At 36.2% G+C, this 72,089-nt stretch overlaps 1 protein-coding gene across 1 annotated transcript; it reads left to right on the top strand.

Moving 5' to 3' along the window:
- The first annotated feature begins 19,957 nt into the window (after positions 1 to 19,957).
- On the top strand, positions 19,958 to 42,263 carry bmf1 (BCL2 modifying factor 1). Its single transcript, XM_051868251.1, has 4 exons — positions 19,958 to 20,138; positions 23,280 to 23,452; positions 25,875 to 26,053; positions 36,931 to 42,263. The coding sequence occupies exons 2-4, from the start codon at positions 23,296 to 23,298 to the stop codon at positions 37,045 to 37,047; spliced, it is 453 nt and encodes a 150-aa protein (XP_051724211.1). The 5' UTR covers positions 19,958 to 20,138; positions 23,280 to 23,295; the 3' UTR covers positions 37,048 to 42,263.
- Positions 42,264 to 72,089: the final 29,826 nt, after the last annotated feature.

Genomic DNA, 72,089 nt, shown 5'->3' with positions numbered 1-72,089 from the left:
CCTCGCCATGAAACGCTCATGGTTCACACACACAGTCTGGGGACTTTGGAAAGTCTCTCAGCTGCTGGTTTGAATAATTAATGGCATATACATTAAGAGACCTTCATGGATTGAAACGCAGTGTGAATCTCCTCATATTTCACTGACTTCTGGAATGGAAATGATTGATTTTCCCTCTCTGTCTTTAATATCGACAGTCTTTTGCAGATTAATAATTTAGAGTTATACCGCACAACACCTCCGCCATATTCATTACAGTAACTCAAGCATGTTGTTGCATTTTTTTTTATCGTTGCAGCATGATAATATGACCATTATTTGAAACTGAGCGAACTGAATAAATGAACAGTCTAAGATAATCTGCGCAGATAGACGCGCATTATGTTGCGTTGTGATATATCACACGTACTGCGGCGCTGCGATTGTGTGCTTGTGTCTGGCAGGGCGAGTGACTTTCTCTGCTGGACTGTCGGCAGGTTTCTCGTGATGGTATTACTCTGGTGAAATGAGAAGCGGCTTTACTGAGGTCAGTCTCTGATTACCTGTTCCCACCCCGGGTCAAATGACTCTTAAATGTGTTGTTTACACTTCTACCTCATCTGACTCTGGTCTGAGCCCAAACGTCTCAGTGGTACACACTAGACATCTGCACTACTGTCATGTGGCTGTTGATAATGATCATTTTTACACTCTATAAAATGACTTTTCCAGGTTTAAATAGATTTTCATGTTTAATCGGTCATTTCTTTGTAAGTATTTGTGAAATTTACATTTATAATTTCTAATAATTACACTCTAATAATTTCAGAGTGGAAATTGTTTCAAAGTAAATCCTACACTAAATTTTTTTCAGTGTACACTGTAAAAAAATATATATATATATTTTTCTAAGTTTTAAAAGATTTTCACATTTAAGTCAGTGTATCACTTGCTGATTCTTTCTTCAAAGTAAATCCTACACAATTTTTTAGGTGTACACTGTAAAAAAACAACACTTTTTTCAGTGTCTCTACAAAATGTCACATTTAATTCAATGATGTACTTTATTTGTTCACTGTATAAAATGACTTTTCCAAGTTTTAAATAGATTTTTAAATGTTTCATTTGTAATTTCTTTGTAAGTATTTGCAAAAATGTACTAGACATTTTTGATACTACATCAGTGTAAACTTTAAAAAATGTTTTTTCAGTTTTAAAAGATTTACACATTTAAGTAAATTTGCTGTTTATTTGTAATTATTTGTGAAATTTACTTAATTTCTGTGAAAATTGTTTAAAAGTAAATCCTGCAACAATGTTTTTCAGTGTAAACTGTAAAAAAATGAATCTTCAAAGTTGTAAACAAAGTTTTACAAGAAAATAATATTTCAGTATTTCTACTTAAAAAATGTCACATTTAATTCAATGTTATTTGCCGTTTCTTTGTAATATTTGTGAAATTTACTTGTAATTCCTGAGTGAAAATTAAGTAAATCCTAAAATCTTTTCAGTGTACATTGTAAAAAAAATATATATTTTTCAAAGTTGTAAACAAAGTTTTACAAAAAAAAAATATTTCAGTCTTTCTATTTAAAAATTTCACATTTAATTTAACAATAATGCTTCATCTGTACACTAAATAAAATGATTTTTCCAAGTTTCAAATAGATTTTCATGTTTAATTTGCCATTTTTTGTAAGTATTTGTAAAATTTCTGATTGAAAATTGATTAAATCCTACAAGTTTTTTCAGTGTACACTGTAAAAAAAATATTTTTCAAAGTTTTAAAAGATTTTCACGTTTAGTTCAATGTGTCACTTGCCGTTTCTTTGTAATTGTTTGTGAAATTTACTTGCAAGTTCTGAGTGAAAATTGTTTCAAAGTAAATCCTACACTAAATTTTTTTCAAAAATAAGTTTTCAAAGCTGTAAACAAAGTTTAAAAAGTAAATAATATTTCTACTTCAAATTTGCACATTTAATTCTGTTACTTGCCATTTCTTTTTAATTCCTTGTGAAATTTACTTGTAATTTCTGAGTGAAAATACCACCAGTTCTTGAAGTTGAAAATAAAGCAGATAATTGGATTACGTTTTAGAAGAAAATAATATATGAGTCTTTCTACATCAAAATTTCACATTTAATTCAATGATAATACTTCATTTGCACACTGTATAAAATGATTTATGATTTTCCAAGTTTTAAATAAATTTACATGTTTAATTCAATCTGTTACCATTCTTTGTGCTTATGATAGAAAGTTGTTTCAAAGTTTTAAGTGACCAATTGATGTTTTTATGCAACTGACTTTATTTTCCGCTTTGAAATCTTTATTGTATAAAGCGTTACAGAAATAAAGGTGGCTTGACTTTAAAAAAGTTATGAAGTTTAAAGAAAAAAATAGATGAATAATTACTAGTTTAAGCAGTTTATGCAAATGGCCCCAAATAATTATATCCTGTTGTCCAACATCTCTTATGACTTATAAGATGATAATAATTGTATAAATTGTGATTTAATGACAAGAAATGTATTTCATGCCTTTATTTCTATAGCTCTTTATACAATCACAGAAATAAACAGGACAATAACTGTTAATATTAATAAATTATAAAACAAATTCAATTTCAGCTGTAAAGCAGCTCTACAGAAGAAAATAGAGTCATTATTCAGATCAGTGTTGATTCAGTTCAGTTCAATAACAGTGTTGATGTTGCAAAGTTAGTGTCATTATTCATCTCAGTTCAGTTTTGTTCTCGTCTGATAGTGTCAGTGTGGTTAAATCGATAATATTACCGAACATTAACTGTCTTTTAAACACCAAGGGAGTTTTGTCAGTGTTAACTTCAGTTCAGTGGAGAGGAAATGACCTCATCCATCATGACATTATTAGCCACAACACACAAACGTATGAGCTCATCTTGAATGTATGACATCTGTGCGTGATATTCGCATATGATTGTCCTTGGAGAGACATCGTGATTAACAAACAGCAAAACAGGAGTTTAGAGGACGAGTTTAATAAACAGAGCTGTTGAAAAGTGTTTTATTATGAGATCGTTTTGTGTAAATCAAGCTATTTGGGGTTAGTTCATCCCCAGAATACATTCTGTCATCATTTACTAACCCTCATGTCACTGCCAACCTGTGTGACTTAATTCACTGAAAAATCTGGTGCAGAAACAGTTTTTACACAGATACATTTCACAAATAATTACAAAGAAGTGGCAAAATTATTTTTTACAGTGTGGATCATGAAAGATATTATATTCAAATATAACGTCCATTTTTCATAAAGAAAGTGGATTGTGATTTTTTATATTGACTAAGTTTTGTTCTTTTATTTTCACAAAACGTTCATATATTTCAAGAAGACATAGAAAGACTGAAATAGTATTTTCTTGTAAAACATACTCCAATAAAGTTTGAAAAATATTTCAGTTCAAGTTTATTTACACTTTGCACAATACATATAGCAGCTTTAAAGCAGAAAATGTGTTTTGCTTAAATGTTACGATCAACAATCAAAATCCACAATTATATTCTATATTCTGTATATTTTAATAACATGTCTTCTGAAGTCAATGTTGACTTTTAAACATTTACATTTAAAACTTTAATATTTTTTATACTTTTATCATTTCACAAGACTGTCACATGACTTCAGTTTTGCTTTGTGTTTTGTGGCATTTTGTTGCATTTAATGGTGTTTTGTTGCACTTTGTGATTTTGTGGAGCTTTGTGGAGTTTTGTTGCATTTTGTATCGTTTTATGGAGTTTTATTGCATTTTTTGGCGTTTTGTGGAGTTTTGTTGCATTTTGTAGCGTTTTGTGGCATTTTGTGGAGTTTTTGTTGCATTTCATTGCATTATGTGGCATTTTGTTGCGTTTTGTGGAGTTTTGTAGCGTTTTGTGGCATTTTGTGGAGGTTTTTTGCATTTTGTGGAGTTTTGTAGCGTTTTGTAGCGTTTTTTGGAATTTTGTTGCATTATGTGGCATTTTGTGGAGTTTTGTTGCATTTTGTGGAGTTTTGTGGCGTTTTGTGGAGTTTTGTGGCATTTTGTAGCGTTTTGTTGCGTTTTGTGGTGTTTTGTAGCGTTTTGTGGAGTTTTGTTGCATTTTGTGGCGTTTTGTGGAGTTTTGTGGCGTTTTGTAGCGTTCTGTGGCATTTTGTGGTGTTTTGTAGCGTTTTGTGGCATTTTGTGGAGTTTTGTGGAGGTTTTTTGCATTTTGTGGAGTTTTGTAGCGTTTTGTAGCGTTTTTTGAAATTTTGTTGCATTATGTGGCATTTTGTGGAGTTTTGTGGCGTTTTGTTGCGTTTTGTGGCGTTTTGTTGCATTATGTGGAATTTTGTGGAGTTTTGTTGCATTTTGTGGAGTTTTGTGGCGTTTTGTAGCGTTCTGTGGCATTTTGTGGTGTTTTGTAGCGTTTTGTGGAGTTTTGTTGCATTTTGTGGAGTTTTGTGGCGTTTTGTAGCGTTCTGTGGCATTTTGTGGTGTTTTGTGGAGTTTTGTGGCGTTTTGTGGAGCTTTGTAGCGTTTTGTAGCGTTCTGTGGCGTTTTGTTGCACCAATTCTTGAAGTTGAAAATAAAGCATTGGATTACGTTTTAGAAGAAAATAATATATCAGTCTTTCTACATCAAAATTTCACATTAAATTCAATAATAATACTTCATTTGCACACTGTATAAAATGATTTTTCCGAGTTTTAAATAAATTTTCATATTTAATTCAATCTGTTACCATTTTTTGTGTTTATGATTATGTTTTATTTTGTGGCGTTTTGTTTTATGGCATTTTTTGGCTTTTTTTTTTGGCATTTTGTTGCAATTTGTGGCGTTTTGTTTTTTAAAGATGTTTTGTTTTATGGTGTTTTGTGGAGTTTTGTTACACTTTGTTTTATGGTGTTTTGTAGAGTTTTGTTTTGTTATAAACTTGCAATTGTGAGAAAAAAGCCTGAATTGTGAGATAAAGTCTCAATTACTTTTTTATTCTGTGGGGGAAACAATCTTCTGTAGATTACAGTATGATTTAATTGTGAAATTTATTATGCGAAACATCTCAGACAAAAGAAACACCTACAGGTTTGTAAATGACATGAGTGTGAGTAAATGTTTTTTTTTTTTTTTTTTTTTTTTGTGGCCTTTTTAGGAGAACAATTCCTTTAAGAATGATTGAGCTGCTTCAGCAGAGCTATCTATAGTATATTACCGGGAATTTCCCAAGCTAAACACAAGGAGAATATTTGGAGAGCCGGAGTAATCTTCTATTCACCGCACAGTGACTCATCAGATGCCATTAGCATGTGAATGTGCTGCTGACCACAGTCTCTCTTAGTTTATACACACACACACACACACACACACACACACACACACACACAGATGCCAGGTAAACACCCCTGGGACAGGTAAACTTGTTGACTCACTGGTAGAAAGGAGATATTAGAGAGCTTTTTTGTTTAATAGCTCCTGCATTTTTCAGGAGTGGGGTTTGAGTTACTGCTGGCAGAGAGCCGGCATCGTCTGGCGGGAGGGAAGGTGGATAATTATTCTCACGGCTGTAAGTACAAATTGCCCAGAATGACTCCGTCGCCGGCGTTCCTGAACGCAACCGTACACACTTCAGGACATCAGCCTGAAATATTTTACTTGAATTATCATAAGTATGAATTCACAAAAGCATTTCATTGGCCTATTAAGAGCTTGTGATGAGGCTGTAAGATATCAGACGGGTCCAAAACATTTTCCAGTGGCAATTCTTCAATTAGCGGCTTCAAAAGTTCATATTTAAACGTGTAACCTTGTAAAACCTGACATGTGAAATAATTGTCAGAAAAATCTTTTTTTTTTTTTTTTTTAAATGGAACAGTTAAAAATTGAAGAATCACCGTAGTAAACTCGTCAGTCTGAGGAAATCATTTCACAAATCAGTTACAGTAACACTCAAATGTTCTTTAGTGATTTTGAAATAATGCGTCTTGTTTGTTAACTGCATTTGTGATCTTCCCTAGTTAGTTGTCCCAAAGGTTGTGTGATCCACTTTAGCTGTGGAACTATAAAGAACTTGAAAGGTTAAAGGTGAGTTTGACGGGTCTATAAAGAGGCCAGACAAAAGCAGTAGAGTGTGAGCGAGTCATTGTGTAGATCTGTTCTGTAATTGTTTTATTGCTCACTGGAATGATGATAATTAACATTTAGAGCTGCAGTTCTCCGCCTGTTTAACTTCAGGATTTAGATTTTACATAGATGTCAAGTGGCCGACACGGTACCAACATTTAGTGTACATTTTGTGTGTGTGTGTTTCAGTGTTTGGACTCTGTGTGGTGTCAAGACTGGGCCCATCTCCTCCTAACAGTGTTGGCCAATAATGTGCCTGATTAAATATTGATTGTGGCAGATACATGTTTAGTAGCTGGACTAAAGCCTGACACCAGATCTGATCCGATCCGATCCGCTCCAGCCGGAATAATGAGCAGCTGTTGAGAGACGCTTTCACAGTGTTTAGAGCCTCGTTCATGTCAGCTCATTTTCAACCATTCACGCCGAATTAACCCGTAAATAAACTTCAGAAGAGGACGTGCTTTAATAAACATCCCGCATGTATAAACTCATGTTTATTTGTATAGTGCTTTTGACAATATTGTGTCAACCCAGCTAGAAATTTTTTATGTTCTTGAAATTAAAAAGTTAAGAGTCAAACTGCTCAACTAAAGCAAACACTGATCACCATAATGGTGATCAAACCAAACAGACATCAACATCTAAAAGTCTTTTTTGTCTCAATAAGAAATTTTATACATGTATGACAGAAATAAAATCAATCTGGTTTGTAATAAGTGAATTTTGGAGTTGATTAATGACGTTGCAGCTTGACGTCAAATAAATGTTGGGTTTAGACATCAGCCTGGTTTTCATTTTCGACGAAAATTTGACATCTGTGCGACATTGGAGTCCAGATCCAGTGCAGCTGGGAAACTTTATAAGAATGTTACGGGATAATGTTCTGACAATGTTATCACTAAACGTGTTTAGAATGTTTTTAAAGAATGTTATCCTACATTTTAGGAGAATATTCTGGGAACAAAAATAAAACTTGCCACTGAAAACATTCCCAGAACATAGCATAATATTCTCAGAACATTCTTAGAACAATAAAATTTCTAGCTGGGAAAGCAACTTTACAGAAAATGCTAGATTCAGTGTTACGAATTAGGAAGTATTTACAAATGAGTGTGTCAAAGTAATGTCCAGTTATATACAGCTATAATATAGTACTTTATGTGGTTAGTTAACTGTATATATTCAGTTAAGCAGACATAATGAACATGTTAGGCAGCAATTACAACTTGTGCTCATAATTATTATAATGTAAGGATAATATTTGATAGTTTTGTATCCAGAGTTTTGTATTGATCCAGAGTCGGCGTCATCTGAAGTCTTTCCAATGAACCGATAACATTTTACAATAGGGTTGCTCATTGGTAGGTAATGTTAGTTAATGCATTAACTAATGAGACTTTATTGTAAAGTGTTACCTATAAGCCGTAAACACAGACAGACCTCACTCTGAAATTACTCATTTAATAAGGAGTATGATTAGTATTAGTAGCATTAGTAAAGCATTAGTTCTGCTTTTCATGGTTGTGTTTTAGTTTGTTAACTCCGCTGGACCTGCCGCTGGTCAGTCTTCTCTGGTGGTCTATTGTTGAAACTCAGCTGGAGGCTGATGAGTCAAGATGGGACACACACACACACACACACACACTTTAACATTTAATCATTTAGCAGATACTTTTCTCCAAAGGGACTTATAAATGAGAACAATAGAAGCATTCAAATCAACAAGAAGGCAACAGTATGCATGTGCTGTGTCAAGTCAGTTATTCCAACAAAGTGCACATAGCAAGGTTTTTTTAAGTTAATAAATATAGAGAAAGAATAGAAATAGAAAAAGTAAATGCTAATATTACTGGGTCAAATGTTGACGACAAAAGCTGTGTCTTCAGCCATTTTGTGAACATGGCTAAAGACTCAGCAGTTCAGGTTGAGTTAGGCATGTCATTCCACCAGCAGGGAACAGACAAGGAAAGAGTGATTTTGTGCCTCTTTGGGATTGCATTGTTCACTTGCAGAACGCAAGCTTCAGGAGGACACATATAGGTCTGAAGTAGTGAGTTTAGGTATAGGGGTGCAGAGTCAGTGGCAGTTCTGTCTTTGAAAGGTTGAGTTGAAGGTGGTGGTCCTTCATCCAGCAAAAAAATGTCTGTCAGGCAGGCTGAGATGCGAGCAGCTACCATCAGATCATCTTAGCACAGAAGTGATAGGAAAAAACATGTTTCTGAAAGAGAGATCCTAGTGATGACATGTAGATGGAGAAGAGAAGTGGTCCTAGCACCGAGCCCTGAGGCACTCCAGTAGCTAGATGTTGTGACTTACTTTACTTCACTTGCAGAACGCAAGCTCCTGGAGGACACATAGGTCTGAAGTAGTGAGTTTAGGTATAGGGGTGCAGAACTAGTGGTTGTTCTGTAGGCAAACATCAGAACCTTGAATTTGATGCGAGCGGCAATTGGCAACCAGTGCAAGTTTATGAGGAGAGGTGTGAAGTGCGCTCTCTTCGGCTCGCTAAAGACTTTTGCTGCAGCATTCTGGATCAGTTGCAGAGGTTTGACAGTACATGCTGGAAGGCCTGCCAAGAGAGCATTACAATAGTCCAGTCTGGATAGAACAAGAGCTTGAATGAGAATTTGTGTGGAATGCTCCGAAAGGAAGGGTTTAATCTTCCTAATGTTGTATAAGGCAAATCTACAGGACCGGGCCGTTGTAGCAATATGATCTGTGAAGCTTAAACGATCATCCATCACCACTCCAAGGTTTCTGGATGTCCTGGATGGAGTTATGGTTGACAAACCTAGTTGAATGGAGAGGTTGTGATGAAATATTGGGTTGGCTGCGACAACAAGCAGTTCTGTCTTTGCTAGGTTGAGTTGAAGGTGGTGGTCCTTCATCCAGCAAGAAATGTCTGTTAGGCAGGCTGAGATGCTGGAATGAGAGGTAGAGTTGTGTGTCATCAGCATAGCAGTGATAGGAAAAACCATGTTCCTGAATGACAGATCCTAGTCATGACATGTAGATGGAGAAGAGAAGCGGTCCAAGCACTGAGCCCTGAGGTACCCCAGTAGCAAGATGATGCGACTTAGACATCTCACCCCTCCAAGATACCCTGAAGGACCTACCTGAGAGGAAAGACTTGAGCCACTGGCTTCAGTAACTGAGAGCAGGGCAGTCTCAGTTGAGTGGCCACTCTTGAAGCCAGACTCGTTGTTGTCAAGGAGGTTGTTCTGTGTGAGATAAGTAGACAGTTGGTTGAACACAACTCTCTCTCAAGTGTCTTTGCAATGAATGGAAGTAGGGATACCGATCTGTAGTTTTCTAAAAGTGCTGGACTGGGCTGTTAGAGTTGATGTGAGGGTGGGGGGCAAAGAAGAGAAGAGAAGGTTTTGAAAAGTGTGCGAGAATCAGGAGAATTGTTTATTTTATTGTGATAGTATGTGGCTTTAGCATTAGAGACATTTGCAGAGAAGGAAGAGAGGAGTGACTGATACAAGCTAAGATCGGTAGGATCTTTCGATTTGCGCCACTTCCTCTCTGCAGCCCTGAGTCTAGAACGATGCTCTCTCTCTCTCACACACACACACACACACACACACACACACACACACACACACACACACATATTCAAGACAAAAATTCACAATTACCTTTTTATTTTTTTTATCCTGTGGCGTAAATAATCTTCCATGTGCTTTAAACTTTAACATTAGTTAACTAACAATGAACAATACTTCTTATTAATCTTAATGTTAATCAACATTTACTAACATAATTTTTTAAATCCATTGTTAACATTATTTAATTCACTGTGAACTAACATGAGCAAACAATGAAGTAAAGTATTTTTATTAACTAACATTAAGATTAATAAATGCTGTAAAAAATGTATTGCTCATTGTTAATTCATGTAGTGCATTAACTAATGTTAACGAATATTGGTAAACAAGTATTTACTGTCTGTCCTGTATAAATTACACTGATATAGATCAAATTATTCATATGCACATCTAATTGACTGAATGTAGTCTTTAAGTGTCTATATAATTGTATTATTTAAATTGCTTACATTGTTTGATGCATCAAAAAGCTGTTTTCCTGTCATGTTTCCAAAGCTATTGTTCTACACTTCAAATGCCAAGTGTTTTGCAAATCAGTGGTTGTTTCTTAGGATTATTGAGGCTGATTTAATTGGGAAACAAGGAAGATTTCAAACCTGTAAATCCAGTTCTGTGTCTCTGAGGTCAAAGTAACAAAGGACAGAACCACAGGTGGTGATTAGTGCTGGAGATCTGTGAACATGACGGAACAAGTCGGACAGGAACGACAGCAGAATTAAGTTCATCACTGATGGCAGATCAACCACCGTCAGAGACTCGCTGTTGAACAAACACATTAAACTAGACTGAGGTCAGATCCTGAAAAGATGCTGAACTTTGACCTGCAGCTGCTGAAACACAAATGCTTGGTTCAGGAGGAGATGCTTTTACGTGAAGCTGCTTCAGAAAAGTCCCTCGTTTTTGTCACTTCCAATCATGTTTCAAATCAAAAGTTGTATCTGTTTAATATTATTTAATGAATCCCAGCTAACATGAACTAACAAACTAACATTAACAAAGATTCTGCAACAAATGCATTGCTCGTTGTTTGTTAATGTTGTTAATGCATTAAGTAACAGTAACTAATGGGACATTACTGGCTAGTTTCACACGTTATTAAATAATGTTTTCAGGTCAAAAGTACATGAAACTGACAATAAAATGTTATTTTTGTCTTGTTTTTCTTCACATTTCATGTCTCGTATTTTATCTCAAGCTCTTCACTGACGCTGTTGTCTTCATGGGAAGTGCACTAACTTTTAGGAAAATGATTAAACTTTATTTTAAGGTGTCCTTGTTACAATGTAATTATACATTTACATACTGTAATATCAATTAACAACATGTACTTACTATAAGGGTTAGGAATAGGCTTTGGTTTAGGGTTAGTTGCTTATAATTATGCATAATCATTACTACATTAAGTACATGTAACATGTGTAACAAGGACCCTGTAAAATAAAGTGTTACCAAGAAAACTTTATTAGAGGCAAAATTGTTCTTGAGACGAAGGCGATGCCAGAACAGAAGGATCGTCGTATTTTGTGTAAAAACTGATCATTTGTTTTGCACAATAAATATTGAAATGGTGTATTATATATATTATGTATTTATTTTTTCAAATGAGAAAAAACAACATATTTTTTTTATTAAAAAAAAAAAATGTCACTGTGGCAATGAAAATGACTTTTAAACCAGGTATTAATCTTCATCACTGTTATTTAAGTCTTAACTCGCGTTTTTAATGTATTTTTGAAAAACCCATAAAATGTCAGAAAAGTCTGTAGAAATAGAGCCGAATGTACTTTAATATAAAGGAATTTTCCATATTGATTTTCGAATGTCTGTACACATCCTGGCAGAAAATGACCAGTTTCAGAAGCGGACAGAAGCGAGCGTCACAGATGTGTTGATGTGTCCGGTCTGAACAGATGTGCTCTCTCATCTGGCAGGTTGAATCAGAGTGTCGGTGTGTGTGAAACGGCCGCTTGTTTTCCAGACGGTCTCTGCTCTTCTGTCTGGCGCTCTGTTACCTGTGCAGATCGGGTGTCATTGCTTTAATAAGAGAGAGACGCACACATCTCCCGCTATCTGTCTGTCTGTCTGAGGGTGGCAGGGGTCACGTGACCCACATGACCCTCCCCGCCCGCCCGCTTCAATTATTCACGCCAGCTTCACCCGAGATGACTGACAGCCGCGGGCTCGTCCCGGCCTGATCTCGCTCCATGACCACCCTGTCAACTTGTCATTTTACTGCTCCGACCGGCCAACATTTCTCATTTTTGTTTAAAGTTCTTCATCTAATATATTTATATTTTATTTAAGCTTTATTTCAGTCAACAAAAATGCTTTAATAGTTTGTTTAACAATAATAACCCTGATAGTGGCATCATGTGCATCGTCTTAAATGAGGGTGAAAAATCACACAGAAATGATGTTTTTTATTCTTAATGTCTGACATCTTTAATGAAGATGTGTGGAGCGTTTCCATGAGCTCAGAGAGGATGAAGGTCAAACAGGAGGGAATGACCCTGTGTGATCACTGCAGACGGGCAGAAGGCTGATCACAGGTCAGTGTGTGTCGACTCGAGAGCTCTTCACAGAGACTTTTCTGCCAAACCTGAATGGTTGATGTGCTCGTGTGGTTGCTATGGAGCTCGTCCAATTAGAACAGCCGGAAAACCCTTGACTGGTTTCCAGGCAGGATTCATGTGCTCAGTGTTTTGGTGGGAACTGAGAAACTTTTACCTTTATTTTGTTTTGTTTTGTTTTGTTTTGTTTTATTATTTATTTTTATTTGATCGATTTTGTATTTTATTGCATTGCATCGCATTTTATTTAATTGCACTGTTTTTATTTTATTTTGCTTAATTTTTGTATTTTATTCCATTGCATTTTTATATTTTATTGCATTTTATTTTGTTTTTAATTGATAATTTTTGTATTTTATTGCGTTGAATTACATTGCATTTTATTTTATTTTATTATTTCATTTTATTTTATTTTATTTTTAATTGATAATTTTTATATATTATTGCATTGAATTACATTGCATTTTATTTTATTGCATTGTTTATTTTATTTTATTTTATTTTACTTAATTTTTGTATTTTATTCCATTGCATTTTTATATTTTATTGCATTGCATTTTTGTATTCTATTTTTTATTTTATTTTTTTTTATTTTTTTTTATTGATCATTTTTGTATTTTATTGCATTGCATTATTTTTTATTTTATTTTATTTTTAATTGATCATTTTTGTATTTTATTGCATTGATTTTTATTTTATTTTTCTTAATTTTTATATTTTATTGCATTGCATTGCAATTACTTTTATGTAGAGTATATTGTGCATGTAGAGTTGTGTACATGTAATATAAAGTGACTGATGATTTGGCAGTGTAAAGGCAATAAAGCACCTTGTATCAAAGTCGCTGGAGTCTTTAGAGAGAGTTCACATGGTGCAGAGCTGCAGAGGAAGTGGAGCATGTGATTGTGCAGCCGTGTGTGTGTGTGTGTGTGTGTGTGTGTGTGTGTGTGTGTGTGTGTGTGTGTGTGTGTGTGTGTGTGTGTGTGTGAGAGAGAGAGAGAGAGTGTGTGAGAGAGTTCTCTTCTCTCTGTTTCTTGGCTGTGGTTTCTGATGCAATCATAAATGATGTGAGTAAAGCCTCATCTGACTCCTTGACCTGCAGAGGAACCGTGTTTCTATCCGCCCGCCGCACTGGACCAATGATGGTGCTGTTGCCATCAGAGCAGAGCGGCGATCAGACGCCCGCCCCGGCCTGCTGTTGCCATAGAAACAGAGTTAGTTCAGTCAAACGAGCCCCATGAATCATTCAACTTAGTTTCAGCTCGACATTATAAAGACAAACACACTAATGACGTTGTCACATCAAACCAACACATCCTCCTCCACAGCTGATCTGTGCAGTGATATTTATTATTCATGCTGCTGTATGTTTACATGGATCAATACTTCTGATCAATTACACGACTCATCCACACTATAGACTCGATCTTAATGAAGGCGTTTCAACCAGGACTGATATGTGAAACAAATCGATTTTTTTTTTTTTTAAAGATATTCTGTGCATTTTAAAGTCTGTTTCTAAATGTGGTTAATTTTGATAATCACTTTGCATTGCAATCACATTTTATTTTACTTCATTTTTGTATTTTATACCATTGCAGTTTTATATTTTATTGCATTGCATTTTTGTATCAGTTTATTTTATTTTATTGTATTTTATTTTATTTTATTTTTAATTGATCATTTTATTTTATTTTATTGCATTGTTTATTTTGTTATTTTACTTAATATTTTGTATTTTATTTCATTGCATTTTTATATTTTATTGCATTTTTATTTTTTTTTTATTTTTTTTTATTGATAATTTTTATATTTTATTGCATTGCATTATTTTTATTTTATTTTTAATTGATAATTTTAGCATTTTTATTGCATTTTATTTTATTGCATTGATTTTTATTATTGATATTATTATATTTTATTTCATTACATTGCATTTTTGTGTTTTGTTTTATTTTATTTTATTTTTAATTTATTGTTTATTATATTCTTTTACATTGCATTACATTTTTAGATTTTATTGCACTGCATGGCCTTTATTTTGTTATGTAGAGTATATTATGCATGTAGAGTTGTGCATGTTTTTTATTTTTATTTTATTTTACTTATTTTTTTGTATTTTATTCCATTGTATTGCAATCACATTTTATTTTATTGCATTGCATTTAATTTTTGCATTTAATTTTATTGCCTTTTACTTTATTAAATTGTATCTACAGGTGTTTACATTAAATTTAAAAGTATATATGTGTCTATATATAACATTACTAATATTATTTCTAATATTATTTGTAATGTTATTAAATGTTAATTTTAACCAGGGGTAAATGGACTGATATATAAAAAGTTTTTTTAATATATTCTGTATATTTTAAAGTCTGTTTCTAACCACATCGCATTACATCACATTTTATTTTAATGCATTTTGTTTTATTAAATTGCATGTAGAGGTGTGTACACGCAATTGAATTTTTAGTGTATTACGGTATGTTACTAATATTATTTCTAACGTTATTTCTAATGTTATATAATGTATTTTCAACCAGGGGTCCTTGTTCTGTTCATTTGTTCCTCTCATATTTGTTTTGTAGCATGTAAAAGTAGATTTATAGCATATAAAAGCATCATTAAACAGAAAAGCAAATGTTACAGTGTCTCTGGTTTGCAGATAGTCTCTCATGATCTAAATCAGCGCTGAAGCGGTTCAGTGATCTCCTCGGTGAGAACGGGTCAGGTACGCTGTGAACACTGAGTGATTGATCAAACTCACAGGAGTCAGTCTGTGTTTGTTCAGCGTCTGCCGCTCTGCTGCTATTTCATCCCATGTTTATGAATTTATGATAGTGAAGAGCAAGATAAGATTCTGAAACAGATGCATGTACGACAGCTCATCGAGACGGTCACATGCTCTTATATAATCCCACGTTACTTATCAAAATGATAAAGGACTGGAGTATAGCTGATGAATGATGTCACATTAGTGTTTACTGAGTTAATCATCAGAGCTCTAAAATATTACAGTTCACAAAGAGCCTCATATCTACAGATGAGGAACACGCTGGAAATCACCCACAACATCATGATTTACATGGACAAAAACATCAGATTTTCACTGGAAAATGTTGAAATCTGTAGTTTTATCTGTGATTTTAATGATTGAGCAAGAGTTACTTAGAACAGGATTACAGTATTACTCTCACTCTGAAGAAGTGTGTGTGAGTGTGTGTGTCTGTTTGAGTATGTGTGAGTGTGTATGTGTGTGTGTGTGTGTGAGTATGTGTGTGTGTGTGAGCGTGTATGAGTGTGTGAATGAGAGTGTCTGTAAATGTGCATGTGTGTGTATGTGAGTGTATGTATATGCATGTGTGTATGTGCGTGTGTGCGTGTGTATATAAGTGTGAGTTTGTGTGTGTGAGTGTCTATGTGTGTGTATATGTGCGTGCATGTGTGTGAGTGTGTGTATGTGAGTTTGTATATGTGTGTGTGTGAGTTTGTATGAGTGTGTATATGTGCGTGTGTGTGTGAGTGTGTATATGTGTGTGTGTATGAGTGTGTGTTTATATATGTTTGTGTGTGTATATATGTGTGAGTGTCTATGTGTGTGTGAGTGTATGTGTGTGTGTGTGTGTGTGAGTGTGTATATGTGTGTATATGTGTGTGTGTGTGTGTGGGTGTATATATGTGTGTGAGTGTATATGTGTGTATATGTGTGAGTGTGTATATGTGTGTGTGTGTGTGTGTGTGTATATATGTGTGAGTGTGTATGTGTGTGTGTGTGTGTGTGTGTGTGTATATATGTGTGAGTGTTTATATGTGTGTGTGTGTGTGTGTGTGTGTGTATATATGTGTGAGTGTGTATATATGTGTGAGTGTGTATATGCGCGTGTGTGTGTGTGTGTGTGTGTGTGTGTGTGTGTGTGTTATAGAGATCTGTATCTGTGTCTCAGGCATGAACTTGATCACAGCAGAATGTTTTTGGCAGGATTTCAACAAACTCCATCTGAACCTGGAGTCAAACCTGCATCTCTGCTTCAGGATGAATCAACAAAAGGAGTGAGATTACACTGTGTGTGGAAGAAAAGAGTTAATGTTGTCATTTGCTTCTCACACAAATAGAAGTTTTAAATAGTTTCTGTTTAAATAGAGTTCTGCTTAGTCAAGAATTACTTAATAAACTTAATCAAAGTGAGCGACAATCATTGTAAACTATAAAACTTCAAATTAGGCCTTTTTTTGTAAGTAAAATAATCCCAATATCTTGTTTAAGAGTAAAACTGAACTCTTTAAAATGTTGATATAGTGTATTTCATTATGTAAAACATGACATCAGAGTTGTTTTGTTGCTAAAACACGTCACTCACTCGTGTAAGTTTAGATAAAGGTAACTTAATATATTTGTGCAATTACGCGGTTTGACCCGCATACACATACATGTCAACCAGACGAGTGTTTGTTTCACTGCCATGTTTGTGTGGTTTTAAATCTGGCCAGACGAATGTAATTTTGACTCTCTTTCTCTTACTCAACATCTCTTTCTTAAAGGGTAAAGAAGACATATTCTTCTTTTTCACATGTTCATTTTTCTTCAGTGTGTAATGTTGCTGTTAGAGTTCCAGATATTCTCTCTATCAGTGTCACTGTTTCTGAACTCATTTAAATAATTCATACACAGAATAAAGGGGCGGGGCCTGGTTGAGTTAGTTAGTAGTGTGTTGAAACTGGCGGTTATGGTAAGGGGCGGGGCATTTCCCAAACACCAATCACAACACACTGCTCCAGCCGACCAATCGGAGCACATTGTGCTTTTCAGAAGGAGGGGCTTCATAGAGACAGGAACTAAACAGAGCGTTACTGACAGACTGGGAAGAGAGGAGCTGAACAATGGAGAATATGAGGAAAATAATCAACATTCAAGCAGGAAAACCTGCTCTAGTTCGGCAGAGCCCTGCCCTCTGTGAGGGAATGTGGGATCATTGTGTGACCCAGCTGTCCAAGTGTTTATTGATCAGTCAAAAGCCCCGAGGGTGGAGAAGGGCAGATCATAACAACCACCACCTGCCCTGCTGCCCCAACCCGGCCGGGACACGCGGTGTTAGTCTTGACACACCTCTGCATCAGCTGTGTTTGGACAGAAAGAGAGACTGAGTGCAAACTCAAACAGCAGGCGCCGAGGACACTTTTATTACTCAGAGCAGAGATACTAAATTGGTAAATATTCTTACTGAAGAGAAAGATGACTTTAGATCTGTTGTCTGCAGTAGCAAAGACACAAAAATGGTAACTAGTTTGTTGAGCCATTTGTCTATCCCCAGAGGGGATCTGAATTTGAACTAACTGCTTTTTGCATGATGAGTGTTTATGTGAAGTAACCGAACAGTTTCTGGTCCTCCATAGTATTTTCTGGTTACCGACATTCTTTAAAATATCTTATTTTGTGTTCCTCAGAACAAAGAAACTCATACAGGTTTCGAACAACTTGAGGGAGAGTAAATGATGACAGAATTTTCATTTTTAGGTGAACTATCCCTTTAATTAGACCGTATGTAGCTCCGCCCCTTTTCAGCGCTGCGCTCCTTGTCTTTTGTCTTCCGGTTTGTATTTCCACAGCAATCTTACGTATTTATGAATGAACTGCTCGTTTTAAAATCTTAATGGTCTACTGGCATTTGTTAAGACATCTGCTTTAAACATTACAATGCTCATGATAACTTTAATTAACTCTACAACAAGTAAATCCACTTCACCAGCTAATTATTCTTGACAGCGATGCCATAGAAGTGTACAGAGCTACCGCAAAAACGGAAGTTCAAAGAGAATATTATTAAGATGTCGGCGCGCTTGTTTCTCTGGCGCATAAAGTTATGAATGGGACCTATTCATCGCAACGCGCAACATGGCGGAATATGTCCCACGTTCTAAGTAAAAGAGCCAATCGCTGATTGGTAAAGTCATCGCGTCACTGCAGCGGCCGTTAAAAGCTCCGGTTCGATTAGAAACAGTATGCGCGCTTCCTAGAGACCCGCACTAGGACTGTGCATGCATTAGCTTAATCCAGCTGAGAAATGCTGTTTTTTGTCATGATTCAAGCGTTTAGAAACAAAATTTATGAGACAGTTGTTGTCAGATTTCATTGGTGATTTCAAATATGAAATTGAATCGAAAGCTTGGTGAACAGCTTTGGAGAATTTGATGTTTACCCATTCAAAGAGATAGGAGCTGCACTTGGATGGCCGCCGAGTGAAATGACTTGTCTTAAAGGGACTTTGTTATTATTAGCATGCATATTATTACTGTAATATTGGCTGTTTATTAGTACTTTTAAAGCAGATATTAATGCCTTGTTCTGCATGATCATATTCTACATCCCTTAATTCTACCCAGTACTTAACAACCTTACTAACTATTAATAAGTGGTGGTTAATAGTGACAACTGGACCCTAAACTAAAGTGTGACCAATAAAACAAAACAAAAATTTAATAATTGATTATTAATTATTTGCATTTATTTGATTTCATTTAAATATTTAAAATGCATAAAAAAATATTTAAATATATAAAAATGCATGTATTAAAATAGCTTAGAGTCAGCATAAGTCATTTCACACAATGCAACACTAACCATGTGCACTTGTTAAAACTGAACTGAATTTCACATGCATTTGTCCTGTGATGAGGAAAGAAAGATTTAATCACAAACAGATGTGACATTTAACTACAAAACTACAACATCTGTTAGACTTACGTCGGCACATCTAAAACAAAAACTAGTGCATTTCCTCTCATTGCAAAGCTGTTTTTTTCCACTGTATTATATGACTAGAAAAAAACCCTGTTATATGAAGTCTTGTATAGTAGTTTTTTCCGGTGTAGTGAAATCATATGAAGTCTTTCGATGTCAGTGTAAAATCATATGATAGAACCACAAACACTAGCTGTGGGAATTTCCCATCCACGTGTGTCAATACAGCACAGCAAGGCCAGACCAAAACAAATGCCCCGATTGGCCAGAAGTCACATGATTGACAGTCTTAAAGGCATATGCACAGAATCTTCCTGAGAAATACTCATATTTACAGAATGCCAGGAATTCACACTTATTCTCAACGGATGTGTAGTGTTCAATACAATACGGTGCAATTCATCTACATTGTCTTGAATTTAAAGTCAAATAAATCCTTTATAGTTTTACATTAGTTTATGAACTGAGGATATAAAAGTGGAATAATGTCAATAAAGGCCATTTGTGGACAAACGCATTACAATAGATGAGCTGCACATAAAAGCACAGCAGGACGGCTATTGTGAACACAGTCTTACAGTGACATCAATTAAGTGTGTATTTTAACACTGATTGTCTAAGATAACACCTTCGTGCCAGATGGCAAGTTACGCAATGATACAATTCATGAATTAACTTGCTAATCAGCGTAACACATTATTTGACTCATCATAGATTTTACAAACAAAAAAAACAAAAAAACCTGTTGATTCTGAATCTATCTATTGTGATATAATTGTGCCAGATTAATCCAAAATGGCTTATTTTCCCTTGGTGCTGTTTGTATTGATATTTTGCCAATGTTGTGTTTAAAATAATCACGCCTCTGAATTTGAAGTAGAAACATCATTAATATGCTCCTGTCCCTTTTAGAGTGTGCGTGTGTTTACACACAGTGCGTGACGTCAAGAGGAGGCGGGGCCGAGCCGCTGGAACACGAGAGCGAGCTGAGCTCGAGCCGACAGCAGAATGAAGTGGTCCGCTGGGGGACGCGCACTGTGAGAGCGCGTAACGTTAGCTAATATTTCTAAACTTCGCGCGATTATTTTAACGGAGCTGGACGACAGGCAAACACACTGGTAAGACGTTTTTACTCATTATGAAGTACTTTCTAAGGAGGTACCATGGTACAGTGAGGGCAATGACACGGTATATTTTTTTGTTTTATTGATTAGTCTGAGTGTAAATACAGTTATCGAGTGTTATTTTTGAATAAATTCGTGTAGACACTAGTGTTTATTTACTGTGAGTTGTCATTTATAAAGATTAGCTATAAAATCACTGAAGTTGTTGTTGTTGTTGTTGTTGTTTTTGTGTGAACCGGTACATTGGCGGTGACTCAAAACCTAGTGAGCTGCCTACCTAGACAGCAGCATGTTTGGCCGCCTTCACAGTCACTGACTTTTGGAACTTCTATGATGTCAAAGCTGCTGCTGCTGTCTAGGTAGGCAGCTCACTAGGTTTTGAGACAGCCCCAGCACACTCAATGGTTCAAATCTCGGAGTTTCTGATTATTATTAATAATGGCAGTCTAAAGTGCTGTCATAAACACTCTGTCAGAGAGATTTATTGGTATTTGATGTCATTTCTAATGACTTTATGATGAGATAACTGTCATAATGACCACAGTGGTGGTGTTGAGTTGGACTACTGTAGTGTTGTTAAGATATGAAGGACAATTATAAAATGTAAATGTAGATAATGATGGATAGATGAAGAACGATATCTAAACACTGGTTGAAGTGACTAATTTCTCCTGTTGTTGTTTAGTTATTGAATCTAGTCAGAATATAGTCGTGTGTGTGTGTGTGTGTGTGTGTGTGTGTGTTTCTCACTGGGTCAGTAGTGCTACAGAAGCTCTATGGGAGGTGACTGACAAATCACTTTAGATTTATTGGCCAACTTTGATTGCTCTAATGAAAAAAATGACTTAAAACATGCAGTAAATACAATAAAATAAACATACAGTACAGTAAATATGCAACACAATAAGTATATTAAATCTGCCGCATTGAAGACACTCAAAAACAAAAGCAACTAAAAGTGCTGTGATGGTATTTTGAAGATATTTACATTATTGAAGAGCAATTTTACATTTTATCATATCCAGCATACTTTTTGTTAGTGGTTTGGTGTTAAGTTGACGTGGGTTTAATTTTGGTAACTTTGGTGATTGGTATAATTGAACAGGGCTGATTTTGGACTGATCCTGCGCTCATGAATGGACTGTCGAGTGTGTGTGTGTGTGTGTGTGTGTATGTTCACAGCGGTAGAGGGAGCTGCATGTTTCTCTGCTTTTGCAGCGTCATTTTTACACTCATTGAGGAAATCAGATGCGATAGTTTGTGGTGTGTGACACGTGTTTTTGTGCATAAACACACACACATGCGCGCGACACACACAGGACGTTCACACGCACCTCTGAGCAGCACACGTTCGATTGATGAGATACTGTATGGTCTGCAGCTCGTTTGTCTCAGAGACTGATGGGTGTTGCTCATAAGTGGCATGAAAGGTTTATTGGAAACTTGAGGTTTTTAAGAGGATGTGATAGTTTACAAACAAGACTGCACTAGATTCTTATCTCAACTGTGTGAATCTGATGAAAGTCTGGATCATATTTCACAGATTATATATATATATAAATTGAAATGGGTTTCTTTGGTGTTGTTTTGGTCTTTGGAGTGACATTTCTTGTAAGTTTCATGATATTCTCCGGTCTGCATGTAAGGAAAGTTAACTGAATATGTATAAACATAATGTTATTTGAGTGCTGTTGAAGTAAAACGTAAGTTTTTATGATAATACTGTGATGGGCGTCTTTGTTTATGTTCAGTATCCCACCCTAACACTGTGCGGACAAACATTATGAAGCTACTGACTTCCAGAATTGCCGTTTTTCTCGAATCCCAAAGCTTCACCGCAGAACATGGAAAGTGTAGGCGAGACAGTTTCTGTCCTCGTCCAGGTTAAATATAGTAAAGCAGTCGTCTAACCACAGCCGAGCGTGTGGTTCCATCACTGCTATTTATCTAAATCAGTACGGCCAGTGACCGCAAGCAACACTAATCTTTAGTCTATTTATCCTGCTGTTAACCGGTCGGGCTGAAACACCCCGTTATTACTGTGAGATGTCATTTGTGTAAGTGCATGTGAGTTTGAGTGTGTAGAGCAAGCATTCACACATGTCTTGTGTGCTGTTTAGTGGTCGACCGATATGGGTTTTTCATTGGCCGAGGCTCATAATGACATCTAGAGCAGCGGTTCACAACTGGTTTTACTTAAACACATACAGTCCAACACTTCGTTTACTCGTGAACGACATAATCCCAACTATATGAAAAATTATTACCATTACAGAGGCTGAGAAGAAAGATGCTTTCCTGTGAATCTGTATTTAATGTCTTACAGGTCGTATTTTATTTACCTTGCTTAGATGTTTGGCCAATAGCCAAGCAGACATTATCATTTCCCTTTTCATTTTTATTGCATTTGTAATTTTTTATATGACATTTTAAGCATATTCGGTACTAAAAATTCTCATTACCATAATGCAAAAATATATATATAAATAAATATATAAAAATTAAAGAATGCATTATTATATATATATTATAAATACATAAAATGTGTATATATATATAGAAATATATAAAAAATACATAAATATATAAAAATAAGCATATACATATATAAATAAAGGTATAAAAAAATTAAAAATTGTGTGATATATATATATATATATATATAAAAAATTAAATATATTAATAAGGGGATAAACATAAAAAGGGTATAAAATTGTATTTTGTATATATATATGCATATATGTAACAATATATAAAACAAATAAATATATAAAAAAATAAATATATAAATAAATGTATAATACTTTTTTATAAAAAAGTATTTTATGTATATGTGTGTATATATATACACAAATTTTTCAATTTTATATATTTATTTATACATATATAATGTATAAATAAATATAAAAATTACAAATTTGTGTATATATATATATATATATATATATATTTTGTGTTTATAATGTCTTTAATATATAAATTGTCATTTTTAAAAAAAATGAAATGCATATATATATATATATATATATATATATATCACCTCAAAATGGTCAAATATTGGCCGATTAATCAGCCTGGCTGGATTTAGAGTGTTCTTGTTTTTTCCTGACCCGTGTCCTCCACTCTTGTGTTTAGGTGAGGAGTCCAGCTGATGGATGAGGATGAGGATGATGTGTGCAGGAAGGGTCTACAGCGCTGGCCTTCCTCTCACGTGCAGATAAAGCCTACAGAGACATCAGGGCGTCCCCCTTTATCACCCAACGGCATGCTGCCCTGCCGAGTGCATGAGCCCAGACGCTTTCTCTACGGTAAGCCATGAACAGCCTTGAGAAGGGCATCCGTCCCTCTCGCTGTCATATATTCCTGACATCAGCAGCTCTATTATCTGTGTTTGTGCCCAGTTGCTTTGCAATGCAAATGACACCAGTGTGCACATGCACTCATCCTTCTTATTTGATCAGCTCAATCAGTAGCAGAATCAAGTGGAAAGTCATTAAAGCAATGATGTTTGCAACACCAAAGACATGGGTTCAATTCCCAGAAAATCCATGAGCTGATTATTATATAATTCTAATGTTGAAATCACACTGATTTGTGGTATTTGTTGTCAAAATACACGTTAGATTAGAAGGTTTGTGTTGTACCAAAAAAAATCAGATTCTTTTTAGAGAAAATGAATGATTTTTAGGTCCAGAACCCTAGACTAGCTGGACGATATGTGCCGCCGTCCACACATGCTGCGGCAGGTCTTCAAAAAGCACTTTGTTTTCATTCACTCAAACACTGCGGCTTCAAACAGCAACTTCCTGTTTGACTTCTGTGAAAATCAACGTCACAACTTCATGACTCATGGCTTTCAGACCACAAAGGCCTTTTCTCTCCAGTGTTTATTTTTAAACATCTTTGGTTTTTTAGCGCTTGAAGCATCTTTGAAGCAGATAGTTGAAAGATACTTTTAACACCTTAACATGATGAAAACACAAAACCAAACTTGACCTCTTTTCTTTGAGTTGTTGTTGTGATATGGAGATATACAGCATTATATAGGCTTGTATTCTAAACAAGCTAATCTTTTCATCAGGGTTGCATACACACTCAATAACACTCACTTGTTGGCAGTTATGAGCAAAGTTCACCGTCAACATTGACTGTAGTGTGGCGGAAAGCTGCTGTGTGTGTGTGTTATGTTCAGATGTTCAGTTTCTGGTGTGTCCGTTTAATATTCAGAGTCATTGGACCTTTTTAAATATCAACTTCTTAAAGGGATAGTTCACTTTTAAATGAAAATAAAGTCATCATTTACTCACCCTGGTGTTGTCCTAATGCCTTTCTTTCTTTTATGGACTATGATGTTAAAATGGTGACTGACTGTAATAAACTATAATGAATGAATATGTAATATAGTGCATATATTTATCAAAACGCTCCTCTCTAGAGTTATTTTTCTAGCTATCTATCGAGTTTATGGTTATTGAATGGCTTTAAATGTGACGTTACGTGACATTTCATTCTCCAACTGTTTTATTGACGTCTTTCCGTGGTTAAAACACTGATTGATTGATTACATGAGACATGATTCATTTCAGTAAGTTGTTCTGTATCTTTCAACATTCTTTCTGATGTTCATTCATGTTTATTTGGTGCTTTAACTAGTAAAAAGGAAGAGATGATCAGTTCATGTGTGCTTCATCACACATTTCAATCAATCAATCAATCAATCAATCAATCATTTATTTATAAAGCACATTTCAGCCGCATTACTTCCTGCTTTGAAAAGCAGGTACAACTGCATATCATCAGCATAACTATGATGTGAAATGCTATATTTATTAAACATAGAGCCCAGCAGAATCATGTAAAGAGAAAAAACCAACGGCCCTAAAATAGAGCCCTGAGGTACCCCGTAATTTACAGGAGCAGCAGAAGAATAATGATTCCCAGTCTTTACAGTAAATGTTCTACCCTTCAGGTAAGAACGGACATTTATTGCTTGAATTTCATTATAAAGCAGACAGAATTTAAGAGCTGAGACTTTGTTTCATATCAAAAGTAACAAGCACAAAACTTATTGCGATTATTGAATGGCAGGCACTGCAAAAAATGTTTAGTGAAGTTTTGTTCACACATCAACTCAAAACAGCACAGACTAAAAGATCTCGAATCATCAAAATAAAGATTGTTTAAAAGCGTAAAATCGATATTGTCAGCTGTGTGAATGCGAGCGTGTTGTAGCTTATCCATGTTCATCCACAAAATAGTCAAAACATGTCATCGAAGAAGCACTAATTAAACATCACTGTTTTGTTCAATGTTTTCGACCCTCCAAAAACCATTTCGGCTGGTGTGCTAGTCTTTTCTTCCCTGTTGTGACGTAAATCAGAGTTAAACGCTTCTCAAACAAGAACAAATGTAGGGCGGGGCTTGATTTTGTATGTGGGGAATTGATTGGATGGTTGTGGTTTGCTATTGGTGGATCTCATGTGAGTGACAGGTTGCCCCGCCCTCGTCATCAGAGAAGAGAAGAGATGCTGCAAGAGGGAGGAGAAGATATTCTGATTCAAGATTATGATGAATTTAAAAAAAAATAATGATGTGCACTGATAAATCATTTAGGATAAATACTGCAATATTCCATAAAAAAAAGTCAGAATTGTCCGTTTTGATTTCATGGTGACTTTGTGCCTAATGTCACTCAGAGTCATGTGTATTATACTGGGTTTCTCTGAACAGGTAACGCAGGATTGCTACTACTAGCGCCGCCCAGCCGCTCTCAGCCTCCAGACGTCGCGCGGCGGGAGAACGTGCAGCCGATGGATCCGCCCGCGCCGCGGCCTGCGCACAGCGTCGAAACCCTCATCGGGCAGAAGCTCCAGCTGATTGGAGATCAGTTCTACCAGGAACACATGATGGTGAGTCTGCAGTCGGATTATGAGAGTGTTTTTCATGATCATAATCGCGTCCGCAGCACAATGAAAGCGTACAGTAGGCTGGCTCACGCTGGACTATGACATTATGTCTCGCTTCAGTGCTCGTTTACACAAAAGCCTTTTCCTTGTGCCATGTTTGTTTTGGCCGGACTGTTTCCTGACTGTAGTCTAGTTGTGTGACCCCAAAGACACGAGTTAACAAGGGCAACCCTTCTCTTCCTGTTTACTGCACTCTTTTCCTCCACTGAGTATCCATAACACTGCAGAGTGGATGTAGTGTGTGTTTGTGTCAGTGTTATCATTGAAAGAGTATTATTTAAAATATAGTATTTTTTTTAAAAAAATGTCTATGCAGTTTTTATGAATTTTTATTTCAGTTACATTTAACTATTAATACCCTGGTTTGTGTCAGTGTACAGTTATAGTTTTCATTAATATTTTGAATGAGCTTTTATTTGTATATTTTCAATTTTAATTTAAGTTTTAGTAATTTTGTTATGTGCTTTTGTCATTTTTAGTAGTTTTGGTGTTTTTTTTTTTTATTAATATTTAGGCTAATTTATTTTTAGTTCAGCTTTATTTTTGTATTTATTTTAAACTAATTTCAGTTAGTTATCTTAAGTTTTTCGTTTAATATTTAAAGATCAAATATTCAAAGATAAATAGAGTTTTTGTCTCCTAAAAGAAAGAAGTGATTCTGAACTGCCTGAAACGAGTCGTCAGTAATTCCAGTCTCACTTCCTGCTCAAATCTACATAATTTTGTGACTGTTTTGCATAATGGCAGCCCATTGGCTGCTTTGCCCCGCCCTCAATCACTGTAGTTGTATCTGAGACTGGAAGAGTTTGGTTCGTGTTGTTCATGTTGAGAAGATGCTGTTTTCTGCTGCCAAAGCAAATCCACTTTGATGAGATTGATACAGTAAAACCGACGCCATTGTTACTGTTCGCATCACTGTGAATCAAGAGCTGAGGAAGAGCTGAAATCCATATATGGTAATGGGCAGGTAGTTTCCAACACGTGCTGTAAGTGGTCGACCAATCACAACAGACTGTGCCGTCTGACCAGTCAGAGCAGAGCAGGCTCCCGGAAAGGCGGGGTTTAGTAAGACCGAATCTTTGATCGAAGCGTTTCAGACACTGTGAGAAAAGAGCTGATGCTGCAGTGGATATTATGAGAAAATTAAAGTGTTTTTTGACCTTGGATGCCTGTAAACCTATTGTAGGAGACTCCAAAACAACATGAGGAATCTTTAAAATACTTTTGACAGAAGGTTAGTCAGAATTTGTCCAACCAACGACTTTCAGAAAACATCCGTCCCTTATCCATGATAATTTTAATGTGTCTCTTTCCCACTTTCTACATCTCACTCGTACATGCACGCACACACACACACACACACACACAGAAGTCTTAAACAGAAGTGGCCTAACTAGGTAAACATGCTGGTGCAGGAGCCCCGGGGAGCAGTGGTGGTTAGGGAGACTCCAGCGAGACGTACCCGGCGTCAGAACCACCCGCAGGAGACGGAAAAATAAGAGGCTTGTGAAGCCACGAGGGGTGAACACTGACACACACACACACACACACACACACACACTCCAGCAGAGGAGGAGTTGCAGCGCGCTGATAGTCAGTCTGCTGCCAGCAGTGATAATAAGACACTATTTCTGCCCCGCGTCTGTCAGATGCTGCGCTTCTCATTCTGTCCCGTACTGGGGGAATTACCTTTGTTTGCTTGCTTGTGCAGAGAGAAGGATGGTTGCATTGTGGGAAATGAGGTCTAGGTGCTACTTGGTGCTAGATAGGTGTTAGGAGTTAGAAATCCAAAAACGTTAGTTGTAGTGTTGAAGATGAAGACGAGCAGTAATGTTTTTGTTTGTGGTTAGTTTATGTGATTCTCTACACACGTGTGAACTCGAGGAGAACTGACTTTATACTTCCACTAAAAACCAGCGGATTCAAACACACTGAGACTTCAAACATCATGAAGTTAAGTGACATTTGTGAAGAGAAAAGATCCTGCGGTGTTTAGGACACATTCACACATTTAGAAGAGAGACTGAAGCGAACAGATTTTAGGGGGACTGCATGTAGATTAATTTGTATCATTTAACAGTGTTTTATTGATTGGAGAATATCAGATTATTAGTTAACTACAACTAAAGCCATAAGAAAAACATTTTTTTTACTAAAAAATAAAATAAACATTAACTGAAAATATTTTATATATATATATATATATAAAATTTAATATATATGTATATGTATATAATATATATTTTAAATAAAATATATATAAACGTATAACTATATATATGACTGAAATAAAATAAAAAATAATATATATAGAAAAAAATACATAAAATAATGATATAAATATATAGTATATATATGTAATATAAATGTTAATATATATATATATATATAATATGTAAATGTATATAATATATATTTTAAATAATAAATATATAATATATATAAATAAAATAAAAAGTATATATGTAATAAATTATATATATATATATATATATACAAAAATATATATTATATATAATATATGTAATATAAATGTTAATAAATATATATATGTAAATAAATATGTGAATTTGTATATGAGTGAATGAGTATATAATATATATTTTAAATATTATATTTATATATATATATATGAACTTATATACTTATACCTATATATATATATATATATATATATATATATATATATATATATATATATATATATGTGTGTGTGTGTGTGTGTGTGTGTTTTTGTGTGTGTGTGTAACACAAGACAAGATTTCTCATTTTCATTTAGTTTAACTTGTACTAAATTAAACCAAAACGAATACAATGAATACAAACTAAATAGACATATTTTTTTTAAAAAATCATAAAAAGCTTTAACAAAATTTAAAATGAAAATAGAGAATATAGAAATGAAATCTAATCCAGAATATTAATAAAAAATATAATAGTATCAATGATACTAAAATAACACTGTATCTGAGATTTTTTGACAAGACCTGTTTTGCATGGGTCATGATTATGAACATCTACATGACGTGAGTTATGAAGTGTTTGGCTGTAAACCAGTTGCTGTGGAGTGCTGATGACTTATCATGAGACATTAGTGTGGTTTCGGTGTGTAGATCTCTCCCGCTGCGTGTGCTGCTGATCTTGGCCGCGTGGATCGATTGTGTAATTTCATCTTCAGTATCAGGGCAGGTAAAACACCACAGGCTGTTGGCGTCTCCTTCTCCTTCTTGGCTTCTCTTACTCATTATCTCTTATTCTTTCTTCCTTTTTTTGTCTGTATCTTCTTCGTGATTTATTCCTCGTAACTTCAGCTGGTGTTCAGCCTCTAGAGTTGTAGACGCTCCGGGTTATTTTAGGTTTTGCTAATTATGTTTTTTTCAAGCTGTGCGATTCAGTGAAGCTGCTTTATGTGTAGAATGAGTTACAACACAGTTCTGTTCCAAACCCCAGTGAGCTGCCTCACGGTCTAAAGCAATGAAACCTCGTAAATCAAGGATTTAAAACATTTTACACAGACGCAATCAATCACACAATTGATTCCTGTAGAGTTTGATGTTATCAGGCTGCAAAGGAAACAACATCAGCAAAGAACACACAAGTACTGGGTGAAATAGTCCATTTATTAATTAGATGGAACTATTTTGGAACTGTGTGTGTGTGTGTGTGTTGTAACTTTGTAACTTTTTCATGCTCAAACAGCAACATTTACACACTAAAGAAAGATGAACGTAAAAAGTGTGACACTGAGATGTTTCTTCAAAGGTTGTTTCACTCAAGTTTAGAGTTTTTCATCAGCACTCAGAGCTCGAAACTGCAGCCATGTTTCAGGCCCCGCGGCGCTGGCGTTCGGCTCTGGCCTCGCTTTCATCACTGTCGCGGTTTGGACGATTGAAGCCGCGGTGCAGATGGCGAATCCCGGTGCGTTGGTCTGCAGCCGTGCGAGTGCCTGCGGTGTGTGATGACGAGCCTTCAGAGGCGGCGATAGGAGCTGCTCTGCTGACAGATAAATTACTGCTCAATCTCGACAGCTCTGAGGCCCTCGGGGGCCCGACATAGAGACGGACGGACGAATTAGGTTTAAAAGACTTCGGTCAAAATGAAGCTATTTAGCTCATAATCACAGCAACCAAAATCATAGTAAAACGTAGCGTATTCTGATTTTCATCACACATGTAAACGCTGGCACTATTGCATCAGTTGTTGTATTATATATATATATTAATAGTACATTTGTACATATATGCATTTAGCAGATGCTTTTGTTCGAAAGAGGAACAAAAGCAATTCGTCAACAAAATGCAAACAAAGTGGCAGGTTTAACAGACAGCTAGATTAGGACGGTGTAAAATGTTTTCAGTGATTGTGTTTTCCATATATGGTTCTCATGCTCTAAGTGTGTGTGTGTTTGTGCGATAAACCTCGCTTCCTCCTTATTGTCACGAAAGATAAAAACACGTCAATGTCAAAGCGGCTCATGACGGTGTGTGTGTGTTTATGCAGCGCTGCACAGATATACGTGTGTTTACCAAAAATGCCGCGTTTACCCGCTCCGGAGAAAAGGGGATGTGTTTTGATAAGTGTTTTCCTGTGAGACGGCTCGTCCGTCACTCACTCAACCCCTCACAGAAACACTCAAACAATACCTATTGAAATCCTCAAGAGACGGGCTGCTTTTCCTGCAACACATGCAGAACTGCACTCTTCATTCTGAAACATTTTGTTGCCGTAAAATGGTGATGGCTATTCATGCAAACACTGCTCTCCTGGAGTTTCATGCTCTTTATCTCACACACTCCTTAGGAGAAATAAAAATTATAGATATAAAATTATTATGTTTAATTATTTTGTGTGTGTGTGTGTGTGTGTATATATATATATATATATATATCAGTAACGCAATTCATATATATATATATATATATATATATATATATATATGAATATATATTTATTTAAAAAAAATTAATAAAAAAATATATATTTAAAATTATAATATATTAAAAAACATTAAAACAATATATATATATAATTGTATAAAATTTTATATAAGTAAAAACATTAATTGTGTGTGTGTGTATATATATATATATATATAAATGAATAAAAATTGTATATATATTTAATATTATAAAATATATAATACAAATATAATTAAAACAATATATATGTAATTGTATAACATTTTATATAAATAAAATAAAAAAATATATATATATATAATTAAATATAAAAATAAACAGTGTATATACAGTGTGTAATTAAAAATAAATTGTAAATAGTTTTAAAATTATAAAAATCTGTCAAATTATAGATATAAAATTATTATCTTTACTTATTTTGTGTGTACATACAAATAAAAATAAATTATTTATATATATTAAATATATATATATATATATAATGAAAATTAATAAAAAATTGTATATAGTTTTAAAATTATAAAATATATAATAAAGTAGAATTAAAACAATATTATATATATAGTTGTATACAATTTTATATAAATAAAAAACAAATTGTGTTATATATTATCAGTATGTATGTATATATATATATATATATATATATATATATATAAAATTAAATATAAAATATTATAATTATATACGTATATAATAAATAAAAATGAATAAAAATTGTATATAGATTACAAAATATATAATAAAAATATAATTTAAACAATATATATGTAATTGTATATAATTTTATATAAAAAAAACAATTATATATTATATTCTCAGTATATATATAATTAATTATAAAAATAAATGAATATATATATATATATATATATATATATAAAATAACAAATATAAAAAATTAATTGTATATAGTTTTAAAATTATAAAAAATATAATAAATATATGTTTTAAAACTTTTATAGATACTGTCACAATGCTTTACTATAAAAGAGATCCTTTAGGTGGAAGTTTACAATGCATATTTGGTTTTGTAATGTCCTCAGCATGACTTCCCTCATAATATTCATATTAATGCACACGCACTGATTTGCGTTTACTGAAAATCCCTCTTAACGGAGTCCTCAGGCTGTGTTTATTAGTGTTATACTTGACTAACATAGACTTTAGCCATTATAAGCTCAGTTTGGAGTGTCTGTCTGTCACCCTGCACACAGATAAGCCTCGACTCTGGGGATTTGAGCAGCTGATTGGCCGACGGCACGCAGAGCTGATAAACTCACTGGAGTGACGACACCATAACCGCGTGTGTGTGTGTGTCTGGTTAAACTCCACTATTCTTTATCTCGTGCTAAATTTAGCCTCTGACTCAGTTCTGTGAGAGCGAGTGCCACACTCATGAATCGTTTATTAAGGGTTCGGCTATATTTTTTGCTAGTTTTTCGGTTCAGCAATGAATCATTTTGGCTGAATATGTTTTTTAGTTGTTGGTACTGTGATTCCAAGGGTTTTCTTACATGTTCTTCAGATCAATATTTATTTCTACTGTAGGTACTGTAAAATATTACTTATTGTCCTTGAAACTGTATTTTTATTTTTATTATTAAAAAATATTTAGATTTAAACTAAATATGATTAGATTAGTGATGTTTATTGAGTGCTAATGGTTAGTTATAAAACCTGCAGCTTTTTCCTTATTACTTTTAAGGTCAAGATGTTGTTATTCATCTCTGCCTGAATATCCTTGAGCTACGCTTTTTGAAACAAGAGTAAGTGTGTTTTCTGAGGCACCACGTGAAGCTCCTGACGACCTTATGGCGGTTTCTGCTTCTTCGCCGGGTTGTAAATTGGTCTACGAGGGCAAAGCGAGGCACGTCTCGGGCTTATGCAATGTGCTGCAATGTGCAGCCAACAGCGACTGTTATCTGTGAACTGCAATGAAAGAGATCTTCATATACCTGACTTTAGTGTGCACTGTGGAAAAGATTTTCCGAGTTAAGATAATTGGAGTATATTTTACAAGAAATTGTGACAACATAAAATACAGTTAAAAAACATAGTGAAGTGTATATTTCTAATTTATTTAGGTGTATATACCGTGTTGTACTCAACCAGGTTCAGGAAGCTGTCCTCTGTAAAACTTTTGGGTTGTACTGCTCAGGAACAGCGTTGTAAATAAATCATAACCATTGATCGCTAATTTCATCCATTTTCGGAAGGCCAAACAAAGGGGTTTTGCTTTCACATCCATGACGTGACTGAATCACTGGTTCACTGACACAATTCGCTGAGGCCTCGTCTTCTTTCTTTGCGTCTGCCTTTGGGCGGCATTATGCTAATATTTCACAATGTGACGTGGATGTTTGAGAAAGTTATATCTGGATTGGGATCGCTTCAAAGTTCTGTCATGAAACTCTAGATGGAGCAGGCTGATAGGTCCTTAACTCAATCTGCTTGCAATCACATCATTCTCTGTAGGGCGTAGCTGATTGGTTCCTGCTGTATTAGTAGCTAATGAGCTCACTGCTCAACCTTCAAATACTTGGTCAGCATTTGCATAGCCGTTTGTAGCGCGCTTTTAGAAACCCTCCACCTTCCCCAGCTCCACCTGTATAGATCTGCTACGGTTAATTGATGTATGCTATATTGTACAGCAGCAGCCGGTCTTACTTGCACACAGCAGCGTGTTGTGTATGTATTGGCAGTAGCAATTCCTGTACTTGTTCTGCAGCAGCAGCAATAATTAACAGCAGCAGCAATAATAAAAACAGCAGCAGCAATAAAAGCAGCAGCAACAATAATGGCAGCAGCAGCAATAACGGCAGCAGCAATAACAGAAGCAGCAATGATAACGGCAGCAGCAACAATAACGGCAGCAGCAGCAATAATAACAGCAGCAGCAACAATAACAGCAGCAGCAACAATAACGGAAGCAGCAGCAGCAATAATAGCAACAGCAGCAATAACAGCAGCAGCAGTGTAGCGGATCTATTCTGCCAGGACGAAACATATCAACATTGTCATATCCATTACCATGCCAAACACTCTAGAGTTGTCATGACAGAAATGTGTTTTAGGCAGGTCTGGATCAGTGTTCTCTGTTAGAATAAATCTCTTTGTGGGAGACTATGAGCTCTGTAGCTTTCCAGATCGTATACATGCACAAACAGATACTTTACACACTAAAGAAAAGCATTAAAAAAGCATCGTATAATACAGTCTGTCATGATCTTAAAACCCTGACGATCTGAAGGTTTCAGCACAAATGCATAAAGATTTGTTTCGTAGGCATTCTTCTAATTAACGTGTGCTGGAGCGGTTTTGACTGGTGTGAGTTAAATGTGTTTTACAGCTCTGAAAGTGCATGTGAGTGTTGTTATTTGTAATGTGTCTGACAGCTTTAGAGGGCTGAGTTACTGGGAAGACTTCAGCTCGTACTTTATGACTTGTCTGTGAAAGCAACAGATGTGTTATCAGTGCCGGGCTGTAGGACTGGGCTTCGTCTCTCTCTAGAGAGCTGAGCCAGCTGAAATACAGATGTGTATTTGTGTGTGTGTGTGTGCGTGTGTGCGCGTGTGTGTGTGTGTGTGTGTGTGTGTATGCGTCTCCACCCTGCCTCAAGAGCACCGTAATCCTATTTAGTGAAATTATCTTATCTTCCCTCCCTCAATGACAGTGGTAGTATTATCCGCTTAATCTTCTAAAATCCAATTCTCCTCAGTGCCAGGAAGAACGACTCGAGAGCGTGAGAGTCGCCCATCTATCATCTTTATTACGAGACTCTGCGCGGATCACGTGTGTGTCTGATGACATCATGAGAAATGTGACATCACATTCTGACAGCTTCACCTTCTCACATATTACACCTGCCAAAAGTGGCTGAATTGGGAAGAATTAAAAGGCAAAAATAAGGCTTATTGTGCTTGAATCTGCATTTTGCATAATTTTTACTATTACAAAAAACAGAATTTTTTTGTACATGAAAATAGAATTATTTAGCTGTTTTTACTTGCATAATATTATTATTATTGTCCTTGAAACTATATTTTGCATTATTTTTATTATTTAAAATCTTTTTGGATTTTGGCAACAGCGTCTTTCTCAAAAACATCATGAAGACTGGACTACAACTATCTGCTTTCTAATTCGGTATAAACTTCATTATGTTGCAGTTCCTAATGAACTTACTAGCCATTGGGATATTTACTCACCAAAGCTCAATTTTATTCTAATTTATAGCGTTCATATTGGACTCTTGGAATGTGTGAGCATGGGTTCGGTGTGATGTTGTAATGGGAACTTGTCTGATCTCTTGTATGTGAAGGTGACAGCTGTCATTCGGAGCCTGTGGCCTCTTTGTGTCTGGAACAGACAGCGTTTGTTATGGAAATATTGCAGGTGTTTTCCGGTGTCTGGGTTTCACTGTGTTTACCCACCTATTACATCACTGTGTCCTCCTCACGCTCACCCATATTCACCCATATTACGTCAATGTCATAAGATGTGATAAGAGTGATGTTATTTCAATGTATTGTCTCATACAGCAATAGGGTTAAAATGAATTCTGACCTATTTTAAATGCATCCTAAATATATGTTGTAAAGAGCATGGCTTAAGGAAATATATTTCCTTACATACTGAAAATTGTCATCGATTTAATAAACCTTCAAATGCCAAAGCATGATGTACTTCAAGGGGCATGAAAATGCATTTTTACTCTTAAAGTACATTTTGGGTAAAGGCAAATATATTTTTTAAAATATTTTTTGGACCATTTAAATATATTTAGATATAGATTAATATAAATGTGCTGGAAAATATATTGTAAATACATTTTCAATAATATATGTAGATATATTTTATTATTAATTGTATATAAAGTGTAATTAATATATATATATATATATAATATATGAAATCCATATTAGCAATATATTTTTGGCCATTTTTTATTTGAAATATATTTATCTAAAAACATTTTTTTATTAAGTCTGTTTTATTAAGATTATGACATTAGTTTTATGACAATTTAACACATTTACATTAACCTGTAGTCTCATTACTTGGGTTGGGTATTGTTTGAATTTTAGCGATTCTGATTCCAGTTCCGATTCTGTTTATCGATTATGATTATCAATTTCAGTTTCGATTCCAATATGGTAAAAAAATATGTATATATATCATTTAGATTTACTCAAACATTTAGATATCAGACATATTTATTCTGTCTTTTTGCAAAACAATCTGTTGCAGCTGAATACCATGAACAAAAATCAGCATCCTAAAGAACAACTAACTAATAAATATACTAAATAATCTAGACTAAGACACATTTCAAACATTATTAAAGACAAGTATACAGTCAATAAGAACAAATATGCAAATTAGCAATAAATAAATACAACTGAACAAAGTTCAGAAATTGAAATCAAATGTAAAATAACACTACATAGTAGTAATAAAATGTTGATTAATCCTTATTTAAGTTACAAAAGTAATTCAGTCACGATCAGTGAGTGAGTTTCTCTTTGTCTTTTGTTCTTTGATTAACATTAATGACACAGACAGCAGCGGGTTTATTAGGCTGCTGTCACTTTAAGACCAAATTCACTGATCCAATATACTGATACACATGCGTTTTCTTTCTCAACTGACTGACATAGACTGAGGATATTTTGACACAATTTTGTGTGTATTTGTCCTTTCTAGCGCAAGAAGTTGCAAAAGAGAACTCAATTCAGTATTCTTACACTATATGAGAGGCGGCGGAGTGCCAAATTGCGTTCTCTTTTCGCATCTTCTTGCACTTGGAATCGATTTTCGATTCCCGAACCTACTCATTACTGCCGTCCTGCTTCGATATGTGTGATTAATTTGGTTTGTTTTATTTGTGTTTGGCAGCATCACAGAAACCAAAGGAACCAGGAGCCCCTGTGGTGGCGTGTGGCAGTGGCGTTTTATACGCTCCTGTTCAGGAGAGACGCCGACGCTCGGGACGGGAGGGCAAATCGCAGGTGAAACAAAAACAAACTGCCATCCGTGTCCCAGTCCACATCACGGAGCGGGACGTTTAACGGCACTGTCTGATATCTAACACGGGTTTTGAGGGGGGAAAAACAAAGACTGAAAAGAAGATGCCTCCGCAGGACGGGGGACGGTTTTTTATGGTAACCTCTTTTCCCCCTACGAAGATGCCATGATGTTCTTGAGATTCTAACAGGAATATTTTCATAAACATTTTGAGGTATTTTGTACAGTATGCTGTCGGTGTTTAAGTTTCTTTGCACTTCCGTACGTGTATTCGAATGACCTCCGCGAGTCTTGGGAACGCCTTACCGTCCCACGCCACCGCCGAAGCGGACGGATGAAGATACGGAGGACGGTGGATGGGGCTTTTCCTTCAGAAATCTCCCAGGACGTCACTTACAAATCTCCAAAGAGGCCGTTTCTCAGAACAAAGCTTTTTGCACCTCAGTTTTTCTTGGTGTTTTAATGTTCTATTTACTTTTTATTACATCATTGTTGAATTTTTTTCGTTCTTCCTGTTTTTTAAATACTTTGAATATGATCTAGACATCCTTGTGTTTGTCAAGCAACCGAAGAGGGTTTGATGAAGAGTTGATGTACTGCTGTTATTGTCTTTTTATTTCATTTGATTTCAGTTATTGGCATCCAGCTAGTCAACAATCAACAGCATCAAACTTTACAATTCAGTACTTTTGTGAAAATGAAAAACTGCTCGAACATATTGTGGTTACACTTCACAATAAGGTTTAATTTGTTAACATGAACTAACAATGAACAATACTTTTAATCTCAACATTAACTAAAAAATTATTAAGATCAAAAGTTGTATCTGTTATCATTATTTAATGCACTTTGAACTAATATGAACATTATAAGGTTAATAAATATATTGTTCATTGTTCATGAATGTTAACAAATGAGATCTTGTTGTAAAGCGTTACCAATATATTTTTATCAGGCCTTAAAATGCACCAAATTTTGGAAAATATTAGAATAAAGGGTAACACTTTACAAAAAGTTTTCAGTTGACTAACAATGAACTAACAATGATAAATACTTCTAAAGCATCTTAATGTTAATATCACACTCTAAAAAAAATGCTGGGTTAAAAATGGACCAACCCAGTGGTTGGGTTAAATGTTTGCCCAACCTGCTAGGTAGTTTTATTTAACTCAGCTATTGTTTAAAAATTACTGTATTTCTTGCTTAAAATGAACCCAAAATATGTTGGAAATGAACATTTATTAATAAGTTTAATGAATAATAATTAAACAATAAACCTTTATTATGCTTATTAATAAATGTTCACCTTTTGATTATTACTGTTGCTACCCAACCCAATCAAAACAACCCAATCGCTGCGTTAAAACAACCCAATCGCTGGGTTTGTCTATTTCCAACCCAACTTGGGTTGTTTTTAACCCAGCATTTTTTAGTGTGCAACATTTACTAATACATTAATAAAATCAAAAGTTTCTGTTTTATTATTTAATTGACCTGAGCTGACATGAACTAACTATGAATAGTGATTATTAACAAGGATTAATAAATGTTTTGCTCATTGTTAGTTGATGCACTAATGGGACCTTATTGTAAAGTGTTACTCTATAAACGTTCAGCAAAATTGTTGACCTTACGTCTCCAGCTCACTCAGGTACTTCAGTCCACTCAATTTAAAATGGCCAATAGATACAAACCTGTTTTCACATATCGAAGATCATTTGTGTGCCTACAACACGAACAGAACGACCTAGACTGTGTTTACACTAACATACAGCAAACATATCAGCCTCAGCCTTATTGTAGTCGTCGGCTCTCTTCACGTCGTTTTGTTTTATATATATCAGCTAAAACTGTGGTTCTCTTCATCCTGGCCATCAGTTTCATGGCCTGCGAGCAATACTGTGTAAATCTGTGAAGCGACTGCATTGTTTCTCCTCTCAGGACACTTGGCGCTTTCGATTTTCCTGTTTTATTTTCTACTTTTATACTAGGTGATCTGTAAAGTTTTGGTGGTGTAAATTTCTTTTCTTGTTTTTTTAAATAGGACCACTACTTTATTTGTAAAAGACGTGAGGAAGAACTTCTTCTGAAGACTGTAATTATTATGTTTGAAGACACTGATGCATTCAATGCTGTTCCTCTGATTTGTCTATCCTGTATTTTTGTTTGTTTTTCATCTTGAAGGAGTGACACATATTTCGTGAAACTTTCCCGCCAACATGCAGTTCAAATCGGAGATGTTGGCAGAATGATTAAATGAAGGAAAGCATACACTTTTGTTTTTGTTTCACATTTTGAAGACAATACAGATGAAAGTCCTCGTCATTTATCAGAACCGTGTCAAATATCGAAATCCAGCAACATTCAGCTCATATTTTCACCACAAAAATCAAAAGAAAGAAACAAGAATCATTTTGCATTTAAACTTATTTTTAGGTCCATTTAGTTCAGTTGTTTACCAGAGTTCTGAAACCATACAAAACATGCTGGGCAGTTTTATTTAACCCAACTATCATTTAAAAATTACTACATGGCTGGCTTAATATGAACCCAAAATCACTGGGTTTGTCCATTTTTAATCCAACATGGGTTATTTTTAACTCAGCATTTTTACTGTGTATTTATTTCTATAGTGCTTTATACAATACAGACAGTAATAAACAGGAAAATAATGATGCAAATTCTGCAGTAAATCAGCCCTAAAAAAGGCTGGAGTGTCTTTATTCGATTCAATTGTCATGACAATAATAATGTCAGTGCAAAGTTAATGTCCAACAGTCTTCCGTTTCTTGTGATTTTGAGGTGGAATATGACTGAGATTTGCCTGGTTTCCGGGGATCTGTACTGGTTAGCCGTCAGCTCCACTGGTACATTAGTAGGGTACAGGTACAGTTCTCGATGGCTCTTTCAGAGCGATTTGGGCCGCGGCTGAGAGCATGTTGAAGCATGTTGAATGTTGCGCGAGGTGAACGTGAGTTTCCTGCAGATTGTGAACGCTGAGCCAGTGTCGCGCGCTCATCCGCCTCATCGAGCCCACGCTCACGTATGTGCACTCCTCCACTTCTTATTTATTTTTTTTTTCTTATTTATTTTGTTCCTTTTTTGTGTGTGTGTATATCGGCCCGTTGCTACTGTATACATTTCATTGTGCAATTCCTTTCTTTATATCCCTTGTTTATACTAACGTTTTGTTGTTGTGCATTTCTCGTGTTTGTTGTGTTGCTGAAGGAGGTTTAGGATGATTTTAATCTGGTCACTGTTGTTCTGTTTGTTCAAATCAACTAAGTGCCATCAAATGGATTGAGCACGAGAGAAATCAGAAGAATCCTGAGAGATTTTATTGTATAATTAGGTTACATATTGTCAAAAACATGTCCAGGTTGTATTTTTCCCTCCAAAATCGAGTAGAAAAAAGTTGCGTGAATAAATTTAAATATAAATAAATTATATTTATTAATTAATTGTAATATATTGGTCTGCCTGAATACTCGATGCACAGATAGTTCCAGTCAGTTTAATCACCGTTCTATATTATTGCGCTGCGTTCATTGAAGCGCGCGCACATATACGTCACTAACTTTGCACAGAAACTTCTTCTCAACGCTGACTTTTATTAATAAATTAACTTCTCTGCTACTGAATCGCTGCATTATATCATTCAGCAAGGACGGCGCTGTTTTTGAAGCAATTCACAGCTTCATTGGCTCAAATAAATTAAAATAAATGTTATAATTCAATAAAAATAAAATAGGTAATCTTACCGCACTACTTTATCTCTGACTGATTTAAAGCGGTAGCTGACAAAAATAACCGCCATTTTAACCCTTCCTGTCAAATTTAGCACTGCGAACATCGATGACGGCTTTAACTTGTAAAATATAGGCTATTTTTACGTAAAAACATATGCATTTACATAAAGCATGTTTTTAGGTTACCTGAAAAACATATTCAAACACAAATGAGTCAATAGTTTTCTTAAAGTAAGAGTAAAATGGGCAACTCCGATGGTTTCATGAGAAATGTTTGAGATCATATTAAGATATTTGACTTTTAGTTGCAGACCTTGGAGTTTTGAGCAAATCTGAACACATTTTGAGACCTAGTTCTGAAAGATATAAGAAAAATACCTGCTTTTCATCTGATTTTGGTGTTAAATATGACCTGGACATGTTTGTTTTGCATCCTGTGAGCTTCACTCAATCTTTTCATGAAATGAATGAGGAAAACTAATGATGAATTCTGCTTCTGAGGGTTCAATCTCTCTAATATCCTAAAGATATTAGCTGAAATCATTGCGTTCAATCAGAATCCCATTATAACTGGAGGTCTTGAAGACAGTCGCAGTTTGTGTTAATGAAACTAACCTTGTGAAGTGCTTTATCTCTGTTTCTCTCTTTTTACATGCACTGGAAAGTACTTTGTGTTTGATTGAATCTCAAGGGTTCTCGTATCCCAGTGTTATAGTATCTCTAACATGTCGCTCTTCTCAAGTTCTTGAGATGTCAGGAATATATATATATTTTTTTTTTGTCTTCAATGTTTTTGATTCAGACGGTGCCCGTATTAGTCTGAAATCAACAACCCATGATGAAGCCAACAGTGTCTTTAACTGTATTTCACTCCATCTTTGTTTTGTTTTTGTTGTTTTGTAAGTTGATATTGACTGCTATTGTTGGGGCTCATTGGTTTTGGTTTCTAAAATGGATTTTCTTTCTGAAATTGGTGGCTTTTTGAAGGCAGATGTTTTTGTCATTCAATTTCCAACTGTGATCAAGGGCTTTTTTAATCTCAAAACATTCCTTGTCATCTGCAGTTCCAGATTTTGCCACACAATCAGGTTGGCATATTCTGCCTGGGCCTTCGTATATCCAACAGCTAATGATTTACATTGAAATGAACCCATTCAGAAAGCCATTTATTGTAAGTAACGTATGGATTCATCTAGTCTCGAGGCTCACACACTCACTGTACACCGAGAAATGAGACCCAGCGAAGATGTAGCATGTGTGTAAACATTGGGACTGTATTCTGCACTCCTCACGTTGGTTTTGTTTCTGTTTTTGATACAGTATGGAAGTTCTAGTTTTTGTTATATAGTGCAATATGCTGTACATAAGAGCTTTGCTCTACAAAATACTTTTCTGAAGTTTTTTTGGTTGTTTCATTGGTACACTTTTATCAATAAAATCATATTAAAGTCTCAATGTTTTTGAATCATTATTATTATCTAACTAAAACTAGTAACACTTCTACTAACTTGACCAAGCGCAGCTTCTAAGTATCAATGTATGTAGTGCTTTTTTTATTGTTTGTTTTATTAGTGTATTTAATCTAAATTTATTATGTAAAATGTGACCCTAATTGAGATCCCCCTTTTATATTTAGTTTAATCAACAATAACAACAGTGTGTTATCTTCAGTTTGGCAGGAGATTTCATGTGTTTGTGCTTCTGTACGTCTATTATTGTAGTTAAACCAGTGTAATATGTTGTAGTTTGTTGAACTAGAGCCTCTCAGAGCGAGTCAAGCACCCTGAGGCTGTTTATTGGCGTCACGTCGTGCAGAAGCGTAACGAACTGTACAGTATTGGGGCTGCTGGAGACGTGAAACTATCCAGGCGTTTGGCAGCACCGCTGCCCGCTGTTTGTCTCTCCCAGAGCGAGGTCATTAATTCAGCCGCTCTGCCATGCTGCTGCCCACACTAATGAGCGCCTGTCACACACGATCACGTGACCTGAGCCCTGGCGTCACACGGCTGTCGTTAAAGTCCGTTTCAAGCCTCGTGCCCATTTATAGTGCAAACAGGAAGGTTCTGACTGAATTAATGTCAGTTTTCAGAAAGGTCACTTTACTTTAGTCGATGCACAGCTGCAGGAGGGACTCATTTAATGTTCATGTCAGTCGGTTTGTTTTAGACGAGGATTAAGATTAAAACACTGATGACCTTATGAAAGTATTAGAGGTGATAGAGGTCAAAACCATTGTTTTTTTCATGCACAAGTCAGTTTTGAGGTTTTGCTTTAATAACATGTCTATTAGTAAAATCTGTTGACTTTATCAATCTTTGTTTCATTATATGCCAACAGTGCCTCAAGTTTGCATGCCTGTAACTCAAGAAGTATTAAAGATATCTTAATGTTCTTTTAGATTCTGGTTCTTAACAAACTTTCCTTTTGGTATCTTCATTTTAAAGGCTCTCGATGGTTCAATCCCAGAGATATGAAGATCTTAATGCGGCTCCATGAGTAAATTGGTCAATTGTACACATTTTCAGTGGTCATACAGCTGATGACTCTTTCTTTTAAAGAGGAATATCTGAAGAACAAATAACGTTGAAACTAGTTGCATACATCATACCTCTCTGAGTGCCATAAATATTCCTTTTTCAAAGTTTGCATGCTTGTAGCTCTAAAAATATTCAATATATCTTAATATCCTTCTAGATTCTCATTCTTAATAAACTTTTCTTTTGAAATCTTCATTTTTAAGGCCCTATATAGTTCAGTCCCGTAGATATGGGGATCTCAAAGCAGCTCCATGTTCAAATTGTTGAATTTTTCAAATGTGAGTTGTTAGAAAAAAAAAAAATACAGTTCTAGTTTTTTCTAGTTAAACATTATTTGTTCTTCAGATATTCCTCTTTAAAAGAAAGATTATCAGCTGTATGAAAAGTGACGATTTGGTTTTTGACCACTGAAAATGTGTACAATTGACCAATTTACTCATGGAGCCGCATTAATCTCTGGGATTGAACCATTGAGGGCCTTTAAAATGAAGACACCAAAAGAAAAGTTTGTTAAGAACCAGAATCTAAAAGGATATTAAGATGTCTTTAATATGTCTTGAGTTACAGGCATGCAAACTTGAGGCAAAAAACACAAGAAGTGCTTTTTTCCCATTTTTGAGCTGTCACTGTTGGCATATAATGAAACAAAGATTGATAAAGTCAACAGATTTCACTAATAGATCTACCAATCTCTGTGTGAAAATAAAATAATGATGCTGCCATCTTTCTAAAGTCATTTTTAAACTCCTTTAATTTGGCTCCAAATCTCTTAATATTTTGGCTTTCATCAATATTTATGTTTGTCTTTCTACAGAAAAAATATTAACAAAATCAAAAGTTTTGAGCCGGGGAAGTTTCTGAAATTTGGTTGATTAAAGGTGTTATTAAGGATTCTTATGAATTTGTCAGGCTTTACAGGGTTAAGAATAGAAATGCATTTTCCAGACATGCACACATCAGGAGCACCATTGCAGTGAAGCTGGAGCAGATATGAAGTTGTCTGGAGTGCGTTTGTTACAGGAGAGAGACTCGGGCGGGGGGGATTGTGGGATTGAACGCCTCCGGCAGCGGCTCTGCTTGGCTCAGCACTTTTCAGTGAGGATGGAGTCTCGGCAGCGCTGCCTCACAAACAATGGCCTCTGTGTTCTCGAGCTGTTCGCTCGCAGAAAGAGACACCCATTAGCCCCAGCGTCTATCTCTGAGGTCAGGCGCGGGGTCACCGACAAGTGCCGATCTTGTTTACGTCTGAGGAGCCAATCGACACACACGAGCTTGCCTCAACGGTTAACCCTTTAGTGCCACCATGATACTTTCCTTTTCTATCTACATGTTCTTTAACCCTTATTTTGTGTTCCAGTCATTTTGAAGCGGAGAGGACTTTCTTTTCCCCATAAATGCTAATTACTGTTATCGAATTTGAACTAAAGCTTACTGGCTTTGCTCACACAGGGTAGAACCCTAACTTCTCAAAAAAAAAAACTTTTGATTTTTCTTTTTTTGGGACCTTGTTACACTTGTGGTGTTCCCTAGAAAAATGACCAGGCTACAAAAAATTGCTTTAAAATCTCTGATTGTGTTATGTTATTGCCAAATATCTGATTTCAATCTTTTTGTCAACTTGTTTTCTTTCAATTAGCACAGGTTTTTTTGTGTCTTTTTTGGATCTGGCTGATCGTAGGCCTCATTGTTATGAGTTTATACGTCTCAGTTTTTTGTTGAGGTGAATAAGCTTGACTGAACTTTTTTCACTCAAAAACTGAGGTCCATGAGCTCAGATCAGTGAGGCCTATGACCAATCAGATCAAAAAATAAACACAAAACCTGTGATAATTGAAAGAAAACAAGTTGATAAAAAGATTAAATCCAGTATTTGATGATAATATAGCATAACGAGCGATTAAAAAGTGAAATAAGACAAGTTATAGAGGTTTAAGTTTATGAAAATGATTTATGAACATTATTTTATATAAAATATATATTTTATGAAACATGTTGAACTCTAAAACTGCTAGAAAATCAAATCCATACATCTAAATAAATTTGAGGTTGATATCTCAAAAAATGAGCTTTCAGTAAGATTTTGTTACCAAATTTTCCTCATTAGATTCCAGCAAAACTCCACTGGTGCTCACAGCAGTTGGATTTCTGATTTTTTTAGTGTTTCTCTCTCTCAAATATTACACACGCACACACAATTTTTGTATTACACACATATAAACCACACTCTGACATCCATACAATTATAGCTGAATAATTTATCCAACTGGCTCTATAATATGCAGAATCAGAAAACAGGAATAAAGCACGTATTTGCTTTATAGGCCAAACCGGAGAAAATGGCACCATCTGGTAAAAAAAAAAAAAAAAAAAAATTTAATTAAATTTGAAGCCTTGCCAACAGAATGAAAGCCTATTAACAAAGACTGCATCATTTTATAGTTAAATGGCCATGGGATTAAAAATTGCAGTTTTCAATAGGGGCATTTTTGTCCTTACGGTCCTGAGAGGAACTATTTTGTGTTACTAGTGCAAAATAAATTTATTAAAGGAAATGAGGGTGAAATAGTAAAATTCTACTTGTGCCAAAATGATTGCAGTTGGCATTAACACAGGCAAAATGATACAAAAAAAATTAAAAAAAACTGAAAAAGACAAAAATATCCATAAGGACGCACAAGGGTTAAGAGACTGAATGGCAATAATGTTTGTCATGATTGATGTATAATTAATAAATGCTCACCATAATAAAGTAGCTGTTGGCAGAGCAAAAGCACTTCAAGACTGACAAACCACAGATCAGACTCACGGCAATAACAGCCAACACAAACACACACACACACACACACACACTGGGAGGCAATTGCTTATTTATTGTCTTTAAAACATGCACTCGTTTAGTCAGAACCTCAAACAGCAGTTTGTGACTGACTGTAGGAAAATGCTGTTTTATCACATCTTGCGTAACTTTTCATCACACGCCTGATCTCACATTGTAGTATCTGAATATTTGATGTGTTTTTGACTACTAATGTGATATTTGTTTTCTTTTTTGGTGAAGTTTCAGTATAAGAAACTTGTGGAGTGTTATATTGAATTGAATTGAACTAAATTAGAGATGCACCGATACTAAATTTCTCTACCGATATCCAAATATTCAGAGTGATATCTGCCAATACTGATAACGATACCGATAGTTTGGGGGTTCTGCCTTTTATATCTTCTTTTAAATAATGACAATTTCATTAGTGAGCAATAAGGTACGAGAGGCTGTGCTGTATCGTGAATAATTCACGGCTGAAGGGTGTTGTTAGGAACAACGCGAAGTGGAGTAACCCCTTCAGCCATGACTTATTCACGATACAGCACTAGCCTCGAGTACCTTATTGCTTTTATAAAATGGTTACCACACAATACAAATATTAAAGCCAAAAATATGTATCAATGCAACTTTCATGGAGTAAACTTTCACTAAAGCCTTTCTTCCGCCGGAAAAAATAGTCCCTGACCGTGAACAGCAACAGAAGTTACATTATTACTCCATTAGATGGCGGCAAAGACTGTCTTTATGAGTGTGTCACTCAGTAGTGAAGACTTTTACATTGAAAAGCCTGAATTGTTGTGAACACGGAACAAGACGCAACTGACAAATGCTTTGACTAGCGCTGTCAGTCACGGGAAAACCCCTTAAATGTTAAAAGGACAAGATATTGCAGCGAACATTTAAACTGATTTTTTATTATGAACATAGGACTGACCTGAAGGATAATGCTAAATCTGAATGCAGGTAATACAGTAAAGTTTATATCCAATTTTTAACTCCTGCCACAAGCATGTAAAACTAGTGAATTCACTAACTTTTACATACAAACAGACACCAGAAAGATGACTTGATGACTCATTGTAAGAGTCACTGTAAATGCTATTCTCGCTTGGCGCTTTTATTATTTGGGAATCAGCATCATGTCACAGATTGTTTTTGTTTTAATAAAGCACAGCTGATATAGTGCAGAACTGTCGTTTTGTTTTGCCCTGTGAGACACACGAGAGAAAAGACGGAGCATGGCAGAGTAACAGGAAACCTCTTCATTAACTCTAGTCTACTGTGTGTGTGCGTGTGTGTGCGTGTGTCCCAGAAGCTCTGAGAGAAGATACTCATATAAACAGTCTCTGTGCGTGCTAATGAAGCCGGTAGCATGTGTCTGTTGTGATGGTGTTTGAGGTGTTGTATCCAAAACAAAGCGTTCAGCACAGATTTCTGACTCACTCTGTTTGTTTGTGTGGCTCATTTATTCGAAACGGTCTGAAAGTAGCCGAGAGCTGCAGACATGCTGCCATGAGCCCAAACCCTCCAGATTACAGCGTCTGTATCAGCAACCGGTTCAACTGGTTCTGTGAACGTTCAAAACAGATTAACTGAGAGCGATTGACATTTACAATGATGCATTTATACTGCATTCAAGGTGTACATCAGTTCATGCATTCTCTGGGAATTGAACCCATGACTTTGGCATTGTTTAAACTATTGGAAAACGGGTCAGAGACATGATAATGCTATAGTCTACAGACTCTTTCTGCACCGAACACTACATAGGGACCCTGTGAATCGGTGTGTGGATAAACAGGTAAACATGTCAGTTGTGTGGACTGTGAACACTAGCGCTGGGTTGACCATACTTGATTTTACAACCCGAATTCTGGAAATGTTGGAATAAAATGAAATCGCATGAAGCCAATAATTTATTCACAATAGAACATAGATAACATAACAAATGTTTAAACAGAGAAATTTTATACTTTTCATTTCAAATTTGATGCCTGCTACAGGTCTCAAAATAGTTGGGACAGGGGCAACAAATGGCTGAAAAAGCAAGACATTTTGAAAAGATTCAGCTGGGAGAACATCTAGCAACTAATTAAGTTAATTGATATCAGGTCTGTAACATGATTAGCTATAAAAGGGTCTTACAGAGGCAGAGTCTCTCAGAAGTAAAGATGGGCAGAGCTGTGAAAGAGTGCGTAAAAACAATGTTCCTCAACGTCAAATTGCAAAGGCTTTGCAAATCTCATCATCTACAATGTATACCATCATCAAAAGATTCAGAGAAACTGGAGAAATCTCTGTGCGTAAGGGACAAGGCCGAAGACCTTCGGGCCCTCAGACGACACTGCATCACTCATCGGCATGATTGTGTCAATGACATTTACTAAATAATACCCAGGAATACTTCCAGAAACCACTGTCGGTAAACACAATCCGCCGTGCCATCTGCAGATGCCAACTAAAGCTCTATCATGCAAAAAGGAAGCCATATGTGAACATGGTCCAGAAGCGCGTTGTGTCCTGTGGGCCAAGGCTCATTTAAAATGGACTGTTTCAAAGTGGAAAAGTGTTCTATGGTCAGACGAGTCCAAATTTGACATTCTTGTTGGAAATCACGGACGCCGTGTCCTCCGGGCTAAAGAGGAGGGAGACCTTCCAGCGTGTTATCAGCGTTCAGTTCAAAAGCCAGCATCTCTGATGGTATGGGGGTGTATAAGTGCATACGGTAGGGGCAGCTTGCATGTTTTGGAAGGCACTATGAATGCTGAAAGGTATATAAAAGTTTCTAGATGACGTCTATTTCAGGGAAGGACTTGTGTATTTCAGCAAGACAATGCAAAACCACATACTGCAGCTATTACAACAGCATGGCTTCGTCCGGGTGCTGAATTGGCCTGCCTGCAGTCCAGATCTTTCACCTATAGAGAACATTTGGCGCATCATTAAACGAAAAATACGTTAAAAATGACCACGAACTCTTCAGCAGCTGGAAACCTATATCAGGACCAAATTCCAACACCAAAACTCCAGAAACTCATAACCTCGATGCCCAGACGTCTTCACACTGTTTTGAAAAGAAGAGGAGATGCTACACCATGGTAAACATGCCCCCGTCCCAACTATTTTGAGACCTGTAGCAGGCATCAAATTTGAAATGAGCTCATTTTGTACATAAAATTGTAAAATTTCTCCATTTAAACATTTATGTTATCTATGTTCTATTGTGAATAAAATATTGGCTCATGTGATTTGAAAGTCTTTTAGTTTTCATTTTATTCAAATTTTTAAAAAAAATCCCAACATTTCCAGAATTCGGGTTGTATTTCTCGATTTGAATCAATCTTGGACCGAGATCTTTTGGTCTGTTTTCAGTTGATGTGTGAACAAAACTTCACTAAACATCATTTAGCTCCTCCCATCAAATAATCGCAATAAGATTTGTGCTTTTGAAAATTATAATTGTGGTTTTGACGCTCTTCACATAAATTGCTGTAGCACCTCAGTTGAACCGATCATCTCTTCCTCTTTACTACTAGTTACAGCATCAAATAAACTTGAATGAACATCAGAAGGAATGTTGAAAGATTCAGAACAACTTACTGAAATCAATCATGTCTCATGTAATCAATCAGTCAGTGTTTTAACTGTCAATAAAACAGCTGGAGAACAATATGACACATAACATCAAATTTAAAGCCATTTAATGACCATAAACTCAATAGATAGCTAGAAAAAGCATTTTGATAAATATATGCACTATATTGCATATTCATTCATTATAGTTTTAACCTAGTGATGTCTTCATTAATGTATAAATAACTCTGACGTGAAAACAAGTCAGAGATATAAATATAAAATATTAAATTTATTTTCTGTTTCAGTAGGCTATTCATCTAAATGAAAACATTCATTTTGGTTTCAGTGTTTTGGTAAATTTCAGTGCATCACAATGGAGGTAAAACCTGCAGAAATTAAAATAAATAAAAGTAATAAAGAAGTACATGACTTGATAAAACAAATATAATTACTTTTTTAATTCATTTTAATCCTGAATTTATTTAAAATAAATAAATAAATGTATAAATCAATTAATATGGAAATAAATACATGTGGGAATAAATAAAAATAAATTAATTCATAAATACATTTAAAAAGAAATTAAAGAATAAATACATTTAAAAAAGAATAAAAATAAATGTAAACATGAATACTAAAATAATAAATAAAGGAAAAAATAATACAAAAATAAACTCAGGATTAAAATTAATTAAAAATTAATTATTTTTTTTTATCAAGTCACTTGTTCCTTTTATTTCCCTATTATTATATTTTTTAATTATGCATTTATTCTTTTATTAATTTTAAATTTCTGCAGGTTTGGGACTTCATACACCACTACCCATCAGACTTTATTTGCACAACTGTTTTGTAGCAACACACACACACACACACACATATACTCACACACACCAAATCACTGCAGTCTGAGCAACACAATGAAAGTCACAGGAATCAGTGAACAATGCTTTATTTTGAATATGAAACTGGTTCTTCTGTATGAACACGTGCAAGTCTGACACTGATGATCGTGATTATGGGGTTTCATAACTTAAACAGCTCGTAACTCATTTCATAGGTGTAGTATCAGGTCGGTTTGAGTCACGTATGGAGCGCTGCAGCGGTCAGAGGGAGTCAGTGGAGTGTTTACTGAGTCACTCCCTCTCACAGCTGTGACACACACACACACACACACACACACAGAGCCATTATGAACCCACTGACCTCCTTTTGCACTGGTACCATTAGAGAAGTCTGATTTTACTCTGATACTCGCAGACACGATCAGATCTTCTGCATTTCTCCCGTGTGTGTGTGTGTGTGTGTGTGTGTGTGTGTGTGTGTGTGTGTGAGCTGCAGAAGCGTTTGAATGCTGGAGTTTCTCCAGTGTTGGCAGGAGCGCGAGAGCTCCAGTCAAATGAATCTCTCCAGCAGTAATTAGAGTGAGTTTTGCTGGCGTGTGTCTCAGGATTGGACAGATGAAGGAGACGTGCCCGCAGGCCAGAGCCCGGCTGGTTTAGCCGGTGTGTGTGTGTGTGTGTGTGTGTGTGTGTGTGTGTGTGTGTGTTTAGAAGCCTGTGGAGGGAAAAAAACGTGTGTCTGAGATTTAGTCACCAGTACAACACTGATAAGAGAAAGAGGGAAAAACACAGAGTAAAAGAACTGCATCTCACATAAGTGCACTGCTAAATTATTTTCTTCCTCAGTATTTCTGTCTTGTTTTCCAGTAAAAATATCTAAACATTCTCAAAACAAGATACATTTACTTGAGAAGCAAAATGACTGAAGATATTATCTTGTTTTATCTTGTGTGTGTGTGTGTGTGTAACAGCAGCAGAAATGTTCAAGAATATGTTTCAGGATCAGTTGTTTCAAACATGTAGTTTAGTTACTAATCTATTGCTTTAGACCGTGAGCCCTGTTTCCCAGCTAGTTAACAAATGAAACTTTTTGTTTTCTTTCCTGTCCTCCCCCATCTCTCTCTCTCCTTTCGTTTGGCCGTGGTCCAGAGCTCCGCAAACAATCGCCTGAGCGGCTGCAGCCAAGTCCTGATGGCCATAAACAAAACTGTCGAGCCATTCGTCTCCACCTCCTGCAGGTCCTGACAGCTGTGGTGCAATACAACCGCTGGCAGCAGCCGCACCTCCACCTGTGAGTGTGTGTGTGAGTGTGTGTGTGTGTGTGTGTGTGTGTGTGTGTGTGTTAGTGTGTGAGAGAGAGATCACTGCGATATGACCCACTTCTCATCCACCCATCAGATTCGACTCGCTCCATGAACACAGCATAAACTAGTGCTGCTCGATTATACCAGAAATCATAATCATGATTATTGTGGCCAATATTGAGATCAGGATTATTTTTATACTGAGAACACAATTACTCTTTGCCTTTAGAAACATCATACATTTGATGAACTTTTATAAGAACTTTTTTAATTTTTTGATTTTCTTGAACTTGAAATATAATTCAACTGAAAAAAAGTGAAATAATTAGATAAATAAAATTTTTATATAGCCAAAATTGTAATTTTGCTATAAAAACTGCAATTTAAATGCTCATATACAACTTGGTTTATTTGAGTGTTGATTATTAAATAAATTTGATTAATTTAATTGATTATTAAAGAAACTTTCTTTATCTTAAAAACTTTATCTTTAAATTTCAGTGCATTATGTTTGAGGTCCAAACCTGTAGAAATTAAAAATAAATAAATGTAATAATAGGAAAATAAATAAAAGGAATATATGACTTGATGAAACAAATAAAAACAATTTTTAATCTTGAATTTATTTTAAAAATAAATAAATGTATAAAATCGATGAATATAAGAATAAATACTTATAAAAAAATAAATAAATTCATAAATAAATAAATGAAATAAGTAAAGATAAAAAAGAATAAAAATAAATTTAAACAAATACAGAAAATAATAAATAAAGGGAAAAAATACAAAAAAAAAATCAGGATTACATTTAATTAAAAATTAAGTCATTTCATTATTTTTTCCATTATTATTATCCTCTGTGTATTTATTCTTTTATTAATTTTTAATTTCTGCAGGGTTGGACCTCCATACACCACTACCCATCAGACTTTAATTGCACATCTGTTTTGTAGCAACACACACACACACACACACACACACACCAAATCACTGCAGCCTGAGCAACACAATGAAACAGATATTGAAATCGTAATTGAAAATAAATGAATATAAAACAACAGTGAAGATGTAAAATGTCAGCAGCAGTGAGTGAAAACTAGCAGAACTGGCGTCACACTGAGATCTTTTATTCCAGTGGTAATTTGAGCAGGTTTATAATGAATCTGTAACCGGAGCAGATGAGAGTTGAAGAGTTCAGCATGAGCTCCTCCGGCTGATTTTGTCACATTCACACAGCAGGCCTTCTCCTGTGATAGTCGCTATGGTGATTGTGTGATTGACAGGTTGGCACATCTCTCGCCTCACTATTGGATGTTTTTCTGGCTGTTTTTGCACACGCATGCTGTGCTGTGATGTCACACTGTAATCCAATCAAAATAAGAAGCAAAACATGCAGGATAACCTGATTGAACCTCTTCAAAACATTCACCTTGTTTGAGCAACCCAACAAGTCACCAATAGAGTGAGTTTGGGGTGCAGATGAGAGAGTAGGAGTTTAGAAACCTGTTTGGAAACAATCAGTTTTGCAATTCTGTGCACATAGATGATAGATGCATCACAGCAGCTTATCTCTCTGTGTTCAGAGCTGTCGGTGTGAAGCTGATGTAGTGATAAAGCAGACGAAGCTCTGGCATGTCTCCACCTCACTGAAGGCCTCAGAACAGTAGATGTGGTCACGTTGAACCCGTGGCCTTCCCGCATGCTGCCACAGAGGGCTTCTGTTGCGAAGGCTGGTGGCTTTCCTCCGAACTGCTCATCAGGGTTCAGATCGAGGTCTGAGAGACTCGACTGAAGTGAAAACACTTACTGAGAAACACACGGGAAACCACAACAGAACTCTAGATGACCTCTATATGAAGTATTCAATCAGTTAAAGGTTTTAAATGGATTTTTATTGAACTGCAAATAAATATAATAATATATATATATATATATATATTTATATTTATATTTATATATATATATATATATATATATATATATATATATATATATACACACCGATCAGGCATAACATTATGACCACCTTCCTAATATTGTGTTGGTCCCCCTTTGCTGCCAAAACAGCCCTGACCCGTCGAGGCATGGACTCCTCTAGACCCCTGAAGGTGTGCTGTGGTATCTGCACCAAGATGTTAGCAGCAGATCCTTTAAGTCCTGTAAGTTGCGAGGTGGAGCCTCCATGGATCGGACTTGTTTGTTCAGCACATTCCACAGATGCTCGATTGGATTGAGATCTGGGGAATTTGGAGGCCAAGTCAACACCTCAAACTCGTTGTTGTGCTCCTCAAACCATTCCTGAACCATTTTTGCTTTGTGGCAGGAGCATTATCCTGCTGAAAGAGGCCACAGCCAGCAGGGAATACCGTTTCCATGAAAGGGTGTACATGGTCTCAACAATGCTTAGGTAGGTGATACGTGTCAAAGTAACATCCACATGGATGGCAGGACTCAAGGTTTCCCAGCAGAACATTGCCCAAAGCATCACACTGCCTCCGCCGGCTTGCCTTCTTCCCATAGTGCATCCTGGTGCCATGTGTTCCCCAGGTAAGAGACGCACACGCACCCGGCCATCCACGTGATGTAAAAGAAAATGTGATTCATCAGACCAGGCCACCTTCTTCCATTGCTCTGTGGTCCAGTTCTGATGCTCACGTGTCCACTGTTGGCTCTTTCGGCGGTGGACAGGGGTCAGCATGGGCACCCTGACTGGTCTGCAGCTATGCAGCTCCATACGCAACAAACTGCGATGCACTGTGTATTCTGACACCTTTCTATCAGAACCAGCATTAACTTCTTGAGCAATTTGAGCTACAGTAGCTCGTCTGTTGGATCAGACCACACGGGCCAGCCATCAATGAGCTTTGGCCGCCCATGACCCTGTCGCCGGTTCACCACTGTTCCTTCCTCTGAGCACTTTTGATAGATACTGACCACTGCAGACTGGGATCACCCCACAAGAGCTGCAGTTTTGGAGATGCTCTGACCCAGTCGTCTAGCCATCACAATTTGGTCCTTGTCAAACTCGCTCAAATCCTTACGCTTGCCCATTTTTCCTGCTTCTAACACATCAACTTTGAGAACAAAATGTTCACTTGCTGCCTAATATATCCACACACTAACAGGTGCCGTGATGAAGAGATAATCAGTGTTATTCACTTCACCTGTCAGTGCTCATAATGTTATACCTATATATATATATATATCTGCAATGGCCCGCTGTAGATATTTTTTTTCCAGCCATGAAATTTATGACACCAAAATTTTAGATACCAGTGAAAATTCACAATTTTCAAGTAGGCCTACAGAAATGTAACAAAAGTAATCAAATGTAAAATAACATTGCGTAGTCTTCACTGTATAAATTAAACATAGATTAATCCTTATTAAAGTTAGAAAAGTTATTCAGTCAAGAGCAGTGAGTGAGTTTCTCTTTATCTTTTGTTCTTTGATTAACATTAATGACACAGACGGCGGCAGGTTTATTAGGCTGCTGTCACTTTAAGAGCTAATGCACGGATCCAATATACTGAAACATATGTGCTTTCTTTCTCTTTTCTTTTTTTTAGGACTGCTACAAGGGGCTCTGTATTGAAGACATTAATGTAAACCGTCTCCTCCTACTGTGAGTTTGCTATTTCAGTTCAAGCCATGGTGGAGCAACTGTTTGAACAGCATCTTGCTGAGAAAGTTAGTTAAACACTTTATAGCAGCAACTTGAATAATAACTTTATGTAATTTAATGACACAGACGTTCAATCGCTTTGTCTCAAGTACTGATGTGTGTTTGCACCAACACAAGAACATGTTCAGCATGTAACCCGGCTGTACGTTTGCAATGCAATGGCCAATAATCCACATTTTCATTTAATCCTCTGGCCCTCTTCAGTAATTTTTGACCGAAAAATTTTATATTTTGAAATGTTAAAAATCGTAGCTTCATCGGAATGAGATGACACTTGGTGACTTTTGTCGCATTAGCAATATGAACACACAAAAAAATCAAGGACATGATTCGGACATGTTAAAGGGTCATAAAAAAAATAGTCACACTTACCTTCTTTGCGGTCAAAAATAACCGACATATGAAATGAATGGGAAATACGAAAAAATACAAAAACTCAGAGAATCTTTTGTTGGTACAAACTACAAATCAGACACTGTGCAGAAAAAAGTGCACAGAAATGAAGGGGTGACACTCTAAAATGCCAAGAGTGCAAAATAGACACACCCACCCCCCCATCCCCCTCCCCACACACACATATATATGAACTAGCATGACTATAAGACAGCAAGTTTGTGCAAATGTGTGAAATAAAATCAATAATTCAGCCACAAAACAGTAAAAAAAAATGAACAGCGAGAAAGAGGTTACACTCTAAAACATCAAGAGTACAAAGTAGAAACATTCACTCAAACACACACTCACTTACACACATTCACAGACACACGCACACACAACACACCATTATACACACACAAATGAACGGGTTTGGCTGTAACAATATGGTAAAATTGAGACAAAACTCAAATAAGAGGTTGAAATCAGATCAGACCCAGATTTATTAAGCTGTTATAAAACACACCTGTTCATTTTTATTGAATTTTGATGTTATATGTGACAAAATGGCCTCTGTGTTCAGGTTTGACTGTAGTAAAATTTATGCAAAAACCGACACTTCAAATCAACATTTCAAACCAAAAAAAAAAAAAAATCTAAACCTTGACAAAAAGTATTCTTTGAGAATGTCTAAGTATAAATCCAAATCCAAAACTTAATAAAAATACATGTTTGTGTCCAAAAACCACTAGAGAATTTATAAGCCACTATATATAGCACTATAGGAATCTAGTGGTTTCACCATGGCATTACATAGGTTTTTCTTTTTTTTTACTCCCACCAAATTTCACTAATCTACCTTCAAAAAAATTGATTTTAAATGCCTTGTCTCTATTTTAACATGGAATACTGCTTTAATTGAAAAATAATTAAAAAATATATTAGAAAAAAATTGTGTATTATTTTCAATGGGGAAAAATAGCTAATAAAAAATTGTATAAATATTGCATAGTATCATAAAATACCCTCAACATTTTATATAATAATTAAAAAATATTATTAAACAAAAATATATTACATTGGTTTTCCTGAAAAACAAAAAAGTTACTTTTCAAGGCTTTGGTCACTTTTGACCGTAAAGAAGGCAAGTGTGACTCCTAAACGAAGAGGGTTAAGCACGTTAGGCCTTAAGTATAATTGTTAAGGCTGGGACAATACATTGATGCATTGCAAATCGAGAAATGATTCTGGATCGATTTTGATATTTTCCGTATGTATTGCGATTCTCTCTCGAATCGATTCTGAGCTTAGTTTTCAACAGCAGATGGCACTGCACGCTTCCAATTCCTTACACACACCACATGAACCTTCTATAAAATAATGATTCATAAAGTTCGAAAAGGTTGAAGTGAATCACAAGGGCGTTTAAAGTGGGCTGTTTACATTAATCTCGCGTCATAAAAGCATTCTGAGGTGTAAGTACATTATCAGACTCAGCCGAACGCACGAGTGCTCTTCTTCATGAGCATTTGAGCGTGCGGTTAAAAACTAGCCTAGAGCGCCATCTGCTGTTAAAAACTAAGCTCAGAATCGATTTGCGATGCATTTGAAAAATATTAGACATGATCCACGAATTGCGATGCATCGATAGTATTGTCACAGCCCTAATAATTGTTACCCAGCAAGGTCAAACGAGACAGAGTTTGGTCTGATTACTCGCTGCTAGGACTGTAAAAGTGTATTTATAGTTGATTGTAGGTTTGTATTTCATGATAATATCCCATCGTTGAGCTGTATAGTGCCAGAAGTGCAGTGCATATGTTCAGTACAGCTTTTATTTTCATGCGTTGTGTTGTTCGGCGCTCTCTGCATTTGCTTTGTGACTTTTAAGTGTAAGATCTGTGAAGCTATTCATGCTGTTATTCTGACTACCATTACCGACTGAATGAGTGCCCAATATTTTTACCTTCTACCCTTCTACCCTTTTTTTTAACTTATTAAACTCAAATGAAGTCTTTATTTTAATGCACCAAAGCCAAAACACACATTTGTTTTTAGCTGAGCTGTCATATTTTTCTCCTAAAAACATTAGCGTCTTGTTGTGAGCATAGAGATGGAGTTGCAAGCGCTGCAAACGCTTATCCAAAACAAGAGATAAGACTCGTTGTAAATAATCGCATTTTGCCGGCAGGAAAGCCAGACGTAAGGCTATTGTTTTGGCAACCGCTGACCTGTCATAATTCTCAGGCTTTGACGGGATTAGCAGAGCTGCGATAAGCTCGTCCATGCCGTCGCTGCTTCAAACAATAACTTATATTATCTGTCCTGCAGCGCTGGCATCTTCCCTCCAGGCCTGGACGAGTCAGATGGCAGAGATTAGCTCTCGTTGACCTGTGGAACAAAGACTTGGGCTCTTAGTTCATGATTTAAGAGATGACGTACATCAGTGTTTCTTCTGACGATCAGCCCATCGTCATGCATGGAAAGTTAAGAAGTGAAATACTAACAGCTGTTTTCTATGTGAATATATAGTAAAGTGTAATTTATTTCTGTGATCAAAGATGAATTTTCAGCATCATTACTCCAGTCTTCAGTGTCACATGATCCTTCAGAAATCATTCTAATATGATGATTTGCTGCTCAAGAAACATTTATCATTATTATCAATGTTGAAAACAGTTCATGTTTTTGTGGAAATCATCATACATTTTATTTTTCAGGATTTTTTGAATAATAGAAAGTTCAAAAGAAAAGAATTTATTTGAAATAGAATCTTTTGTAACATTATAAATGTCGTTACTGTCCCTTTTGATCAATTTAATGTCCTCGCTAAATAAAAATGTTAATTTCTTACTTTAAAAGAAATCTTACTGGCGCATTTACACCTTAATAAGATTTATTAATTATTATTAAAATGTATTAATTATAATATTAATTATTATTACCTTGAAAAAGATGCATTTACACCTTAATAAAGTTTATTATTAAAATTCATTAATTATAATATTAATTATTATTACTATGAAAAAGATGCATTTACACCTTAAAGGGTTAGTTCACCCAAAAATGAAAATTCTGTTATTTATTACTCACCCTCGTGCCGTTTTACACCCGTAAGACCTTCGTTGATCTTCGGAACACAAATTAAGATATTTTTGTTGAAATCCGATGGCTCAGTGAGGCCTGCATAGTCAGCAATGACATTTCCTCTCTCAAGATCGATTAATGTACTAAAAACATATTTAAATCAGTTCATGTGAGTACAGTGGTTCAATATTAATATTATAAAGCGACAAGAATATTTTTGGTGCGCCAAAAAAAAACCAAAATAACGATTTGTTTAGTGATGGCCGATTTCAAAACACTGCTTCAGGAAGATTCGGAGCGTTATGAATCAGCGTGTCGAATCATGATTCGGATCACGTGTCAAACTGCCAAACTGCTGAAATCACGTGACTTTGGCGCTCCGAAACGCTGATTCGACACAAATGATTCATAACGCTCCGAAGCTTCCTGAAGCAGTGTTTTGAAATCGGCCATCACTATATAAGTCGTTATTTTGTTTTTTTTGGCGCACCAAAAATATTCTCGTCGCTTTATAATATTAATATTGAACCACTGTACTCACATGAACTGATTTAAATATGTTTTTAGTACATTAATGGATCTTGAGAGAGGAAATGTCATTGCTGGCTATGTAGGCCTCACGGAGCCATCGGATTTCAACAAAAATATCTCAATTTGCGTTCCGAAGATGAACGAAGGTCTTACGGGTGTGGAACGACATGAGGGTGAGTAATAAATGACAGAATTTTCATTTTTGGGTGAACTAACCCTTTAATAAGGTTTATTAATTATTATTACAATTTATTAATTATAATATTAATTATTACCATGAAGAAGGTGCATTTACACCTTAGTAAGGTTTATCAATTATTAAAATTAATTAATTATAATATTAATTATTACTCTGAAAAAGGTTAATTTACACCTTAATAAGGTTTATTAATTATTATTAAGTATTAATTATAATATTAATTAGTATTACTATGAAAAAGATTCATTTACACTTTAATAATGTTTATTAATTATTATTAAAATGTATTAATTATAATATTAATTATTATTACCATGAAAAAGATGCATTTACACCTTAATAAGGTTTATTCAATATTATTATAATGTATTAATGTTATTATTAATATTTTAACAGATGCTTTTATCCAAAACGACAAATGAAGACGAATCACAAGCAATTAAAGTCTGCAATATTCATAGTAAACAAGATTGTTAAAGTTTAGACCATCATATTTAAACCTAAATCACAAAAAATCATACATAATGACAAAGGCACTTTTTGTAGTGGGTTTTATTCTAGTTTTAAACAATGATTGTTGAGAGAAAGTGTGTGTTCTCTGCTCTCACTCATCATACTCTATAAATGGATGTTAGAAACACGTTGAAATCAGTGTCAGTGAAACCTGCCAAAAGATTGCAATCAAATTATCTGTCAATATAAATCAAAGAACTTGGAGTAAATAATGTCTCTCAGTGCGCACAGCAAATCTCTCCTGTCTTCAAGCTGTTTTTGAGTTTAACTCTGTCTGTTAATGTGCTTTTTTCTTTTTTTTTTTTAGTGAAATAGAAAAACCAACAATCTAAACAAACTCGGTCTCGGTGGAACAGAGCGTCAGTGTTCTCTGAGCCTCGGGAACAAAAGCGAGTGACGGTGATTTTCCTGACGCCGGGGGGTAAAATCAGCATGAATGCGGTTGGCTGGTGTCCAGAGGTTTGGGTTAATCATTAGTGTCCACCGAACACTAAACGTCTCTCATGTGTGACTGACACGGTCCCACAACCTCTGCTGACTTTCTCTTCACGGGACGGCTTTCATTTAGCTTGCGTTAGGCTGCTTAGACTTTATTTTGTAGTTTTTTCTTCGGACGAGGCTAATTACTCCAGCGCAGATCACAAACAGCAGTGGAGAAACGTGATCTGGTTGGACGCCACATGGGACAAATTTATTTGTTTGTCCAGCAGTTCTCTCAGCGATACTCGCCTGAGGGATTGTGTAAATCGAGACGAGGCAGAGATGTTTCGTCAAGCGTGTGGACGTGTGTATTTGTTAATAATTCCACAAGGATACGGCACTTTGCGTAGCGTGATGCCAAATCAATCATTTTAACTGTTACTGAGTAAATAATCTGTGTGTATGATAAAAACAAGATAATGTTGTGCTGATCGTCACTGCAGAAGAAATCCAGGTCAGTTAGTTTAAAAAACACATTATCCCAGGGGAAACATGACATTTCTCCGTATAAAACTCAGCAGACTCTCGGTTATGCTTCAAGAATCAACTGAGTCTCGGATGTTTCTCTTAAAATAAACAAACAAACCCAAATGTGTCACATCCAGCCGCTGTGAAATGAATGTGGAGCGGCTCAGATCATCCATTTGATTTAATTTACCTGCAGTTCTCAACTTTGTCTCTGATGTTTCTCCTAAAATTCCAGAAGAGAAATAGAGTATATAAAACCATGCTCTCTGCACCAAAAAAATCAGAATTGCATCACCATGTGATGTAAATGCGGCCTTTAAGATCTCTTCTGAAACTCTAGTGAAAACAAGCAGGTAAATTCAACATTTGATCTCACTGCTGTCTCAGAGAATGATATGAAAGAGAGATATTACTGATGTGAGATATTAAAAAGATCCGATTGATGATCTCACCTTCCTACGTGAAGTGTTTTTGCTCAGAAAATGACAGTTTAGCATCAGACACTGTGATTGTGGTCTCTGTGTTTGAGGAAGAAGTCATTTCTCAAGGGTTTGGACTTGTGCAAGGATCGGCTCAGGTTCTCGTGGCGTGTTTGGCCGTAAATGTGAGAGTGCGGGCCGTGACCTCGCGCTGAACTGCCTGCAGCCTAGGGTTTTACGATCTACACATCATAGTCGTTCACCCCAAACCAAACCAGGTTGGCAGAGCAGCGTCAGGTGGTTAACAGCACAGGATGAACTGCACAGATCCGCCCGTGAACTCTTGAACTCAGAGAAACACACGCATCACTTTGCTTTCTCTCTGTCTTCAGCATGTCAGAACATCTGGGGTTTGTGTCGACTTGTACAAGTACAAGATTATGAGCATCTAATGAATTTTCATTAAGCCTGGAAATAAAGTAAACAGTAACTGAAAATATATATATAGAATGTGTCTGTGAAGCTCAAAATACCCCACAGATCATTTATTATAGCTTGTCAAATTTGCCCCTATTTGGGTGTGAGCAAAAACATGCCGTTTTTGTGTGTGTCCCTTTAAATGCAAATGAGCCGCTGCTCCCGGCCCCCTTTCCAGAAGAGGGCCGAGCTTTAACAGCTCGCGTTTTGGTCGCTCAACAACAACAAAGCTGGAGAATCTCACGCAGCCAAAATGAGGATTGTCAGTAACGGTGTTCAGCCTTACATTGTTCAAACCGGAGTCGACACTGATGGAGAGACTCAGGAAGAAGTTACAACTTTTAGGATGAAACTGGACGTTTCTGAATGGTTAGTGGATAAATTTATGTAATTGCTGTGGAGTTGATTCAACTCATCCACTAGCATGTGTCGTCATGTTAATCTTTTGTTCAAATCCAGTGTTGAATTGACCCTCGTTTGTGAAGCAGTCCGGTGTAAAATGACGGCATGATAACAACACTCTACTACAACAACTCTTCCTCTTCTCTAAAGCAGCCCAACATGGCCCCGCCCCCTTTGTTGTGTGTTCTTGGGGGCGGGGTTTATGTAAATTTTAGGGTTAGTGATGTCACCAACCCGGGAAGAAGCTTGTTGTAGTCCCTACCAGCCATTTAAAAAGCGATTTCTGTAAAAGAAAATATCTCCCTTTGCATTGAACTTTGAGTGTCGTAACTTTGCAGATGTTGTTTATGATCAAACATCAACATTACACACTAAAGTTAAAAAAGTCAAATCATAATCAACCACCCCTTTAATAAAAACTTCAACAATGGCTAGCGACTGGATGTTTAGACACATGCACGCAGAGGTCAAAGGTCACCTAGAGGTGTACACAGTATTTTTTAAATAATAAAACACTGTGTTGTCAAAGTTGATATTGTGGCTTTATATATGATCAGAAAATTGCATGAGTCATTATATTATTAACATTTTACCAAAAATACAGTTTTTGACCAGCAAATTTCTGAGAATTTCAGACATAGGCTACGTGTTTTGTCAGTTGTTTGAACGGCTGTTTCTAAGGCAGTAAGTGCATTGCACTATGTTTTCATCAACTTATAGGTTATAAAGTTTATCGTATCTATATGTGGGCACTCACTTTTTTCTGTTATTTGGTCAAAATCTCATGTTATTAAGGATGAAGTGCTTCACACAGACAGTATTGGCTGTGACTCAACGACAAATGCTAGACTGAGACACTCTTTTCTTGAAATACATAAAACATTAGTCTTTATATATATAATATTATATATATATATATATATATATATATAGTGTTTCTTGAGTAAAGAAAACACTGTACTTATTCCAACACCAGTTCTTTATTTGCCATTGCATTGCAAACAAGCAAAGACGTTCTTCATTCACTTCAGTCACGATAGAGGCGGGCGGAGTTATGAGGTTTGACTGACAGTTTGAGGAGCCAATGGAGTTTCATGGTTTAGTCACAAGCTCTTTTTTTAATACTTTTCACTAGTTAAATATTTGCAAAACCCACAGACAGATGTAAAGGGGGACCAATAGTAATGATTTATGAAAAAAATGACGAAATATGGAGATGCAAGGTTTCCACCTGAAAGTGACAATGTATATAAACATATATTATGTTTTAAACATACATAGATGCGAAACAGTAACACTCTTACAGTGATTTTGCTGTAAGGAGGTTTGGTTGATTCTGTCAATAGATTCGGCCCGTTTCATTGCTCAAACACAAAGGTACAACAGCAAATCTAAAACCCCAGAATTAAGGCCAGATAGACTCCCTGAACCCACAGATATAAAAGGAGCAATAATAGCTTGGAATAAATGAAAACAGAAAAAAATCAGTCCACGGTTCAGAGGTGGCAGCTGTGTGTCTCTCTCAGCACGAATCTTTTCCAGAGTCGAGCCTGAAACACATGCAAGAGCCAGAGAGAGAAAACACTAGAAAAACAATCAAAGGCTGAACAGTGAAAGCCTGAATTCGGCTGACAGCCAAGAGAAACATCTCCACCGTGGAGAGACGGAGAGAGAGAGAGACAGTCGGTGCTGTTTGGAAGGTCAACCATCACTAGTACTAGTGCTCGTAGTGTTTAGTGTTTGAACAAACCCCTGACATTAGGGTTCAGTGCTTCACGCAACATACAAAATGTGGTCAAGTGCACCATCACATGCGAACCTGACATGCATTGATGAGTCACTGTGACGGTAACGCAGGACTCAAGGGGGCGCTAGAGTTTCCTTCTAATGTCTGTGAACTGGATGAGTTTCAGGTAATATTGATAATACAATAACACATGCTTTATATATTGTATGCTCCGTCTCTGCTCTCAACTTTAAAGCTTGTCTTCTTGTGTTTGGACATTGCAAGTCAACACTAGCTGTCAAACTCATATGTATCCTATTAAAACTTCATATGAAATCTGACATAAATGTTCATGAAATATCACAAACGAAACAAAACATTCGGTTTATATGTTAACTCAAACTCTCCCGCCATCTATCTTTAAAATGAATCGCGAGGATTCGCCACCCTGGGTCACATGACCATAAATGATAAAATTACTTCTGTGACTAACGGCATGTGGAAGGGCATCTTCGTGAAGGGACTGAGGTGTTCACTTTCGTTTGGCGTCCCCTTCCCGAAGTGACTTCAAGTTTGGAATTCGCCCAAAGTTAAATGGGAATGACAGGAGGAAGTGGAATTCATGGAACAGATGATGCATTCTGGGTAATTAAGTGTATACATTCTGCTTCATTACATTCAAATTTGAATTGAAATTCTGCACCCTGTTTGCTAATTTAAATCAAATACAGGAAGGAGTTTAAAAGGCATATCCTGTTTTTCAATGAAGTGCCCATTTCTAAACATAAAACGAGCAGGTCATTATTGTAGTTTTGATTAAACTTCCCTCTGATCCGCCGCGGGTCACATTCATCTCGTAGTACAGATGAAATGTGCTGAGTTTGATCTGCTGTAGTATGTGAGCGTCGTGAGGCATGTGAGATGTTTTGGGAGTCATGAATGTCAGAGATGAACGCGAGCAGATGGACGGAGTATATAAATACACATGCACTCATTTGTAGGTCTTCGGCAGAATTAGGAAGTTGTTTTTGTGGTCGTGATGATATACAATAACACCTGCCACATGTGCTGTTCTGTCTAAAGAGAAACACATAATAAATGGATTATTCTGGCTCTAAAATCTGATTGGATGAGACATTTGAAGTTGAACAACTGAATTCACTAGTTTCAAGCTAAATATCAGTGTCTCAGTTGTAGTGTTGTCTTGGTGGAAACAATATTTATGTTTATTGAGCACAACAGTACCCGCCCACTTTTTCAGCAGCCTTGCTTTCGGAAGTAATTTCCCATTCATTTTTCCCTTAGGGATTTAAAAAAAAAAAGTCTGTTAAAGCTACAAGGTTAATCACAACATTAGTACAAAATTAGATTTGAAAAAGGATTTAAAAACTGGACAAAAATACAAGACTGTGAACTTAATGGATTCAATAAGGAAAATAACTACACTGCAAATGACATCAAAGTAAAAGTAATGAAGAAACAAAACTACTGAATTAAAGAAAATTAGGCATGTCTACTGTATCAGGTGGAGAGTTTGGGGTGTGGCTACTGTAGCAGGCGGGGTGTTTGGGGTGTGGCTACTGTAGCAGATGGGGTGTTTGGGGCGTGGCTACTGTAGCAGGCGGAGAGTTTGAGGTGTGGCTACTGTAGCAGGCGGAGAGTTTGGGGTGTGGCTACTGTAGCAGGAAGAGAGTTTGGGGCGTGGCTACTGTAGCAGACGGAGGGTTTGGGGCGTGGCTACTAGCAGGTAGGCTTGCTGCGATAGTCGGTGTTAACGGTGTCACCAGTGTTCAGCCGCCACACTGGTTAAATCACTTGCCCGCTGCGGCATCGCCCCCCACTATCATTTTGATTTTTTTATAGTAATAAAAATCATTTAGTTCAGTTAGAGAACAGACACTACAATTAAAAACCAAAAGTGTCTGCTCAATTCAGCATGAGCCGAACATGAGTTGCAGCACAGATCGGCAGGAAATGTCGGATTTCACCTCCCTTTGCCTATATCGCCTCACTCCTGACTGACAAGACGATGGCGGAAGATTTGGTTTCAAAGTATAATGTAAAAGTGCCCAGTGTCATTGTACTGTTTTGTTGTTGTGTTTTTCATGAAGAATAATAATGAACCCACTATTCAAGCAATTGCTGCACCCGAATTGGCACTAATTTGAAAGCGAAAGTAAAATGCGCACAGCTGCACAGGCATTCATATTGGTGCATGTCCACTAGCGTGGAGCAGAGTGTTTTCAGTTCATATGGAAGTTAAGCTTCCATAGGAATTAATTGAAAACACTCGGTCTGCTCTGTGGGAGTGGACATACACCGTAAGCAATTTTAAAAGCGAGGTGGAAAAAGAGCGAAAAACCCTCCCACCCTTCACTTTTAAAGGTTTGTTAGTTATCATTAAAAGTCACTTCGCCTATGGAAAAAATGGATGGGATTTTTACTTCCAAACTATTGCTCTTTATGACAGTGCGGTATTACAGATGTTTCTGGGAAACACTATTGTGAAAGTGCACTACAGTGCTGACATGACACGCTGTAGTACATGTTAATAAAGGGGGACGTGTTTCTGTAGGTACGTCCTAATTCACGTATGCCACTCACTATTTTCACTATTCCATTTTGTAGTATAAATAGTGTAAGTGTGTTCACACTGAAAACTCTAAACAAGAAAAAGTGTACTTTAAATAATTGGACGATGCACTTAATTAACCAAAAAAATGCAGCGTGGAACGTTGGACACTTCATGCACTTAATGCTCACAGCTTTCTTTATGTAGCCAGAGAGGAAGGGCTATCAGCATTCAATGCTGAATGACAAAATAACCTTATAAAATGTATACACTAGACGGTAGAGTACATAGAGTCCATAGTGTTTAGTGTGTCATTTGGGACACAACTTGTGTGTTATCTTAGTGTTCTAATAAAAGCTAGAGTGCATTATTCACTGGATCTCAGGCAGCTGTGAGCGTCTATTGTCCTGCCGTCTCACTGACAGATCCACTCAACAGCTCACAGACAGATGAGACGCTCTCTGACCCCACAGCACTTTCCTTCAGCCCAGGTGCTGCTGGGAAACTCTTACATACAACATCAGCCCTACACAAAGCAAACGCCACTAATATCTTGTTTTTCTCATGAATATTTCCTCCTGTTCATCTGATATCAGAGGTGTGAAACTCACTATAATCTGTTATAAATGCTGATATTCATCTGTGATCAGTGTGTCTGAGACTGAGGTTCAGTCTGTCACCTCTAGTACAGATGCTGCTTAAGAGATAAGACGTTCTTGAAAAGGCATATAGGCATTTACATCCATTTTCTCACAAGGTGAAAGATGTATATTTATTTCTACCCATAAATAACACTGGAACATTATTATTTTAGTTATTCAGTATTATACTTTTCTTTTTTTACACACATTTACAGTAATGCTTCATAACATCTTATATACAAAAATGTGTGATAGTTGACATGTAAATCAGGCTAGTCTAATCTTAACATGTTTAATCTTAAAGGGGACCTATTATTCCCCATTTCACAAGATGTAATATAGATCTCTGTTGTCTCCAGAATGTGTCTGTGAAGTTTCAGCTCAAAATACCCCACAGATCATTTATTATAGCTTGACAAATTTGCCTCTATTTGGGTGTGAGCAAAAACACACCATTTTTGTGTGTGTCCCTTTAAATGCAAATGAGCTGCTGCTCCCGGCCCCCTTTCCAGAAGAGGGCGGAGCTTTAACAGCTCGCGTTTCGGTCGCTCAACAACAACAAAGCTGGAGAATCTCACGCAGACAAAATGTTCTGAGAACGTTCCCTAACTGTGTGTGCTTTCTTTTGACATTAGAAATAAGCGTTACATAAGAAAATTTTACAAACAAAGAGAATGCATTAACTGATAACATACTGTCGCTTTAGATAAAAGCATCTGCTAAATGTAAATGCATGGACTTTTTATAGTAAGTGCATTACTTTACACATAATTTATGCTTTTGTGCAAACTGAGGGAAGAATCTAAATGATTTTCTGTGGTAAGTGACATCATGTCACAGATTCTGTTCACTTGTTTTGAACCCAGAACCTTTCACCAGTCCCACATTATATAAACAACATTAATTATGTTTATGTTTTTTAATTGACGGCACTGTTACAGTCTTTCAATTTCATACAATAATTGAACTGTTTACTTCAAACCTCAATCCGTGTAACGCGATAAAGAGAGTTTTAGATATGAGAGGTCACGACACGAGCAAGAGTTTCCAGTTAAATCTCTCCGTGCCTCTCTCTCGGTTTTACTCCACAGTTGTTGAGTGACAGGTTTGACCCGCCGTGACCTTAGAGACGTGTAAGTGCTGATGTCAGCAGATTTAGTAAGGGCACAAACCCAACCCCACCCACAGACCACTCGCTCTCTCTGGTTTAATCAAGAAACCATCAGTATCGACTTCAGACAAACAACACAACTCACCGCTTACCAGCTCACTCGCCTCGACCTCATTCTGAGGTGCAGACAAGACAATCCCAGAATGCACTGCAGAAACTAAGTGAGAAGCAAGATTATAAATAGACTTACATTCTATTCAACATAAGAGATGCTCATTTCTGGCATCTTCTTTCAGACTATTGAAGAGAGAATGAATTTATTATATGAGAATTATATATTATACTATATAATAAATTACATAACTATATTTTCCTATGTAAAACCCATAACCACCATGTAATAGGTTATTTTAATTAGTTAACTGGGCATTTCTATGCCTTTTCAAAGGTGTTCTGAGTTGTTTTCAACATACTACTAAACTTTATGCTTCTTCAGTTTACACGACATTAGTTTATGCGTGTGGGTTTGTCACTAATACTAAAGTACTAAATGTGCTTTCTTTTTAAAGCTGTGTGATTATACCCATAAATACAGCATCTAACGCCTGCCTGGCACTCTGACTAAAGGCGATAATGTGTGTGTGTGAAGAGATGAGAAGTAGTGAAGCTCCACATGTCTGTCTGTGGTCACGTCACATCTGTGGTGAAGTCTTATGGGAAAGAGAGTACCGGACCACAGGGTGGGACGTATGTGTGAGATCTGAAAACAACTGAACAATTAATGTTGAGAACAACACATGAGAAGAGTTTTATAGTGGTAAAGATGTTGCAAAACTCAAGAGCTTTGTAGATTTGAATCTGAAATCTTATACAATAGACCTTAGTCAGGTTAGACAGCGTATTGAACTTAACACGTGTGAAAATAAGGCTGTGAGGGACAGAGGGACAGTACAATCCATTGAATGCACAGTACTTCCTCATTTTCATTCCTGTCAAAAATGAAAAATGGTGCTATCCTGACTAATGTCTATAAACATTTGTACTTGTATGTTGAAATTCACTCTCACAGTCCAAATGTAAAAACTTCATCCAATAGTTTACTCGAAAAAAATAAATACAAAGTGGAGTAGATGGAGCAGCCTGATAGGTCCTTAACTAAATCTGCTTGCAATCACATCATTCTCTATAGGGCACAGCTGATTGATTCCTGCTGTATCAGTATCCAATGAGCTTGCTGCTCAACCTTCAAATACTGGTCAGCATTTACTGTAGCAGTTGTAGCGCGCTTTCAGAAACCCTCCACCTTCCCCAGCTCCACCTGTATAGATCTGCTATGGGTAATTCATGTATGCTATATTGTACAGCAGCAGCATATCGTGTATGTATTGGCTGTAGCAAGTCCCGTACTTGCTTTGCAGCAGCAGCAGAAATAACGGCAGCAGCGATAACAGCAGCAATAACCAACAACAGCTTCAATAACAGCAGCAGCAGCAATAACTGACAACAGCTTCAATAACAGCAGCAGCAATAATGGCAGCAGCAACAATAAAGGCAGCAGCAATAACTGGCAGCAGCAATAACCAGCAGCAGCAGCAATAGCAGCAGCAATAACCGACAACAGCTTCAATAATAGCAGCAGCAGCAGCAATAATGGCTGCAGCAGCAATAATGGCAGCAGTAATAACCAACAGCAGCAAAAATAACAGCAGCAGCAGCAATAACCGACAACAGCTTCAATAACAGCAGCAGCAACAATAACGGCAGCAGCAGTAACTGACAACAGCTTCAATAACAGCAGCAGCAACAATAAAGGCAGCAGCAATAACCAACAGCAGCAAAAATAACAGCAGCAGCAGCAATAACCGACAACAGCTTCAATAATAGCAGCAGCAGCAATAATGGCTGCAGCAGCAATAACGGCAGCAGTAATAACCAACAGCAGCAATAATAACAGCAGCAGCAGCAATAACCGACAACAGCTTCAATAACAGCAGCAGCAGCAATAACAGCAGCAGCAACAATAACGGCAGCAGCAATAACCAACAGCAGCAAAAATAACAGCAGCAGCAGCAATAACCGACAACAGCTTCAATAACAGCAGCAGCAACAATAAAGGCAGCAGCAATAACCGGCAGCAGCAGCAATAGCAGCAGCAGCAATAACCGACAACAGCTTCAATAATAGCAGCAGCAGCAATAACGGCAGCAGTAATAACCAACAGCAGCAAAAATAACAGCAGCAGCAGCAATAACGGCAGCAGCAACAATAACGGCAGCAACAGCAATAACCGACAACAGCTTCAATAACAGCAGCAGCAATAACCAACAGCAGCAAAAATAACAGCAGCAGCAGCAATAACCAGCACCAATAACAGCAGCAGCTGCAAGTTAGCGGATCTATTCTGCCAAGACCAAACATATCAACATTGTCATATCCATTACCATGCCAAACACAAAGAGTTGTCATGACAGAAATATAATTGTTTATTCATCATCATTTTACTGTTTCACTATATTTATAAGTTAAATATAGATTAATTTTTATTAAAGCTACAAAAGTTATTCAGTCAAGAGCAGTGAGTGAGTTTCTCTTTGTCATTTGTTCTTTGATTAACATTAATGACAGACAGCAGCAGGTTTATTAGCCTTCTGTCACTTTGACCGGCCGCACATGACACTGATCTGACAACTCTTTACGTTCATTTAAGCCTTTGTTTAATTCATCTAAGACTGTGCTTACGAGGATGCTCAACAAAACAGGCATTTTACTATAATGTTGTGTTTTCTCAATGTTTTCTCAAATGTACATTTGAGGTTCTTTTTTTTCTTTTAATGGCAAATAAACAAACAAATAAATAAATACATAAATAGTATATTACAGAAAGATACATCATTTGTGTCAAGTTTAAGACAGAGGTGATGTATTTCATTTGTTGTTTCCAGACGAGTCAGATGTGTGTGTGTGTGTGTGTGTGTGTGTGTGTGTGTGTGTGTGTGTGTGTGTGTGTGTGTGTGTGTGTGTGAGTGTGTGTGTGAGTGTGTGTGCATTTCAGTTGGTTGAAACACCATTAATGCTCATATAGTGTTTGTTTGAGTGTCTCTTCCTATGAAACGCATCAGTCTGTTTACTATGTTTATGTGTGAGCTGCACCTTTACAAGGGAAGAACAATGTAACTAAAGCATTCAGTGTGTGTGTGTGTGTGTGTGTGTGTTCATGAGCTGGCTCTTGTCCAGTCTGTCTTTAATCATTAGTCTGTCAGACCTGAATAGACTTTAACCTGATCATAATGAGCTCCGTATGAAAGCAGAAAGCCGTGCGTGAAACACAGCCTGAACTCAGCCAAAACACACTTAGGAAAAACAGACACGATATGTGACGTTCATTTGTGAGGTTTCATTATCGGCTGCCTTTGAAAGTGTTGGGAAAACATCGTGACAATGTGCTTGTCTTTTCCTCTGGAAGTGCTTTAAATGTCTGTCATTTCTGCAGCGTCGATATGAAGCATTAAACGGGA

This window comes from Ctenopharyngodon idella, chromosome 17 (genome assembly GCF_019924925.1).
Source record: "Ctenopharyngodon idella isolate HZGC_01 chromosome 17, HZGC01, whole genome shotgun sequence".
Lineage (NCBI taxonomy): Eukaryota > Metazoa > Chordata > Actinopteri > Cypriniformes > Xenocyprididae > Ctenopharyngodon > Ctenopharyngodon idella.
This window is presented reverse-complemented; position numbering and strand designations above follow the sequence as displayed.

What these genes read in the sequence shown, in the direction of transcription:
- bmf1 (XM_051868251.1), top strand. Translation starts at nt 23,296, where the DNA reads ATGGATGAGGATGAGGATGATGTGTGCAGGAAGGGTCTACAGCGCTGG. An exon ending in GCCCAGACGCTTTCTCTACG is followed by an intron (nt 23,453 to 25,874) that starts GTAAGCCATGAA and finishes TTCTCTGAACAG; the next exon opens with GTAACGCAGGATTGCTACTA. An exon ending in TCTACCAGGAACACATGATG is followed by an intron (nt 26,054 to 36,930) that starts GTGAGTCTGCAG and finishes TGTGTTTGGCAG; the next exon opens with CATCACAGAAACCAAAGGAA.